The following is a 72,089-nucleotide window of genomic DNA, read 5'->3' as shown; positions in this document are numbered from 1 at the left end:
TTAGGAAACAAGTCCCTTTGGTGTTCTGGAAAAAGAGAAATACAGAGTCTATTTCCTTGAGTCTAGTAAATAATTGTCTGCTTTTTTGAGAGATGCAAGGAAGAGCCTTCACTCTTCAAGCTTTCTAAAAAGTAAGTGTTAGGAAACAAGGTGAATTAGGGGCTGGTGACACACGTCAGTTAAAGAATTTCAGATTTCTTAATGGCCTTCCAATTCATTAGCCTTTTTTTTATAGGAAACACAAAATTAAAGAAATCAGTTGACCTCAATGTATTTTCACTTGTCCTGGAAAAGTGTAACTCTTAAGAATTTAAAGATGTCTGAGGAACTTTATATATCAGGAAAGAACAATTTAACGAGAAAAGAAAGTGCCTACGCTTTCATAACTTGAGATATTTTGTCACTTCTGTTGAGTTTCTTAGATTTTCTCTTTAAGAAATTTATAACAGTAGTATTTTTATTATAATTATCATTTCTCCTCTATTCTTTGATAAATAACTGCTGTTTGCCACCTTCTTTGAAACTAAACAGGTTTAGATCAAAATTTTAAAACTCTGTAAACTTTTTACAGCCCCTCCATGAAGGAATACTATAACAAGTACTGCTCCCTATTGTAAAGCGTGTGGGTCTGCCTGGAGAGATAAGATCTGTTTCGACAGACCCAGGCCCAAACAGAAGCTCCCTTAGTCACCATGAGAATTTTACCAAGATTTGTGAAAATTAAGTGAGGGATAGTAATAAAGGACATGAAATCTCAGTCCTGTAGGGGTGGTCCAGAACTTTCCAAAGTGGTACATAGCTGTAAAGAAAACGTGTGGCAGGTTTAGTCACAAGAGATCATAATAGTGAAGCTGTTGTTCCCTGAACAGTTGAATTTAGGGTAAAAGTTAACTCTTGGGGGAGAATTTTAGAAGTGGTTGGTTTTAGAAGTGGATCCCCCTGTAATGTTTATGTATAGTTTTATAAATTACTCAATGCCATTTAATTTTTCCACCTCATCTCATTTTTCTTTTCTAAACAGGACGTTAATTACTTTCCGCAATTTTGCCTTCTCTGCTGTTTTTCAGAAATATTATAATCAGTAGGGTTTCCGAGAAAAAACTGGTCTTATTTGACAGAAGTGACATACTGAAGTTGCTACATGTGATAAAAGACTTCTAAAGAAATGCAAGTGAATCAAGTATTCTTTTGAGAAATGCTGGCACCTTCCTCCTTACTGTTTAATTTTATTTGTTTACCAGTGCTGGGCTTGTTTTCCTCCAGTTGCTGGGCCAGTTTTTCCACTATTCAATATTTTCTAAACCACATCTCATAACCTCAGAGAGTCGAGCAACACATAACTTGGAGGATAACTGTTGAAGTTGCCCAAATATGGGTAATCAAGAGTTGACTCCACAAAAAAGTCAACTTTGAAAGTGCACGTGCTCCCAAAAAGCATATAAAGCAGGAAAGCGGTGGTTTCTTCAGGGTTTTTTTAAACTTTAAAATAGAATTTTGAACTATGAGGGTTAATTTTTTGCCACACAGCTTACTAAAGAGCGAGTGTCTTCCCCTAATGAAATTCTTACAATATTGGGAAATAGGTAGGACTGTGTGGACAAAGCTGTTGTGGATAAAAGCATAACTTTCTGTGACACAGCTTCCTACGTAGGGTGCTCTTAACAAAAAGAGTTGTTTTGTGTTTACTTGGTACTAATATATAGTGTAATATATTTAGAGCTTTAATGTTATTAACTAACATAAATTTAATATTTGTTCCCTTTTCATATTTTAATTGTGCTGTACTACAGTTATATTTTAGGGTCCTCTGAAAAGCAAATTGTATCAGAAGATAAAGAGCTTTTTAATCTTGAAAGCAGAGTTGAAATAGAAAAATCTCTAAAGCAGGTAATTTTGTTCTGCACTGTCTATGTCTGTGTGTGAACAGCTTGCCGTTGGTGAACAGGTGATCCCTCACAAGCAGTCCTCAGAGCGGCGTCTGTCTTGGTCTTGGCACTGTCACAGTCATAGAGTGATTATTTTATTTCACTCGTTAGTAAAGTTGAATGTTTGGGAACCAAACTACAACTTAAGCTAAAGCTTTATCAAAAAAAACAGTAAGACGTTTCATACCAAAATCAAAACAGTATATATTCTAAACTATTAAACTAGAAATATATTTTTGAATCAGATCAGTATCTCATTTGGTTCAGTTCTCGTGGGATAAACAGCCTTATTTTGAATGTTAACATCATCTGATGGCCAGATGGTCAAGACAGTGATGAATGTACAAAGAGCCCTAGATTACAGGTTGAGAAGTAGCATCAATAAAATTATGTCTTATTTAAATAAAACTTAGTTTGTACCTCTTAATAATTTCATTAAATAAACACTGAACATCTATGTGTAATGCATAACATTCAGAAATTTTATTAATTCTGTATATTTTAGTCATATTTAATCATGATTTTAATCATATGTGTATTTTTTTATATTTTTTCAATTCAATAGATGGAAGATGTTTTGACAGCATTACAAGCGCAGCTGTGGGAGGTTGAATCAAAATTGTCGTTTAACAGTTGCAAAAGCTAAAATCTGCTCCAAGTCTCCTGTTCTGGATGCTCCCACCGATGGACAATTCTTTCATATGTAACAATTCTTGTTATCACTTCACTTCACTTAGAATTGAAGGAATTCTAAACGGCCATGTACATTGTGTTCTCTCATATTGATCAAATGAGAAAGATTATAGAGTTACCTTAGAGGATATAATTCATGCTAAGGAGATGATTGTTTCTCAAATTCAAATTTTAAAGCCATTTTATGATACTTGCTGAAATTGGAATTTAGGAGATTTTATTTTGATAAAAAACTGTGATGATTTTCTGAACTGTTTTCTCCTCTGTATGCAGTTCACTATTCTTCGTTTCTTAGTTTTTAAACTTTATTTCACCTTTGATACCTTGGGAAATACTTAATATTGAATGGTAAGAAAATCTTAAGAGGTTTTTCTACCCACTGTCTGGTTGAATCATCTCTGAAAACTAATGCATAAAGTTCTCTGGAGAACTGGTCAGCTGAATTATTTGTCAGAACTATTTGAAAACTTGCACAAGAGCAGGATAGCGTGTGTTCTAGTAGTAGAGTCCCACGTGATCCTCTTTATTTACTACTACATGCCAAAAAGATCTGGAGAGATGTTTACAACAGAGAGTAGTAGTCATCTCTGAGGGTGGGATTCTGGGGGAATTTTCATTTTTCCAGTTTTCTATAATGTAAGACTTACAGTCAGCCCGTGTTATTGTTTAAAATCAGGAAGAGAATAAACATTAAAACAAAGTGCTTTAAGATTGATTTTTACGAAACTGAATTGTATTTAACCGAGCTCAGAAATCTTGGGGTCATGACTTCCACGCATTTGCTGGGCATGCTTCTGTGGTAGGCTGCTCAGGAATATGAAGGTAACCCCAAATTTCCCCAGGCCCCTTTCTATTTTTGGGTATAGATGAGGCCACTTAGTATTAGTCCTCACTATGTATGAGTAACTCAACTCAGTTTCTGCTCAGAAGTTTCCTAATTATTTCTGAGAATACTTAAAGGTATTATAAGAAAAGGTCCTAAGTTAAATTGACTGGATCATTTACGATTATTGAGTTCTTTCTGACCGAGTGGCAACAGCCTCTAGTGAGAAATTAGTGAGCCCTCTAGGTCTCCTCTCTCAGACTCGCTTCCAGGTAGAACATGCGAGAGTGAAAGCACGCGTCAACACCTGCGGCAACGAGACAGTCCTGCTCAGTCAGCGCGCTGAAGTCCCAGGTGTCTGTCCTCTCAGGTGCTTAGTGGCTCCTCTCATGAAAGTCCGTTCAGAACAGACGGGAGAGCATTTTCACAGCAAGATTCAGCTCACTTTCTGGTTGTGCAGGTAACGGAGTACCCCAAAGATCATTTTTAGGACCATTCTAAAGAGGGAGTTTGGCTCCTTGATTCCTTCTGTCCTGTTCGTACTGGGGCAGGATGTCTAGCCAATCCACAGGTTTCGAAGACTACTCACGTCACCATGAAGAGTGGGGCAGGAGGTGAGCATAGCTCAAGTGCCTGCTGGCCGCCTCTAGTGTAGTGCGGGCCTCTGAGAGCCTTTTCAGTGCCAAGTCGCCATCCCAGGAGTCGTGTTTCCAGTTAGGCTCCTTCAGATGAAGTTACCTATCCACCCCTGGGGTGTGGATGGAAAGCTCACACGCATTTGTATCATTGTTCTTCACTGAAGCGTCTGGAAGCAATCTCAGGACACAGTCGTGTTTCATAAGGCAACGTTCTCATCTTTGGCCTCTGCCTGAGATGTCACTGAAGGAGTGGCCTTGCCACTGCTGTGGGAGAGAGAGCCCTGGGGCTCCCAAACTGCCCACCCCAAGGGATCCGGGTGGGACTGCTTCATCCTCTCTGTGCTGCACTGTGATGCTGGCATAAGGAGAGGGCCTGTCTCCCTGAAGCCTGGTGGCCTGGCTTTTCTGGCTTTGCTTGAGGTCTCATCAGAATGCTATTTTTGTAACTTGCCCCGTATATGCCCATACTAAAACCTACAAGTTCTGAGGCCGTGAGTTCTTGTTTCTATTCCTTATAACTGAAAACACAAGGTGTGGTTGTTGCTGGTTACCAAGCTCTGGTAAAGCATTGCCTGTGAGCAGGAATGAGGGTCCTGAAGCAGAAACATTGGACATTCTAGCCCAGATCCCACAGGACCAAACAAAGAGGCTTCAGACAGGATCCACCCAGAAATTGTTCCTTCGGCCATCCCTGTAAAAGATACCCTCCCCCTTCTTTAGGGAGAAGCTGTGGAAACTGATAGCAGAACCTATCCCTTGGCTGTTACAGATTATTGTAAACACGTATGTGTAGGATGTTGTATAAGGTTTTCATCCCAGAGTGTGGGTTCTGTCGTTCTCAGCAAAGTCTCCTGTCACGTTCATAAATTTCCAAGCTGGAGAGCCCACTGCAGGCATCGTTCTGTGTAGCATCGATGCCTGGACGGAGTGCACCCCATCTGGGTGATTCTAGTCAAGCTCACGGCGTCTAAAATGGGCAAAACCAGGAGTGTGCCTCCTTGCAGCATTGGGTCTGGGTGTTCAGTGGGCACTTGAACGAGGAGCTGTGAGCGAAGCTTCCCCCAACATGTTTCTGAGGGAAGATCTCAGGTGGCAGAAATCCTGGGTCCGAGTCCCGGTTTCACTGCTTTATTAGCCGTGTGACCTTGGGCAAATCGTTTAATCATTTCGAGCCTCTGTTTCCTCATCTGTAAAAGGAGCGTATAATAACCTGCTTTCCTTGCACCACAGATAATCAAATTAGATAATGCTTGTGACAGTACTTTGGAAACAGTAAAGCATCACAAAAATAAATGATGAAGATTTAGCCACGTTTAAACAGAGTTCATGTGATTCCATCTTCTAGCCAGTGTACCCATAAGATTCTATGGATGTAAAAGCAAAAATCTGAAACACCATATTTTTTTTAAAAAACTTATTTTATTGAGGTCATATTGGTTTATAACATTGTGTAATTTCAAGTGTATGTTATTATATATCAGTTTCTGTATAGACTGCATCGTGCTCACCACCAATAATCTAGTTTTTATTTGTCGTCATACATATGTGCCCTTTCACCCCTTTCTCCCTCCCCCCACCCCCTTGCCTTCTGGTAACCACTAATCTGTTCTTTTTCTTCCTTTCCTTTTTTTTTTTTTTGGTGAGGAAGGTTAGCCCTGAGCTAACAACCGTTGCCAGTCCTCCGCTTTTTCTGAGGAAGATTGGCCCTGAGCTAACATCTGTGCCCATCTTCCTCTATTTTATATGTGGGATGCCTGCCACAGCATGGCTTGATAAGCAGTGTGTAGGTCCACGCCCAGGATCTGAACCTGTGAACCCTGGGCTGCTGAAGCAGAGCGCACAAACTTAACCACTACGCCACCAGGCCAGCTCTTTATCCATCTTCCACATATGAGTGAAATCATACCGTGTTTGTCTTGCTCTGTCTGGCTTATTTTGCTTAACATAATACCCGCAAGGACTATCCATATTGTTGCAAATGGGAAGATTTTGTCTTTTTTATGGCTGAGTAGTATTCCATTGTTTATATAGATATATGTATATGTATACCATATCTTCTTTATCTATTCATCAGTCAGTGGGCACTTGGGTTACTTGCACATCTTGGCTATTGTGAATAATGCTGCAATGAACATAGGGGTACATAAGTCTCTTTGAATTGTTGATTTCAAGTTCTTTGGATAAATACCCAGTAGTGGGATAGCTGGGTCATATAGTATTTACACTAATTTTTTGAGAACTCTCCATACTGCTTTCCATAGTGGCTGCACCAGTTTGCATTCCCACAGCAGTGGATGAGGGCTCCCTTTTCTCCACACCCTCTTCAACGCTTAGTATTTCTTGTCTTGTTAGTCAATTCAACTTCATAGTGAAACACTATTTTTTTTCTTTTATAAATGTTAACACTATTGGATTCGTTTCTTTCTCCAATTACAGATATAATATATGAACATTGTAGAAAATTTGAAAAATGAATTATCACAAAGAAAATAAAATTCACACATAATCTTGCAACTAGGAGATAATTACTTTTGGGGGTATATCCTTGTAGTCATTTTATGTGCAAATTTGGAATTGCACTGGAAATATTGTTTTCACTCAAAATATTTAATACGCATATTTCTGCATCATTAAATGCACTTTTAAACCTGACTTTTAATGACTACCTGGGATTAAACACCTATTCTAAAACCTGTTTAATTGTCATATGGTATGAAATTCACACTGTTTGGTGGCTTAAAGACTGAGTTTGCTGGTCAAATAAGGGACAAGGCAGGGAAGAAATCTTAAACCAGTTACCTCTTTGTCTGTCTCCAGGGTGGGCAGGAGCTGAGAGCCGATTGTTAAGTTTTCAGGAATTTTGTGAGCTGGTTGTTAAGCCATTGGTAGCTTCACATTGGCCATGGTCAGGAGTATTTACGCCAGAGCAATCAGCAAGTGCTGAAAAATTAGGACGGTTCCCCCCAGAGAGCTGGTTTCCCAGCACATTACTGTAGACTCTGAATCTCCCTCCATAGTGTTTGACTTAAAGGTTAAAAGAGAGAAAATTCTTTCTCTTTTCAACACCCAAAAGACCAAGTCCTAGCATCTTTTCGTTTAATCTAAAATTAAATGCCGTATCTTAAGACGAGCAATTAAAGCCACATTCTAAGGCCGCATTCATCTCTCCTGGAGAAAAAGCAAAATATCTGCAAGCAAATGACTTAAGATTTAAAAAAGGAATCAATGTTGGATACAACTTTTTTGTTCTTCCTGAATAAGATAAATAACTGGCAGTTGTGTGCCTGTGAACGAGCAGAGAAAGTTCATTCGCGATCACTTTTGAACTGAGGAAAGGTAATGTATTCTTTGATCTAACAGACGTGTTCTGGGTACTGATCGTTAATCTTGTTTAATGAGGGCTGAGTCCTGTTCGTAGAGTTCTGTGATCTAGGCAGCTGATCACGATGGTGCCAGCGCAGTCAAGGCCAAGCTCTCTCATCGTAGTCTCCGAGTGTTTACGCTTGTCTAGTTGTGACAGTAAACTAGAAGGCAGAGAGCGCGGAGGGAGGGGCTCTGAGGAAGGGAGGTGCTGCGGTCGGTTTTCTTGGCCCCAGTGTGATTTCAAATAGAACTGGCCTCATTTCATTCATCAGCCCCTGTTGACCTCTGCCAGCTTGACCAATTATCTCTGTAACTTTTTTCTCCTCACCAATTGGCACCGTGGTTTCTAGATATCCTCTGTCTACCTCTGAGGCAGGGAGATGGCCACCGTACCCCTCAAGGGCACGTTCAACCTCATAGCTCTCGGCAGTGAAAGGAAGCGAGAAATGATTCGAAGGAGGGAAATGAGAATCCACGAGCCGACTCTGCAGACTTGAGGCAATGGACTAATTTGGTCCTTTTCGTGACGTGACAGCCTTCACATCCCTCTCCATTAACCACCGTCTGCTGTTAGCAGGAGCTGCGGGCTGGTGATTTTGGAGGCTTCCTGAGAATCACAGAAATTTTGAAAATATTGGATGTGTGTTTGATAACATTTTCCAAACCAAATATAAGAGCGTATAACCATTTTGAAGAGAAATGTGAAGTTTTCAAAAAGTTTTCCTTGAGGGGGACAGAGAGCTGTTTTGACTGTTGTGGCTGCTACCCCAGGGACGACTTTTCTGTTCTCAGATGGCGTTTAACCATCATTTACTATGTGCCGAGCACCATGCTTGGAGCTCCACATACGTCATCTCACCCCATGCTCACGGAAGCCTCTGACACAGGGCTCATGACTCCCGTTTTGTAGGTGCAGACACTGAGACTCAGAGAAGGTAAACGGTCTGAAGTCCACCTCGGCGCATGAACTCACCCAGTGCTTTCCTCCGCGTTGCTGCCTTGTCGCTCTGCTCGGAGCTGGGGTTGTGTTGTCTCTTGTTCTTAGCAGTAAAATATGCAAAGGGAAATCGGATCAGTCATTATAATCTTAGCACTCTTAGTATCTAGAAGGGGTTAGAGATCATGACCTTCCCCTTTTCTTTCTGTACGATGAAGCTGATGGAGCCTATTGGGTGTGAGTTCTCTCCACTCCCCTTCTCCCAACCTTGAGATTCTCTGCTGCCTCATCTCCCAGCCTTTCCCCTCTGCCCAGAGGCGCTGGCTGGCCTCTGTTTCAAGCTCTCACCTCTGCTGCATCTTGGATCTCCCCTCCACTACCTCCTTTGCGACATTTATCTTACTTTCTTGTGCTTATCACATGGGACGTTATACTTGACATTTGTTTGTTAGTTTATTGTCTGTCTCCACTGGATTATCGTCTCTGTGCAGTTGGGAGATTTTATCCTTCTTATGGCCTGTGCTAAAGGGAGTGCAGCCGCATAGGATGTGCTCATTTAATATTCAATGGACTGAATGAATACTGCCGCCTCACATGTCTATTTTCTCACCTCTCCAGCCATTGTCCGCTTTATGGATTCTTTTTCTTTTTTTTGCTGAGGAAGATTTGCCCTGAGCTAACATCTGTTGCCAATCTTCCTCTTTTTGTATGTGAGCCACCGTCACAGCATGGCCACTGAGAGACAAGTGGTGTAGGTCTGCGCCTGGGAACTGAACCCAGGCTGCTGAAGTGGAGTGTGCTGAACTTAACCAGTAGGCCACTGGGGCCAGCCCCACCCAATGGATTCTTTAATCTCACCCTACAAGCAAGCTCAGGTCTCATCTTGGTGACACATCCTTTCCTGGCCCAGCTACCTTGCTAAACTGCCATCCCACTTAGAACCAACTCGTGCCTACCCACTCATGACTTCAGATCTCTCCTTTTCGTTGTCCACTCTGGGCATTTTACTGAAACTGCTCCTTGCAGGCCACCGATGAGCTCCTACCAAGTGTTACCATCTGTCTGAAATCCCTGACACTTCCAACGATTTAAAATCATCCTCCTTTTTAAAATTCTCTTCTCAGTTGTCCATGTTTCTCAGTGATGCATGATGAAATACACAGCGGCAAAATACCATGAGGCTTGGGATTTGCTGTGAAATATTTCAGGGAAGTAACCACATGGCAAGAAGGATTGCATGGCCAGCATCCTTGATCATTGCTGATCCTCATTGAATGGGCACAGGTCTTCATTATGTATATCTCTACTTTTGTGTACATTTGGAAATTTTTATCAAACCAAAAACAAATGCCCCCTCATGCTCTGTCTTCAGTGGCATCTGACCCACCCTCTTGCCCAACACCTCCCTTGCTGCCCTTTCTGGTCGCGCTCCTCTCTCCTGCATCCCTTGGTTCTGCCCTGGCCGTTGTCTCCCTCCATAGTCTCTCTTGGATACCCCCACCTGCCATGGCATTGATGACCATCCCTGAGTCTCTAATTCCCACAGACCTGAACTGCTTCCCCCGGGCCCAGCTGCTGAATCCCCATGACCTGCAGAGACCACCCCAATGCCCTCCAAGTGCATGGAGCACATGTGCTCCAACCAGAGCTCTTGTTTGCCCTCAAGGCCCTGCATAGCCCTGCCCACTTCCTGTGCTTCCTGAGTTCTCAGCGACCTTGTCTTCCTTCTGGTGCCCTGGGTCCGATACCCTAGAGTCACCATGCCTGCCCCGCCTCCAATGGATGGCCAGTTCCCCTCTTCTTTCCCAAAGCCGCTTACTCCCCTCCCGCCCATTTCTCCCATTGGCTTCATTATCTCTTGCCTGAATTGTTGTTTAGTTTGTCTTCATGCTTTAATTCCCTACCCCTGATCCCAGGAACGCACCACTGTCAAATGAATCTTCCCACGTTCAGCCTCACCCCAAGCATGCAGAATGCACTTCTCTTAATTCCAGACTCCAGGCTCTCAATCTGGCCCCATGTGGCCTCCCAACGCCATCTCTCACTTTTCCTGTCTGGCACTCAGAGCTTTTACCAACGAGAACGCTCTCTGTGTCTCACACCTGCCCTTTTTCTATGGATACAGTTCTTACTTGTCCTTCAAGCTCCTGCCGGAAGGCCGCTTCCTCTGGGAAGCCCTTGCTGATTTCTCAGTCAGCAGTAATTCATCCCACTTCGTCGTTCCTAAATCATTTCGGGATGTTCTTGCCTCATTTGGTTTTGTAATGGAGTTTTGTGGGAACTTTTCCTGCAAGACTAGGATGTTTTTTTCCCAGAGGCCCAACATGTTGTGGAACCTTGTGTGTTGGAAGCAATTAACACTCGTTAAATGAGACAATTTCCCCCCCCTCCCCCGTCTGCTTTGTGCAGTTACGATGGTAAATGGAAAAATCTGAAAATAATCTCAGCTGAGAAACACTTTTATGCTGAGAGTTGCTTTTAATATTTCAGAATTGGCATATAAGACTAAAAAGAACCTACTCCAAAATGTAGTGTTGGTGTGGGTTTAGAATTCAGTGTTAACCATGTAAATAGGAATTCAAGGGGAATTTACCAAATTGACCTCATTTACATGTGTAATTATCCACCTGTGATCATTCTACTGTCTTATCTATTCCGTCTTTCTCCTCCCACATCAAGTTAAAAATACTTTGTATCAAGCATTTTTTTCCTAACCAAATACAATGAATTCTTGGAATTGGGGTGTGCATTTGTGTGTGTGTGTGTGTGTGTGTGTGTGTGTGTAAATGCAGCTCTGCCACTTGAAACAAGATGTGGAAGTACAATGAAATTACAACGTACTGTTGGTGTGGGTGAGAGGCTTAGAAGATAGACATCGTGAGTCATGTTCAAGTGTGCACTTCACTAGGGGAGATTTGGAGGTAAACGGCTTGGGGACATCCCGCTGCTTTCAGTGATCAGCAAAGCCAGGAAAGAAAACCATGAGTTCTGCTCACCTGGAACTCCACAGGGCACAGTCCATGGCAACTGGGAATAGCTGCTTCCTCTGCTCAGAAGATCTCTGATAGGACAGGAAGGTGTCAGGGAGCTGGGCGCTGCCTTCTCAGGACACCCTCCTGGTGGGAAAAGGATAAGCTCAGAGCTGGGGTAGAGGCCCTCGAGCTCGAAGCAAAAGAAAAGTGGTTACCCAGGTCCCTCAGTGTTTGGGTGTGCGAAGGAATTGTGAGCCCTGGGGATGCTTCCAGGGGCCTGTGGTCCCTGGAGCGAAGGGATCTGATGCAGCAGCCCTGGTCCCTCCAAGGGCAGGGGCCTCCCCTTGAGCCCCTGGCGACTCACAGGGTGGGCATCGCCGCCGGGGAGCTCCTTAGAAATGCAGACAGTCAGGCCACGCCCCCGCCTGCTGTGAAGCAGAACCCAAGTTCAGCAGGACCCCTGGTGGTCCCCATGCACGTTCAAATCTGAGAGGCACTGGTTTAGAAGACTGTGAATAAAACACCCCTTTCGTGTGCTCATTTGTTTTGTCACGATTGTTCATTTCTCTGAATGCCGTAGTAGTTCTTTACGGTGCCTCCTTTTGACACCTGTAAAGTAGGTTAGTTTTACTCTCCAGCTTTGAGTTGGATTTTTTTCTTAACCAGACCACAAGGGGCCGCATCTCACCACATAAACATTCATCACATCCAGCCTGTTCCCAGCCACAGAGGCCGACTGAGGAGCTACAGGAGCCCCCTTCTCACAGGTATGTGGCTCCCGCTCTTGCAACCAAGCTCCTTAATTGAAATAATGGTCAAGGCCTCTCCCCACTGGCTCCCCACCAGATCACCAACAGCTTAGGTCACTCAGTATTCAATCCTGGAACTGTCCACACCTACACTCCCACGGAGCATTTTCCGCAAGAGATTTACATTTCACACTGGGAAGGTAATTATGTTTTCTCTTTCAGTCATTTTCTTATGTTTCCGTGACTCAGGCTCATTACTAAGTCCCCTCCCGCAATCCTTTCTGAGTCCTTGATGCTGTTTGCCAGCTTTGTGGGAAATTGCCGGGTGAGACGCGTCAGCCTTCCTGAATAAGCGCATTTCTGACCCCCTTGCTAATCTGTCTGACAAGTTTCCCCAGGAATCGTGGCCTGTATTAACGCTATTTATTCCTTTGGAGAGATTAAGGAGCACTATTATCTCTTAATGGGAGGAGGCATCAAAAGCATTTTATTCAGATTGAAACACTTCCCAAAACCTTCAGGTAAATTCAGACAATTCCATTTTAAGTCAGATTTCCATTCGCTGAAACAGAAGAGGTTTTTTTTTTTCTTTATGCGCACGCATTAAATTATTTTACTCCACAGAATGTAGTCGAGGTGAAGAGGTGGTGCTGGGAGGTCAGACCAGACTGGGAAGCCCGGAGCACGAGGTCTGGGTCCTGCTGTGTTTCTAACTAGCCGAGCAATTCACGTCCTTTGCTTCCCATCTCCCAGCCTCAGTTTCTCATCTATATGGTGAGGAGGTTAGACTAGAATGATCTGTGAGTTTCCTCACTTAATTGATCTCGCAAAAGCAGTGTTTTAATTAAGCATTGATTTGACATGGAAAACTTGCTCGGTAGCTGACAGAGGGACGACACAGAGCATCTGCCATCTGATGGACGTTGACAGCAGCGTTCTGCCTTTGGAGAACCAGGACCACAAAAGAGGCTTCGAATGGAAAGCACCACCCACCTTTGCGGCTGCTGCCTAGTTAACAGTTGTAGGTGGCTGGCAGGTGGCACGTCTTGAAGGTATTCTTGAATCAGCTCATGGAATTCTGAATAGAATGAACACGCGGGCACGTGAACACTTTCACAGCATCTCTGGTCACCAACATTTCATCAAGAATATTAACTTTTAAAATGCCCTTGTGATTTGTCATCGCTTGAGTTGTTTCGATGAAAAAGACATGCCCTGTTGTTGTCATTTTACTTTCTCTTGTTCTCCTGTCTCTTCCCCCATCACTGTGTCCCCTCAGCAAGGCCAGAACCAACCAGAACTTAAATTGTTCAGGGTGGATGTCAGCCCTAGAGCAGGGTGAGCAAAGTCCTGTGATGCCAGCCCACTGGGCAGCGTTTCCAAGGCAACCCCTGTTGTCTGTCTCTCTCCACTCTGAAGGGAAACCTGGGCGAATGTGTTGCTGACGTGGCTGATGAGAACCGGTGTGGGGTGAAGCCATCAGTGCATGAGGAGGCTGGTTCTCGCCATGTTTTTTCTCTGTAAGGATAAATCTTATTCACATTTGTTTTCTCTGGCCCTAAAATGAGGATTTGAATTGAACTATTTTGTGAAGAGTTAAAAGCATATTTAAAACACACACAGACCACCAGTCTGAGCGTCACTGGATGATCATCCAACGAGGAAGGAGAGCCAGAATTCTCACAGGAAAGAGCAATAATTTCGGTCACTAAATGGGGGAAGGATTAGCATGAGCCAAGATGCAGAAGAAAGGGCAAGGGGTAGTTCCCAACCAGAATAGCTCCCATCTTCAGTGTTCTTCTCATCGTTTGTGAGACTATAAAATTTATTGTCCAAACCAGGGCATATTAGAGAGTAAGAGAGGGATATTTAATAATTAAGCCAGGACGACAGACATAAACCATCCCAGGCAAGCCAGCATGTGTGTCACCCTACGTTTTGTGCCTCACAGTAAGAAGTCTCTGGAACAAAGATGTCCTCAACTAACAGAGTTTGAAAACCACTAGCCTCAGTGATAAAGATTCTGGGTTATCTGATGAGATTTGGGCAGGTGGGAGAGAAAGTGGGGAATGGAGAAACGTGGGAGGGTTTGAACAGAAACTCGGGGAAATTTGACAGGAAATCAAACAGAAATGAATGAAAAGGACCTTGAGGTCTTGGTCGTCTCTGAGGGAGCATGACTTGGGGTGGCCCCAGTCAGTGTTCTGTGACTTTGTCCAGTAAAGAGTATAGTAATTATGATTTACGTCTGAGCAGTAGTAATACATGAGGTTTCTGGAGAAAGAAATCCCAACATAGTAAACATGAAAATGATGTTTGTGGTTTATGATCAGTCCTGGTGGTTAAGTTCAGGCACTCTGCTTTAGTGGCCCAGGGTTCATGGGTTCGGATCCTGGGTGCAGACCTACGCATCACTCATCAAGCCATGCTGTGGCAGCATCCCACATGCGAAACAGAGGAAGACTGGCACAGATGTTAGCTCAGGGCCAATCTTCTTCAAGGAAATAGAGGAAGATTGGCAACATGTTGTTAGCTCAGGGCCAAACTTCCTCATCAAAAAAAAAAAGGAAATTCACTCAAAATGGACATCAATACGCTTATGAAATATGTTTATTGTTATCCTAAAAGAAGTAAACTGAGTTCACATACATAGCAAGTTAATTATAAGATAAAATACCTGGAAAAAGCTGTCCTTTTATAGCATCAAATATACTTACTTCAGGTGTAAACACACATGTTTATTCTTTAACCAGATGAGGTTTCCTGATGAAATGATTTAAGAATTTTAAGAAGTGTGTCTTAGTCCGTTTGATCTGCTATAACAAAACACCATGGGCTGGGTGACTTATACACAGAAATTTGTTTCCCGCACTTCCGGAGGCTGGAGGACATCATGGTCGGGTTTGGGTGAGGACCTTCTTCCAGATTGCAGACAGGGGTTTTCTCATCGTATCCTCATGTGGTAGAGAGAGGACGAGAGAGCTCTCTGGAGTCCCTTTTATGAGGGCACTAATCCCATTCATGAGGGCTCCACCCTCCCGACCTAATCACCTTCCAAAGGCTCCACCTCCAAACGCCTTCACATTGCGAAGTAGGATTTCAACATGTGAATTTTGGGAGGATGCAACATCCAATCCATTGCAAAGTAGTCAAGAAATGCACTTTTACTGTAGAAAAATTAGAAGATGCAGACACCTGAAATGAAGACAATAAAATCATCTGTAATCCAAACAAGTATAAATAACCACTATTAACATTTTAGTATATATCTTTCCACCCTATTTCCTATGCATTTTATTTATACAGATAATTATGAAAATGATAGCTATAAGAATAATTATTATTGTTACATTATGAACAGTTTTCCATGTCAACGAGTATACTTCTGCAACCTTGTTTTAGTGACTATATAATATCTTACAGTGTTGAATAGTTCATTTAACCAAACTCCTGGCATTAGGTATGAGGTCACTTCCAGAATTTGTGTGTGATAAACAATGTGGTGGTGAACATCTTCTAATGAAATCTTGGGGCATGTATAATGAATGAATCTGGAATGCATGACTTCCGGTGGGGGGTTATCTGAGATCCGTTAACTCTGGGCTCTGTTTATGATTCAACTGCGGAATGAACACACAATAAGGCCAGAAGAGGAGACACAGGTTATAGTTTTGGCCCCAACACATTAACCCTGAGCACGTTGCTTAACCTCTCTATCTTTGCATTTTCTTTTTTGTAACAACGTTACAAAACTTAGAGAAAATTCTGGAACCTGCCCCTTGAACTGCACCGCTGTCAGGATGAGACAGGGTAAGGGTGTGAAAAACCATTTAAAGTTATAAGGTAGTTCCCTTTTATAGGGATTTCCTTTTGCTTTTGAAATGCTATTTAAAAAATTTCCGTATGCTATCGATGAAAACTATTTCCAATTTTTTGACATTTTCCAGGAAAACTGATTTTTAGGAACCAGCAGACAAGCGTCAGGCAATTTGGAAGTTGTGGTTCCTGAATAGGTTCTTCCAGAGAGAAGCTACTAGAAGTGTTCCAGGTGAATCAGACAAGCCTGCCTGCCTGCCTTCTGGATTTTCACAAACTAAAGGCAGAGGGAGCACAGAACTTGCAGGAGGGCCTAGTGGGGTGAGTGGTTCTCTCCCTCGCGCCCTCACCCTCCCTCAGCTGCCATCAGCCAGGAGGCCGCTCTGAAACTGGAGGGTGTTTTGGGCCTGATCCTGTCCAGCCTGAGGGAGACAGAGGCCAGCCTGCTGTCAGAGATAACAACGGCTGTTGGAAGGGAAGTCTGGGAAAATATTTTAATAAAGAATCCTGGGAATTCCAGCTGCAGTTGCGAGAGGGCCCCAAGGGGGGCAAGTGGGGAGCATGAATGAAAATTTGCAGCCTGAATTAACCCCAGAGAGACAATCCTACAGCTCAAAACCATGCATGCCTCCCGCGTACCTGTCCGCCACCCATATGGTGGAAAAGCTAGGGGGGAAATTCCATTCACCAAACATGGAGGCGTCTAGAGCTTTCCTTCCCTCTGACCTTCATTCCTGGCCATCAGTGCACAACCCTGGTGGTGGTGGTTGTGGTGGGGGTCACCATTCACATAGGGTAATGGGGACACCTCCTCTCCTCCTGCTGGAGAGGCCCTAAGGGTGACTTTCTTTCTTTCATTCTCCTCTGTGTAGAGCAGATACGAGCATATAGTAGATGCTCCATGGATGAGCCAACAGCGTAGGAACAGAAAGGGGAGACTGCAGGTCTCCCGCCCACCCATGGGAGATCTTGGCACCGCCAGCCTGCCAGCAATGCAGCTTGCAAGAATTTCACGGTAATTCTCAGCGTCCCTAAAAAAATAATTTTTATTTCCACCCACTTAGGAAGATGTTTTGGGTTAGAAGGAAATGGGTAAATTCAAAACTGTAAAGACAACAATTTTGAGTTCCCTGAAAGGTACACTGTAAAACTCACATATTTCTCTTCCCTGGAGAGGTCCCAAACTCGAAGTCAGTGTGGTAGGAGAGAGGTCAAGTTCATTAAGAAAGGGAGAAAAGAAGGGCTATTCCTGGCAGTGGGTGTGCGGAAGCCGAAGGACAAGTGTGCACCCATTCTGCTAGAGCAGAGACAGACAAGTGCTAGGTTTCAAAGATCTTTCTTTACTTAGCTGTAGATATCTCCGTTGCAATTATTTTAAGTTCTCCGAGCTATTTTAAGTATGAAATATAATGCTGACCAAGTACACGCACAGTACATTCCCCCAATTCTTTTAAACTATCCTGACGACAGTGTGGGAGGAAGAGTCCTATTAGAAAAACGAACTTTTATTTTAGTTGCTATTTAAGACCAAAGAAAGGCCTGTAGTAGCTGATAAATGTAAGAGGCAATTTTCTATCATGGACCATAAACGGGAAAATGCTTCGAGTCACTAATCCCTTCTGCCCATTCGGACAGTCTCCTGCCTTCAGTAAACGGAGCCTGGGAAAAGGCAGTCGTTTGGTGTCAACAGCTAACTTTTTGGGTTGCCTTCAAATATCAAGTTTCTATTTTTGTTTGATGACTTCATGTTTTTCAATTGCTGACAAATCATAAAGGAAGAGACAGCTTTTCTCTGGGTTTACGCTTTTAAACGCTGAGTTCAGGAAGAGATAAACAGAAGCTCCATTTGGGGACTGAGAGGTTAAAGGTCATGTTTTGAGCTTCCCAGACTCCTGCATAAGGTCCTTAAGGGGAGTTGTTTCTTAAGGGGCAGTGGTACTTAGTGAGCTAAGGATTGGGGGTTACAACTTGAAGAGAGGGAGTGTGGGAGAAAGGAAGAGAAAGCGAGAGAGCGAGAGAGCGAGCGAGAGAGAGAGAGACAGAGAGAGACAGAGAGAGAATGGAAATTTGCAGCCTGAATTAACCCCAAAGAGACGATCCTACAGCTGGATGACAGCTGGAGAGACTGAGAAAGAGAGATGCTGTGAACTGAACTGGTACATTCTGGAGCCACAGCAATTACTCTGGAACATTGTTTTCTCAAGGCTGTCTTCACGAAGGTGAGAGAAAGACTCACTGAAACTTCTTCGTTACCTCTTAACAGACAGCCTTGGAGGAGTCTGTTTAAAATCTTCCTTTCCCCTTCTTTGCCATCTCCAAGGGCTCATAACTCTATCAGGCTTTCTCCACTGTGTTCAAGGGCTGTGCCAGAGTGGCTCGGCCAGGGGAGTCTGGATGGTTAGAGAGAAAGAAGACTTTATGAGAAGTGGGACTCCTTCCAGAAGCCATGAGGGCTCCTCTGGATACCAGCCAGGGGGAGCTAGAGCTGGAGAGGGAAGATGGGCGCTGCCCTGCGGGTCCTGGGGGGCAGCCTATATGCGAACACTCTGGGGAGCTCTGAGAAATGACAGGAGACAGGAGAGGCATGAGGTCCTGCAGCATGTGGCTGGGGCTCAGGATCCTGGTGGTGGGGCCCATCAGAGGAGGGTGACTGGTCTGGATCCCCGCTGGTCAACATGGGCAGTGGAACCTGCTGGTTCCGGCTATGTGTCTCTTCAAAGAGAACTGCTTGTGTTTAGGGATTTGGCATAGGGAGAGGAGGCTGGGTTGCTACGGAACATCCGTATTGTTCAAAAGGAATTTTTTCCAAGTATGTATTTTATAACTAGGAAAGAACCCGGTGCAGATATTTTAATTTTGGCAAAAAGAAATGGGGGCAAGAATCAAGGCTCAGTTAGATTCAAATGTTGGGGCCGGTGGGACCCACGCTGTCGATGGGCTCGCAGGCTGGGCATTAACACAAGGGAAAGAATGTTGAGACCAAAGGCAGATGATGGAGCTTCTGTTTCTGCCTTGCTCCTTTCTGTCAGGAGGCAGCTGTCCCTGAGCCTCAGTTTCCTCCTCCGTGAAATGAGGTGGTTGAAAGCTTAAATGAAACCTCGTTGAGTAGTTGAGAGGTTTCAGTGAAAACTTCCCATAAAGATTGCTTTGTAAATAGTCACAGAAATTTGTGTGGCTCTAATTTTGGAGTTCTGACCAGCAAGGTGTGTTTTTTCCCTGTTGACTTCACCTCTAAAACGTAATTACGGTTTACGTAAAATAGAAACAGAGGCGTGGTCAATGAGACCCTGCTCAGCATTTTGATTGCATTTATGCTGTGTCTTTCTTCTCTTGGCAATCCTGTTTTAGTGTGTGGGAGACAGCAGGACACAGCATATCTGTAGAGCTGTGTATTGAGCGTTGCCTAGTGGGGAAAAAGACCACGACACTCAGACTCTTCCTTCTTGTCTGTAAAATGTCAAAGAAAAACGAATTGCTCTGCAAGACTGCGGTGAGAAGCTGGGGGTCCCCCTCCCCAAACTTCAGGCAACCATGTTGAAATACAAGATGGCAGCACGGTGTCAATTGTCCTCCTCTCTGCCAGCAAACTTCCGAGTCTTGGTCAGCCTGGGAAGTTTAATGACTGCCATGGAAGTGATCTTGGGTTTACTTTGGGGGCTTTCCAAAGTGAGAGGGGAAAAGCAATTTTATTTTTATAAAGAAGAGAAAAATACCCAGAAGCCTCTTGCCAGCTGAGCCCATTCTTCATCTTTTTCCTAGCTTCTTGACTCCTATAACTAACTTCCTAAGCCGTGGGTAAGGCAAGTTTACCACCCCAAACAAAGGGTGGTTTTTATCCTTTGGATACAAGACAGATGGGGGAAGGGGAGGGAGAGGAAGTCAGAGAGACTCAGGGTTCAGATCTTTCTTCTTGGAGAAGATGAAGTTCTGCTGGTGAACTAGCTGCCCTGGTCCATGGGTTAAATAAACATCACACATATGGGAAGAGTTAGAGAGGATTTGTGAGGTTAATGGGGCCAAAACTGTGTCTTGGTGTTACTGAGTGAACCAGAGAGTTCCACTGGAAGCCCGGGTTACAATCTCTGACCTCATTAGGTCTGAATGGAGAAGAAGGGTGGAAAGATGAATGAATTTCTGACGTTAGTTTTATTTCCATTTGGCTCCAACTGTTGGAACATGCCAGATATTTGTCTGTGTTTCAGTCTATAAAGGGAACATAGGTCCATGTGTTCAATTCGATTTAACAAGCTTTTATCGAGCACTTGCTATGCCTGACTCCTAGCTGAGTACTGCAGGGGGACACCAAAAAGATGTAGCATTGAGGACAGTGTGGAGAGCAAAAAGAGCATGAGTGCAATTCTAGTTCCATCCCCTTGTGAGCTTGGACTGGCTGCTTAATGTCGTCGAATCTCAGGTCTTTTGTCTGTAAGATGGGGCAGTAATACCAAGTGGAGAAGTTAAACTACGTGGGCTAACACATGTAAATGTTGTGGTTAAAGTCCTTTGGGTTGCAAGTAACAAAACCCACCTCAAACAAGTTTAACCCAGACATGCAGTTGGGTGTTAGAAAGGTGTTGGAGTCTCTCCCAGAATTCACGCAGGGAGGGTAGGACCCAGGCTGTTCCGGGGATCTCAGCAGCAGGGGTGTCTTCACCTCAAAGTCTCCACGAATAAGCTTCTGCTCCCAGTGCTGCTCTCTTCGTCCCAGCTCTTGACATAGAGTCTGTGTGGCCCAGTAAGCAATGGCCCGAGGGGCAGGGTCCTAGGCTAGAAGTGTAGATGGGACAGAGAGTAGACGCGTGTATTTGTCAGCTCCGGCTACCTAACAAAGTACCACGGATGGCATGGATTAAACCACAGAAACTCATCTCGCAATTCTGGAGGCTGGAAGTTTGAGGTCAAGATGTCAGCAGATTTGGTATCTTCTGAAGCCCTCTCCTTGGCTTGTGGATGGCCTTCTTCTTCCCAGGTCCTCACATGGTCTTCCCTCTGTGGGTCTGTGTCCTAATCGCCTCTTCTTACAGGGACATCAGTTGGATGGATTAGGACCCACCTCAACAGTCTTATTTTAATTTAATCATGTCTTTAAAGACCCTGTCTCCAAATGTAGTCATGTATCCTATAGATGTTTCAGTCAATGACAGACCACATATAAGACAGTGGTCCTATGAGAGTAGTACCATATAGCCTGGGTGTGTCGTAGGCTCTACCATCGAGGTTGTGTAAGTACGCTCTATGATGTTCCCACAACGACGAAATAGACTAATGATGCATTTCTCAGAACGTATCCCCATCGTTAAGCAAGGAATGACTGTACAGTCACATTCGGAGGTACCGGAGGTTAGGGCTTCAATAGAGGAAATTTTGTGGTACATAGTTCAGCTCACAGCAATGCCATCCAACAAAGTGGCTTGCTGGAGGCTGGGAAGACATGCCCAAAGTCCTCTACTCTAGTCCTGTCCCTAGCCCAGAGATGGGAACATAGAGGGTTCTTTTCAAATGTTGGTCCTCTCCTCTTCTCCCTGCAAAACACTAGCTCTTTGTCACCAAGGAACTCATCCTCCTCCAGGGGAGATGGTGCCTGGGGCCTTCAAATAACTCTCGAGCCATGGGAAGGGTGTAGACTTGGATTTGGGAGTTTGAGTCTCCAGTCTGGATTGTGTCACTGCTTACCAAGTGGGTAAGAGATGTCACCTTTCAAGTCTGTTTCTCATGTGTCAAGTGGGAAGGGTACGTAGAGGCGAGTGGGCTCAATGATCCAAGGATTCAGTGATTCCAAGACTTGCATTGGTTAAGGGCAGAGCGCCAAAGTGAGGGGTAAGCAATTGGTGTTGGCTAGAGTTACTGGGAAAGGTTTTGTGCTTGCTCTGAATGGAGCATTTCCCATAATCTTTGTTTGGACTGGAGTCAGCCATCCTCCATGACTGACTGACTTTTTTGGGTCAAAAGCGACTCATCTCTTTTTCTTCTGGCCAGAGGGGGGAGAAAACCAAACAAAAAAATTTCTGTCCTTTGGAGCCAAAGCAGCACATGTTTTGGGGGGAAGTCTCAGAGAAAGGCGCTTTCTGCTTGTTTCCCTCAGTCGTCCCCCTCTCTGCCCCGGCTCCAGCTCTGACTACGCTGCTGGCATCTCTTTGCACAGTTCCAGATGCTGCCCTGTAAATTCTGAAGGTCATTTACAGAGAGAGAAGGTTCTGGAAAGGGTCTGCCAGGACCCTGGTGACAAAGTGAAGGAGTTAGAACAAAAGTCAAAGACAATCAAAGAGAAGGAAGATTTCCAAAGCGGTGTGTTCTGGAATGTTCCCACAAGGAAACTTCTCTTGGTGGACTGTTCACTTGGGTGACTCTTGGAGCTTTTACTTTACTTGGAGTCCCTTGCTGGGGTTTGCGGAGCTCAATAAGTCACACCCTCTTCTCCGTACCTGAATTCTGAAGTGACTGATGACAAGAAAAGAGGGAAGGAGAGTATGTCCCAGAGGCACAGTAATGAGTTTCTCAATAGAAACCATGGGAAATCTTCCCAACAAATGATAGAGGAGTGACTGAGGGGCAGAGAGAGGCCCAAGCCTTGTGCTAGTGGATATCCTACCTCCTGAAAAGAAATCTCAGGAATAGGGAAGAAAAGCTTCTCCTCCATGCTGGTGTTTTCCCCAGACAACCCACCCAAGATGTTGAGGTGTGAGAAGTCTTTACTGAGAGCTTGATATGACAGAGGGGGCATTCACACTGAGGACACCGACAGCTTAACACTCAGTATCAGCCATCAGCCCTCCTTGTCTTTGGAAGTCCTTTGACTAGACTGCCACCGAGAATTCTTCCCTGGTCTCCTCCTCCCAAGCTGCAGCCTCCTCTTGTGTCATTGCATCTTCTGCTCCTTGAAGAGACTTCTGCAAAATTCCTCTTATTACGCAGACAGAATTTTAGCTGTTCGCTCCCTGCACTGGACACCGAGGAACACTAAGGCGCTCTGCCGTCATCTTTCTGCTTTGGGTTTCACCCTCTAGTATCTCAGAAGAGCTGGTAGGGACTTTGCCATTTCTCTGTCCTTTGTCTGTGTAAGTGGAAAGGAACAATTTAAATATCTACTTTCCCACTGTGATGAATGATGCCACGTCCCATTAGAAGGCAGAAGTGACAACAATCAGTGTCCTGTAGAGCTCTTTTCATTTACAGTAAGACCCCACCATAACGTGTTAAGTGGTCTCCTAAGCATTTAACAGCATAATGAAAGCAATGGAGTGAGCCTTCACAACTGGGGCAATGATCAATTAACCAATTAAGATTTTATTTTTTGAGAATGGTGTGAATTATGGAGCTAACTTGATTCCTTTTCCAAATGGAATCCAGATTGCAACTCCACTTGCTCAATAGTTCATTCCTTCCCCATTCATTTAAATTGCTGCCTAAATTATTTACTAAATATGTACGCTGATCTGGTTTTGGACTCTATTTCATGCCAATTGATCTGTTTGTCTGTTGCTGTGCCAATAGCACACTTTGAAAGTTATGACAACCTTATGGGATAGTTTGATGTCTCTTAGAACAAATCCTTCCATCATTGTGCCTTTCCAAAATTTCTTGGCTTTACGTATGAGTTTTTATCTCCAATTGATTTTTTTTAACAATCAGCTTTGTTGAGGTATAATCTACATACAATAAAATTAGTGGAAAATAAAGTTAGTGTCCAATTTGATGAGTTTTGACAAATGGATACAGTCATGTGACTGCCATTACAATTACAATATAGAACATTTCCATCATCTGCCAAAATTCCCTCATGTACTTTTGCAATCAATCTCCTCCTCATCTCTGGCCCCTGGCAACTGCTGTCCTTTCTTTTCTCACTGTGGTTTTTCCTTTTCTAGAATTTTAAATGAGGGGAATCATACAGTATGTAGTATCCAGTGTCTGACTTTTTTAACTTGGTATAACGCTTTTGAGAAATAATACGATCTCCAAAGATCTTCCATGTCGTTGCCGGAATCAGTAGTGTGTTTCTTGTTATTGCTGCTCGGATCCATTGTGTGAATATACTGTAGTCTGTTTACCTACTCACCTGGTGATGGACATTTGCATTGTTTCTAGTTTTTGTCCTTTATGAATAAAACTGTGAATGAACATCTGCGTACAAATCTTGGAGTGGACATATGCTAACATTTCTTTTGGGTAAACACCTAGGAGTGGGTTTGCTGGGTCACGGTCATATGGTAAGTTGATGCTTACCTTTATAAGAAATGTTTAGGTGTTCTGCTTTCTCTGCGTCCTCACTAGCACTTGCTATCGTCAGATTTGTAATTTTAGCTTTTCTAATGAATGTGCAGTGGTATCTCGGGGACGTCTTAATTTGCATTTGCCTAAGGACTAGTGATGAACACCTGTTCATGTGCTTTTTTGTATGTTACTTTTTGGTGAAGCGTCTGTTTAAGCTTTTTGACTTTTTTTTTTAATGGGGTTGTTTTCTTGATATATTCTAGATAGAAGTCCCCTCCGTCAGGTACCTGATTTTCAAATACGAATCTTGTCTTTTCATTCTCATAGCAGAGTTTTTCACAGAAAAAAAGTTTTTAATTTTGATGAAGTTCAATTTAAAAATTTTATCATTTTTGGTGTCCTACCTAAGAACGCTTTGCCTAGCCCAAGATCGCAAAGACTTTCTCCTAAAAATTTTAAAGTTTTATGTTTTTCATTTTGGTTTATGATCTATTTTGATTTCTTTTTTGTAGGAGGTGTGAGGTTTATGCGTAGTTTTTTTTTTTTTGCCTGTGGATGTCCAGTGGCTCCAGCACCATTTGTTGAAAAGTCCATCCTTCTTCCATTGAATTGCTTTTGCACCTTTCTAAAAAAATCTGTGGGTCATATTTGTGTGGATCTATTTCTAGGTTCTCTAGATTGTTCCACCAATACCACAGTATCTTGGGAAGATAGATAAGCAAATGAACCTATAGTTCACTCATTTCTTAGGACTCCGCTCACACTTTTATTGGAAGAACTCTCTTAGAACTGGCCTATCCATCTATTATAGCCCCCAGCACTATGAGCTTCTTGAAGGCAGGGATGGTGACATTCTTTTATATAAGCCCAGCACAGGGCCAGCCGCGTAGTGGGTCTCAATAATACTTGTTGAATAAAATGGCTAATGATTGACTGGCTGAATACTGTCTATATTCAGAAGATGGACAAGAAGTCACACTCAGAGGAAGGGTTTTGCTCACGGAGTAACTATGTCACAAATGAGGAGTAGACAGACATTTGGCTGTGCTGCAGTCATGAGAAACGTTTTTTTTTAGTACAGACTAATTCAGGTGAAGAAATATATTTATGTCCTATGACTTTTTTTCTCAGTGAACTGTTACTGCACAGTCCATTTACACGCCCCCTCCCTGGATTCCTTTATTTGTGGTTTGTTTTCCCAGCAGCCACTACAATCCCCATAAACACAGGAAATCTTTGAGCCTTCTGTGTGGCATGGAAATGGCTTGACAGGGCAGTTCTTCCAAATGGTTCTTTCTAGAAAAGTCTCATTCATGGCCCACTTCTGGGAGACTTGACAGAAGCTGGTTAAATATTTAGAAATTTCTCTTTAAAGAAAGGAGCTACGGGGCCAGTCTTCCTCAGCAAAAACAGCGGGGATTGGTGGCAGATGTTAGCTCAGGGCTAATCTTGCTCAAAAAAAAAAAAAAAAGAAAAAGAAAAAGAAAAAGGTAAAAGAAAAAGAAAGGAGCTAAAAATGAGGCCACTCGAACTACTAAAATGTGGGCCACATTTTTAGCTCCTTGCTGAGGAAGGCAAACAGTGACGACGAAACCAGAGGGCAGAACGCAGCTGCGTCCTGCTCCCACTCTGGTTTCTTTCTTGTGTCTTCCTTGTGGCCAGGATATTATCAAAGCCTCCCTCTTCTCAACGTTTCTGAGTGAGAAGGATTGGAATTTTATTTCCTGTCAAAACTTCTCAGTATTAGCTAGGCTCTGAAGATTTTTTTCAGGTGGGCTGGAAGATTGTTTCCGGGAACCGAAAATGGCATAGATGGTTTCAACTTTAAGTTCAGGTAAAATATCCTCCCCCCTTCCTCTGGCTCCTGCCTCGCCACCAGCAAAATAGTCCCTGAAAATTATAATACTTGATATTTGTGGTAGGAATGAACGTTTCGTGGTCACCCTAAAAGCAAAGTTAAAAATCTTGGCTTCTTTGGAAAAGTGCTTCCCTCATCCCTATTATGAAAGGGTTACATTTATACTTTAAGAAGAAAATAAAAATTGCTCATAATCCCAGTGCATAGGTATGAACGCTATTAATATTTTGCTAAAATTTCTTTCCAGGGCACACATAGGATTTTTTTTTTATACAACTGAACTTTGAAGTCAACATTCCACCAACAGGAGGAAACTGCCTCTCTTATGCGGAGCTAAGAGAGATCTTTTTCAGGAAACTAATCCTCACAGTGTGAGGTTGGAATGATTATTTAGACATTTTGGGAAGAAGCAAACTGTGGCTTGAAGTGGGAATCTCCTGGGGTCCTTATTCCTCTACCCACAGCCCCTGAGACTCACCCCTCCTCCTCCACAGCAACAACCGGCAGAGAAAAGAATACGTCTGACTTAAGAGGAGTCACTGGACATGGTGCATTCATTAAGATGCGGGAAGGACTTGGGACGCACTCACAGCTGAGGAAGGGAGCGGCAACATGGGCCGAAAGAACAAGGCTGTCGTGGGGGCCATATTGGGGTTGACTGGGGAAAGGGTAAGGAGTAACAGAGGGAGTGGTGATTAGGGGAAAAGCCAGTACTGCAGAGATGGGATTCTCTGGTCCTGCACCCTTTCCAGCTCGCTGGCAGCAAGGCAGGCTCGTGGGACAAGGTGTGAATAAAGTAGTTGGAAGTAACATAAATTACTTCCAGGTTGAAGTAGAGAAGAGCCGGCGTCTTCCCCCACTGCCTCTTCCCCTGCTGCAGGGACAAGGAGGCCTCCCATTACAGGCGGTGCCCTTGCATCCCTGAGAGACTTCATGGACGTTGGGATGAGGGTGTGAAACATATGTGAGTTGTATTAAGCCATTGAGACCCGGGCGTGGTTGTTACTGCAGCATAACCTATCCTCTGCTGACTAATCTAGCCATGCAGATTCCCACAACGGGGGTTGAAAGTCCCAGAACCTTGTGCTGTCTCTTACCTGTGGCTAGGCATGGGCAAAGTGCCCGTGTGGCACAGGTGGGGATCTACTCTGTCACATCGGGAAATGGCTTTCCTGCCTCAGGAAAAAGAGAGGAGTGAGAAGACACTGTCTTTTTCCCTTCTTCTTTTAAAAAATTTTTTAATTGAGATACAATTGACATACAACATATTAGTTTTAGGTGTAAAACATAATTATTTGATATAAGTATATATTGCAAAATGGTCATGATGATAGGTCTAGTTAACATCCGTCACCACACGTAGTTGCAATTTTTTTTCATGTGATGAAAACTTTTAAGATCTACTCTTTCAGCAACTTTCAAATATACAATACAGTATTGTTAACTATGGTCGCCATGTTTACATTATATCCCCATGACTTGTTTATTGTATAACTGGAAGTTTGTACCTTTCCCCTCTTCTTTTGTCAAATGTGGATATGGCACTTAGTGCTGTGGCAGCCTCTTTGTGACTATGAGAGGGGACATCATTGATGTTCTAAAGATGGAAGAGGAGAAAGATGGAAGGCATCTGGGTCTTTAAGGACATCATAGAGCCAATGAACCAACCCTGGAGACTCCCTGAGTTTTTGCTTTTGATTGAATCAGTTGAGAACCTTCTTATCATTTTAACCACTTTTACTTGGTTCTTCCCCTACTTGCAATAAAACAAAGTATCCTAGCTGTCCATTTAATGAAGTAGTACATTAACAATAAAATCATTAATAGTATCATTTTTCCTGACTATTAGGAATCTAATTTTACAGTTTTGCCATTTGTGGAAAGCTGAACTTAGACAACACATTTAGGGGCAGGGCTTATTCCCCAAAGATTCTTGTTTTATAAAAGGATTCATCAGGTAGAGTGGTTTCAAATAGCAGTGAGCTGTGTGCATTTAAGTGATGATATATACAGTGAAAGCATTAGGAGCCATCTGTAAATTGATTATCAGCCCCAAGCGAAATTTAATGATGATTACGATATTAGGGCTTAGCCCATTGTAAGTGTTCAATAAAAGGCAGCTAATAGTACTATTATCCTTAAGTCAATGGGCTGTACCTTTTGCATGAAGAGTCCACTGGACATCCACTGGTGGGAGGACACGGGCACTGAATCTGTCAGGCTAAGTTGGGCTATGCTGCTGTAACACGCTGTCAACCTGGCAACCTCAGTGGCTTGTGGCAACATCAATTTTTATTTCTCACTCATGGTACAAGCCCATCTCAGGGCAGCTGGGGCTCTGCTCACATCATCTGAGTTCAGAGGCTGATGGAGCAGCCTCTGTCTAGAACGTCACTGGTCTCATGGCAGAGGGAAGAGAGAGAGCAAGAACCACGTGCTGGCCTTTAAAGCTTTTGCCTGAAAGTGACATATATCACTTCACCCACATTTCTTTGGCCAAAGCAAGTTGATGGTGGCGGGAGGGACACCACAAGAGGAAGATAGAATTTGGTGAACAGTAATGAGATCTACCAGAGACGCTGAATTGGAGCGTTTGAGACCTTTAGGTCAGCCCAGTTTCCCTGAGATGGACGTGTCCTTCCTCTCACGTCATTACCTGTATTCCTGGCATCTTATTTCCCCACTAGCTGTCCCCCAGTATCCATTCTCCTTTCTCTCACAGTAACAGAACACTTGAGTTTTAGCTGGGCTCATGGCTCCAGATGAAGCCATCCGTCCCACAGCCTCCCATGTAGCTAGCTGTGGCTGTGCATCTAGCTGTGGTTAATGGAAAGTGAGCCAAAGGGATGCATGATCCAGATCGTGCTCTTAAAAGGAAGGGGTAGATCCCCCCTCCACTGCCTTTTCTCATCACTTCCAGGTGGCTGAAATTTAGAACCCTGTTGGACCATCAGTAGACGAGAATGACACTCTAGGGATGACAAATCAACGAGGTACTAAGAGTTTGCATCCCCTCAAGATCTACGCTATAATAGTTTATTGAGTGGCCATACCAATCTGGTCTTTTACATGAGAGATAGGCAGATTTTGATTTAATTTTTGCCACTGTTATTTTGGGTTTCTGTTTCAGTGGTCTTACCCATTTCCTACCCAATACACTCCTTTTCTTGTAAAACTCAGCTGACACTAAACAATGGCATGGAAAAAAGCAAGGTTATATTTAGTAATAAAGATACCCCACTGCAAATGGTTCCCTGGGGCCAGCTGTAGGAATGTTAAGACAATGCACCCGCCCCTTAACTGGAGCACCAGCCAAAGAGAGGGAGACATGCCCCCGCTGTTAGACATGACAGCTTCTTGGAGTAAGGACCGAATCTCTTTAACTTCACCTTGTCCCATTTGTCCTGCAGACATCCTTTCTGAAGAAAAACTTGTCATGAGTGGTGAACTGAGGAAGAAGAAATTTGGATGGACAAGTCTCCAAACCATCCCTAAATCCCATGTCTCAGCAAAGAAGTCACAGGCTGTCGACCCTCCAGGCTGTACACTCTCCTTTGCATAGGCTCATGGTTAAACTGGCAGGTCATCTAGGCTTCTAGCTTCTGGTTGATGTTTTCTTTTGTGCTGGTATAATTCTCCTATTTGTTGGTATTATTCCCAGTAGAGATGTCAAATAGGTTTCACCTCACGTGTCAACTCATATATTGGTAGTGGCTGCAAGTCCACTACATGGAGAAGGACTCTGCATCACATGTCTTAGGTTGGGTTCCCTGAAGCAGAATCTGAGACAGGTATTCAGATGCCCTGGGTTTCTTGAGGGAAGACTCTCTGGAGAAAGGGAGTGAAGGAAGCCAGATAGGGTAGGGAAGGAACTACACAAGGATGTGGTCTCAGCTGTAGCCTAGCTTCAGCCTGATCTCATGGGGGCCCTGGAGCACGAATCACACCTCAGAGTTGGTCCCACCTTGAGGCAAGAGGGCTGGACTTTTGTAGCCCCTTATTAGGCAGTTGTTGGTATAGAATGCCTTAGGTGAGGCACCTCTCATTTTGCTGAGGTCAATTCTCTGGAGATAAAGGCAGCTCTGAGCCTCTAACGCCTGACATTCATAGCACCTGGCGGATGGACGAATGTACTTGCTGATAAAGGGGATCTGGGTGGGACATCACCAGCATCTACTACTCTGCATTCATGCTCAGGAAACGAGTGTTGTGACCCATTAGCAATGTCTGCCACGGGCATGGGCACCATCTCTGTAAAGAACCTTGTAGAGATCTCATGCTATGAGAAAGAGGAAGAGCTAAAACACGCTCCACGTCAAACTAGTAAAACGTTTGATTAGGAGGGGCGTGAAAGTCGTAGAACATGATTAGTGTTATGGCCCAACCGTTGCCTCATAAATTGAAAGTTGGCACTACTTCTTTCCTGAGGACTCGGAAGCACAACTTGATGGTAAGATCTTTTGGTGGCAAGCAACAGAATTCATCCCTGGGTCACTTCGACACATAAGATCACGGGAAGGAAATTGAGAGAGCATGGGATCAGAGAAAGATTGTAAGGCTGGGCAGGAATTAAGGCTACTCCAGGGACCTCAGCAGCAGAGTCATATGGGCTGCCTCCTAGGGTGGCACCAAAACATTCAGCTCCAACCACCTTTGGTCTCTATATTTATTTTTAATCGTTTTAATTTTAGAATAGTTTCAGATTTACTGAAAAGTTGCAAGAGTATCAGAAAGCAGTCTCACACTTGTTTGCCCTATTGTTAACACTACTGTGATGTATTTGTCACAATCAAGGAACTGAATATTGATGCCTTATTGCTAACTAAACTCCATAGTTTATTCAGATTTCCTTAGTTTTTACCCAATATCATTTTTCTGTCTCAGGATCTCATCCAGGGCACCACGTTACGTTTAGTGATAATGTCTTCTTAGGCTCCTCTAGACTGTGAGTTTTTCAGACCTTCTTTGTTTTGATGGTTTTGAGGAATGCTGGTCAAGTATTTTGCAGAATATCCTTGACTTGGTGTCTCTTTTAAATCTGGCCCAGTTTGAGTGCAGTGTCTCCCTCCTTGGATCAACTGGCCATAGCCAGGGGCAAGGGGGAGGCAGAACAGGCCACGGGGGTGGGGGTGGGTGGGCGTTGGGCGGGGGAGGGGGGAGGACGAAGTGGGGCAAAGAGGGATCTTTCCGAATTCCAGCCTCTTCCGTTTGTGCCTGCAGTCCAGTGAGCTAATCAGGGTCCCCGCCTTGCAAAATTAGATGAGCTGAGTTACAATTCCCAGCAAGATGATTACGTGTGCACACAATAGCAAAATAAGAAGCAGCACAGAACCAATGGCCAAGGTCAAGCAATTAGAGAGAAGAAACCTGAGTGATTCTGACCAGAACCAACTATGTGGCTGCTCTATACGTTATTCTCTGTGCCAAAGCTTAAAACAAGCCAGGATACCTGAAATTCCTTCTCCATCACTGGTCATTGTGATCATAATATCACTGCACAGAGCAATTTTTTTCCATCAACAAAATCGCAAGCCCCGAAACAGTTAATTTCCTACTGGTTACAAGAGACAAGTAATTTGTTTCTTTTATTTCTCTCCCCCACCACCACCCTGAAGACTACAGAACAATTGATATGCAAGACCCTTGGTTAAAAACAACTGCTGAGAAAAATTCAGAAACCCAGTTCCTCTCTAAATACATCATTTGCACAGCAAAGAATTGTAGCGCTCACTGAACTGAGCTGAACCCATTGAAGTCATTGACTCACGCCTGTATTTAGAAAACAAAGAATTTATCCAGGCAAGCAATTAAACTCTGACCTATTTAAAGAAACCTGTTGCTTTTTTGTAAACTGGGCTATTGTTTGTTTGCCTAGGATATGAAGGTTAAGGGAGCTTAGACAATTGCCCCTTTGTGGCTACATTCTGTTTTCAAATAGTAACAATCTTACTGCATATGTTAAAAGCTGGACAAGATAAAATGATGATTTCCAAGTTCCTGATGATTTTTCTAATCTCTGCTCCCTGTCTAATAACTCTGCAGAGAAAGAGGGAGGAAGGGCAAATTTTTAAGGCCACCATTTCTTCTTTTGGTAACAGCTTTATTGAGATATAATTCACATATTATACAATTTACCCATTTAAAGTATATAATTCAATGGTTTTGACTACGTTCACAGAGTTGTGAAACCATCACCACAATAGATTTTAGAACATTCTTGTCACTTGTTCAAAAAAGAAACCCCAGCCAAGGCAACCACCAATCTACTTTCTGTCTATGGATTTGCCTATTCTAGATATTTAATACAAAGGGAATTATATAATATGTGATATTTTGTGACTGGTTTCTTTCGCTTAGCAAAACATTTTCAAGGTTAATCCATGTTGTAGCATGTCTCAGTACTCCATTCTTTTTTATTGCCAAGTAATATTTTATAGCATTTATCTACCACATTTTATTTATCCATTCATCCATTGACAGACATCTAGGTTGTTTCCATTTTTTTTGGCTTTTATGAGTAGGCTGCTACGAACATTTGTGTACATGTGTTTGAGTGAACATATGTTTTTATTTCCCTTAAATATATACCTATGAGTTGAATAGGTAGGTCATAGGTCACACTGGACCTTTTAAATAATATAATGTGGCAACTCTGGGAGTCAGATTCTTGCCCCTCTCCAAGGTTTGTTGCTGTTGTTTTGTTGCTGTTTGTTTAGTGACTTTTATGAATTAATTCCATAAAGTCTTTACTTTTTGTCATGGGTGGCTGTGAAGTCTCTTCTCATTTAGCTTAATGGTATGCTAATATGGACAGAGGTTCCTTATATGCCTAGAACCAATAAATCTCCCAATCTTTGTGCAGGGCAGTGTGTGTGTAGTAGGGGCACACCTTCAAAACTTGGACAAGTAAGTCACAACTTTGCCTTAGCTTTTACTTCCTGCTTACACAGAACCTCAAGGTCAGAGCTGAGAGCTTAAGGCCTTCTCAGGTCTTTCCTGAGTAGGACACAGCTCTGGGAATGCCCATAGTGCTGTGCACATGTGTGGCTTTCTAGATTCCCAGGAAAATGTCAGAGCTCTTCAAACCTCCCTTGTGAACAACCTGTCACTCAGTTTTTCCTTTTAAGGTTTTTTCATTGGTCTATTGTTTGCCCCCACTGTTATCCACTGTCTCAGGCAGCCGTGCTGCTAAACAAATGTCTCTGACTGTTTTCAACAAATGTCATTTGAGGAAAAGTCTGTTTGTACTTGGAGAGCTCTGAGTCACGTCAAATAAAGACAGCCTTGTTAGTGGGGACTCCCAGGTAGCCCCAGACTGGTCAAATAATGATAGTTCTCTGGAAATGGAGCTTTGAAGGAGCTCCAACCCTGTTCTACCTCCTCAGGTGGCTGCCAGGCTGCTGGATTTCATTGTGATTATGGGCTGTTGGTTTTCAAGAGTATTACAGATCTGAGAGTGGGGGTGGGGTGGGACTAGAAGAAGTTAAAATGCCACAAGGCTCTTTGTTCTTACAAATGAAATGAAAAGATTCAGCCACTTTTCTTGAATAAGTGCACCTTGGATTGCTATAGGACTTTGGTTAATTTCTACATTTCTGAAAAATTTGATTCTAACTATTTTTGCCTGTGTTTTCACTGTTTTTATGGAAGAGAGGAGTTTCACACATCCTTAGTCCACCATTTTTGCTGTCACCCTCACAATGCATTTTTATGGTGATGGGACCACAAAGTCTTGGAAATTCATCTTAGAATCTTATATTTTTTGTCACATTTTTTTGTCTGAATTTCAGTATTCTATCTTGCTCTTTGTTTATGTAGAGTTACAAATAATGGGAAAATCTACTATCCAAACAACTTATACTAAACTGTGTCCTCTCAATTTTTGGTTCAAATATTTAGGTCACTCTAATCATTCAACAAATCATCACATGCCAGAGAAGCAGGTGACTAATGGCTAATCAGAATAAGCTGGGAGTTTCTTCCCTATCCTCTGTAGGACAAAGGACATGAGAAACAGGGCAAAGAAGGAAGGCAGCAGTTTATTTATGACCCCGCAAAAAGAAGACACCTCAACTCAGTGTGCTTCTGCTTTCCCTCTAGAGTTCCCTCAAGATGGATGCCAACTTGTCATACAGTCTCAATTAGGGCAACATATTCTGCCCTACCCTGGCTTCCTTTAAGTCCTAGACTGTTCCCCAGAAGACATCATCCCATGGCCCAACCTACCACACACCTCACAACTCTATCCCTTGCCTCCTGGCCCACCAGGGTCCCATTGTCTGGGAAATCGGCCTTGCTAGGGAGCCACCATCTTTCCTGTTCAGGAACGGCTAGTGGGGAAGGATTTTAACAGCCAGGATAGAGCCAGAGATATCTTCCAAATGTTGCCCCACAAAGCTGCCTCCATAAATTTTGGTGCAAAAATGATTCAGCTCAGACAAGGCGAGCGCAAGGGGAAGATGCTGCCCGGGCAGGGTGGGAGGGACAGTGGGGCAAGCCCGGGTGGCAGACTGCTGACTGGCCTGGGCTGTGACCCTGATTTTCAATATCTCTTTCAGAGGTTTTCAGATCACATTAGGCTCTGGCTGTTGCTGACTTGATGAGCGATGTCAGACTGCCAAGAGCTCTTCCGCTTGGCCTCACCAGGTGGCCTGAGCCCCTTGGGAGTCAATGTTTATAGGCTCTAGGCATTGCTTGACCTGCTTCCCTCCCCTGGACCGCCCCACCTGCCTTCCCCAGCTTCCCTCCCTCTAGCAGAGTCCCAGGTGTTCCCCCTCGGCATCCCGGACTCAGCTACAAAACACAGGCCTGGGGTGTTCTCTGGGATGGCTAGATCCGTCCACCCTGGCTTCACATCAGAATCATCTGGGGACCCTTAAAAAATACCGAGGCCTGAATCCCACTCTGGGTCAATTAAATCAGATGTTCTGGGAGGGGCCTGTGAGTTTTGGACGAGGAGACCGAGGTCATGAGCAGGTAAGTGACTTCCCTGCTTTGTACAGCTAGGAGTGGCAGAGCAGGGACCAGATGCTGGCATCCTGACTCTTGGCCAAGTGCTCTTTGCATCATCACTAATATTGCTGTTGTCTCTCCTATTGTGTCTGTATCCAGGTTTCCCAACCCAGACTCCTTGGACTGTCATGACTTTCATTCCTAGATATGGTAATGCGGGGGGGAGTTATGTACTTCTGGTCAGTATTTTAGAAAGCTTAATGGAAATTATGCCTTAGTCTGTGGTTAGAACACATGGGCTGCTACTTAGTAAATGTAAATTGCTTAGAAGACAAAAAGCTTTTAAAACCCCAGAGCTCATGGAAGAAAAATAATAAAGGGGTCACTGGTCAAGCTTTTATATTTAAAAAAAGGTTGGGGGGCTGGCCTGGTTACATAGTGGTTAAAGTCATGTGCTCTGCTTTGGTGGCCCAGGGTTTGCAGGTTCAGATCCCAAGTGCGGACCTACACACCACTCATCAAGCCATGCTGTGGTGGTGTCCCATATATGAAGTAGAGGAAGGTTGGCACAGGTGTTAGTCTTCCTCAAGCAAAAAGAGGAGGATTGGCAACAGATGTTAGCTCAGCACCAATCTTCCTCACACACACACACACACACACACACACACACACAAAAGGTTGGGAAGCATGGCACTAAAACTCCCCCACTGAGACCCTTGCAACCTTGTCTAAATCCTCACTCTCTGGCACTCTGAGGTTCTGGTCACTGGGTCTGGCATTGTCAGAAACGCCAATGGACTGAACCCAAAGTACTGTGTAGGAAAGGCCTCACCCACTGCCCAGATGTGGGGCTCTGAGTGAACGCCCAGGGGCATGTGGTGGAGCCTAGAATGTCCCGTCCTGGGGGTGGGAGCATTCAGGCCTTACAGATGGATCTGATTGTTGTGCTCCTTGGAGAAGAAAACTGGAGGAGTGCAGGGTCCAGAGCACAGGCACCTGAGGGTGCAAGCAAGCACGTCCTTTAATGCAGTGATTCCTCCCACTGGGGAGCCGTGGCTGGTGGCTGGCAGCGGCTCACCAGTGTTCAGTCCTCTTTCCTAGAGAAAGAGGAAACAGAATGTTTCTTCCCACACTCCCTGGAGTAGGCTGAATAATGTCCCCGAAGATGTCCACATCCCAATCCTCAGAATCTGAATTATCCTGGATTAGCCAGGTGGCCAAATTTAATCATGAGGGTCCCTTAAGAGGGGTCAGGAGACTCAGTGTCAGAGGGGAGATGTGACTATGGAAACAGAGCTCAGAGTGATGTGCCCACAAGCCAAGGAATGGAGGCAGCCTCTTGAAGCTGGAGAAAGTGAGAACTAGCTTGTCCCCTAGAGATTCCAGAAAGAGCCAGTTCTGCCAACACCTTGACTTTAGCCTAATGAGACTGATTTTAGACTTCTGACCTCAAGAAGATTAGAAGAGTTCCTGGTAATAGTCATAATGCTTTTTATAGCTAATTTTTTTTCATTAGTTAAAAAAAATATCAACACTTGAATATGGTCCACACTTGAAAGGTAGAAAAGGGTATATAATGCAAAGAGACGCTCTCCTCTCCTGTCTTCCGGCCACCGGATTCTTCCCCTCCCTAGAAGGAACTGGAGTTAACTGGTTTCTTGGGGATACTTCCAGAGTAATTCTGTGCATACACAAGCATATATATACACAAATGCACACTTTGTACAAATAATAGCATGTTATACACAATATTACACACTTTCTTTACATTATTGTGGAGCTAATTCTGTATCAGAATATAGTGCTGATTTTTGTTTTTAATGGATTAATTTCCTTTTTATGTATGTATCATCATTTATTCACCAGTCACTTAGTGATGGCATTTGGGTCATTTCCAATCTCTGTCTAGTCGGTGCGACACTACAGTGGCTATCCTAGGAACACTGCATTTGGTGTCTGTGTGAGATTTCCACAGGATAAAATCCTAGACGTGGGGTGGCTCTACCAAAGGGCATGGGTATTTTTTCATTTGGATGGATATTGCTGACTTGCCCACCTTAGAGGGGGCTCCAATTCACACTGCCAGCAGCAATGTTTGAAAGTGTCTGTCCCCAGCCCCTGCCAACACAGTAGGTCAGCTGACTTCATCTTCTTGAGCAGCTTGACAGGTGAAAACTTGGAGACCTTGATCAACTTGGAAAATGGGGTCCAGAGAAGAACTGGGTCTCTGGGAGAGTCGCTGGTGTCCAATCCTGGAAGGCTTCCTGCCTGGTGTCCTCAGGCAGCTGCACACCCACCTAGGCCGTGGTGCCTCTGAACCAAGACCAGCACCCCCTCTTCCCAACTTGGCCCTCAGCAATCCTGGAGGTGCGGGTGCGAGAGTCTGACTTCTCCAGCTCTTTCTTGAACAGCGTCCTTTATGGATGGATAAAATTTAGGGCCTCGCAGCTGAGAAGGCAAAGTCTGGGGCATTCGGGGACAGGAAGGCAGCAGTGAGCTGCTGCTGTGTGTTCCTGCCTACCCTGGGAAGGCGAAGGATGAAGGCATGGCTGCATTTTCAGGACACATTAAAGTCAGGCCTCCTGATTGCTCTGCATTTGACACTTATCAAGCCTCTTCCAGTAATCTGAATAACAGCTTTATATAAGGGGAAGTCATCTGGCTCCTCCAACAAAACACACACCAGGTCACCTTGAGGTCAGCCTTTCCTCTCCGACTTGACTTGCCTCTGTCCTGCCTCCCTCCAGCAGGTTTATTTCACAAGTAGGGCAATCAGCCCATACTCAGCCTCTGGTTAAAAGGCATTGTTAATTTTAGACCTTCTCTCTTACCAAAGACTTCTTATTTACCAAATAGTTCCCCAAATACATCTGCTACGCTACAATCAGAGTGTGGGGGAGGGATGGTGTGCAGCCTGGGGAGTCTCTTCATGGGTATCAAGATAAAGAGGCCTGCGAGGAGAGAAAATGGAATCTTGGGTCTTATCAGATATTTAGTCTCTGAAAAATTTAAAGTGACTCTCTAAAAGCAGAAGGGAATAAATCATATAGTCAGGGCTATGCTCTTTGTGCATAGTATTCTGGTCATCTTTCTTTTCTTCTACTCTTTGCCATTGCAGCTTGCATGGTCATGAAGACTGGCCAAATGGTCAGCAACTGAAACAGGAAACTCACAAAGAGAAGTTTTGAATCCTTCGTGCAAAATAGATTCTCTCCTAAGGCTTCCGTCATGGGTTACCTGCGGGGTCTCCTTCAGAGCACGGCTCAAAGGTGGTCGGGAGGGTGCTGTGTGTACCTGCCTCTTGGGCAACTTGTAAACAGGGTCATAGGAAGTGGTAGCCATCCCCCCAAACGGATCCTGTCATTAGGAGATAGTGTCTGAGGTGTCGGTTAAAGAATCCAGCTGGCAGAGGGTGGAGATAATTTCCTAATTGAAACCGAGAGAGACAAAGAAGAGAGAGGTTTGATTTGGTGTAACATTCCCACCTCCTTCATTTCTCCAATTAAAAATCCTGCCTGTTGGTTGCCTTGTGTGGGCTGCTGATCCGCCGGACGAAGAAAAGGCAGCAGATTGCATGTGAATTTCAAAGTCATCTTTAAAGGGATCAGTCGATCCACTCTTGATGCCTCTATTAAAAATGAGTGAGTCATATTGTTCGTCTTCTCCCCAACAGCCGTGAAACTGTTAACTCTCTGAGTTATCAGAGAAAACATCCCTGCTCCCCAAATTTTGTTCCAAGTCAACAGTGAAATTAATTTTCCAGGGACCTTTGTGCTCATGACATCATAGCATTGCTGTTCAACGTACAGATGGAGGAAAGGGCAACACACGTTAAAATACGTCGATTCCACCTGATGAGCAACGTCAGCCCAAAGCTCTTCTTAGCTCTGCGCCAAAAACGTGTGAGGACACAGCGAGGCAACTCACCAGATAAATACAAATGGCTAACAAAGAAGAAGAGTTCACCCTCTGTAGATATTCAAGTGTGCAAATCAGAACAGCACCAAGATGCTTCTCTTTTGTCTCCTGTTTTTGTCTCCAAACTATTGAAGCTATTTGAAAATAATTTCCAGTATTGGTAAGGTATAAGGATAATTACCATAGCGTTACTAATAAAAAGAGCCAACATCATGATGTTTACTATGAGCTAGGACTTTTCAAAAGATGTTGAAAAAAAATAACAACTCATTTAATTCTCACCTCAACTCTATGAGTTGGATAGCATTATTACTCCCATTGTAAGCTTGAAGAAACTGAGACATGGAGAGGTTAAGCGACCTGCCTAAGGTCACACAGCTAAGAAGTGGGTGCCAGCACCTCCCAATAGAGATGTTGGAGACGTGTCACTGCCACGAGTGTCTCCTGAGGCTGGAAGAACAGTGGAAGGAGACTTGATTAGGAGCCAACGACACCATTCCCTGTTCCATGGCCTTGGGCACGTTATGCAACTTCTTGGAGTTTTGATTTCTTTACCTGAACAATGGGGATGATGTTACTTACCTCAAAGAGAATTGAGAAGATCAAATATGATATAATACTATATAATATAATATAATCAAATATAATAGTTTGGCCCTTTGCTAACTCTAGAATCCTAGGCAAGATACTGGAGCTAAGACTCAGCCCCCTGCTCTTCTGCGTCTCTGTTAATTAAGCAAGTGAGCCTGTGTGTTTGAGGAATAAAGATCTCAAAGGGTCCATTTAAGTTGTCAAAATCACAAGGCTAAATAAACTTTGGCAAATTGTCCCTAAAATGCTTTAACATATGCTAAGCTTTTTGCGTGAGCAGTTCCCATCCTTCTCCAGGAACCCATCCAGTTTTAACATGCTTTGATTCTATTTTTTCTGAGTTTATTATTATCTAGAGGATTCCATTAAAGGCAAGTAACTCTTAAAGTCACACTGTATCAAATGAATTTTCCTTTAGATGAACTGCCTTACGTAAATAAAATGGCTCCTTCTAGACGGAGAGCCAAAGCAAGAGCTTGCTTTTAGGCACCTATGTTTTTGCCTAAAAAGAGAATCTGACTAGCAGCTGTGCCATTTCCAACCATTTTAAACAAGGGAAGCTTGCCTTGTCTCCTCCACTGGAAGGGAGGCCTGGTGATGAGAAATGCAAGCACATGGTTCAGCCCACAGAATCAACACAAGATGTAGTCATAATTTACGAGCCACCCACTACCAACAAAATTTAGAGGTGACTTAGAATAAAAATACGCTCTCATGCTGAGTTGTTAAAAAGGAACTAGAAGGTCAAAGCTCATGTAAATTGGCAGTTCTTAGACTTTTGGGGATCACAGAACTTTTGAGAACCTGATAAAAGCTAAGGAGAACTTTCCAGAAAAATGCATATCCACAGAAAAGTTTGTGGGCAATTTCAGGAGACCCCAGATTAAGAATATCTGGCAAGGAGAGAGAGGGAGAGGGAGATGAGAAATATACTAAAACCTCAACTAATGTGTTTTCTTTGTTTAAGCCTTGAATTTTGTCCTGGACTTTAAGGTACATGCAGGACCAGCTGTAGAGTTTGCTGGACGCAGTGCCAAATGAAAATGTGGGGGCTCCTTGCTCTAAAATTATTAAGAATTTTGAGACAGCAATAGCAGAGTATTAAACCAAGCATGGGGTCCTTCTGCAGGGTCACGTGCCTGTGAAGCTGGCCCTGGGCACATGAGGCAAAGAGGCACAGTGGGTTCTTCTGGTCTGTTTTTGAAATGATAGCTTATAAAATGCAATATCCTGCATTGAGAAATGTTTGGTGAACTTGGTATTATAATTTTCCTTGAAACTCCAATATGCTCATCATATTTATGGTGGATAAGCCAAAAAAAATTAAAAAACAACCGAAAAATCCAGCAACAGTCCATCTGTTTCCCTGCTTAGGCCAATATTGAACTGTTAGCAAGAAATGCAGCACCTCCCTCCAGAGTAGACAGCTGTGGGCAGATTAGCAGAAAACACACTATTTGGCAGCATGACAAACATCCCCTGCAAGCTGCTCCACCAGGCCAGCTGTACTGGGGTATCTGAGATGCATCACCTTTAAAGTCTGAGGCTTATGAATTGTGACCTCTGTCACAGTTTTGTGTTTATCAGAGTATCACATACACAGGGTGTAAAAAAATGAACATTTCCCAACGACTTATATGAAAAAATAGCTGTCCCTTAACCTACTACCCTCTACCTTCCATCCTTCTTTCCAGAACTTTCAACTCTTGAGCTGTTTCTTGTGGTATTTACCATCATTTTTCTAGATAAGGTGCTTAGCTGCAATTTTTGGATTTATCAGTTTTCGTCATCATCTGTTGACTTCTGGAAGTAGATATTTGTTATTTGTAGTGTCTTGGTATTTTTTGAACACTCTTCGTCTTCTGGTCATTTCCTGTATTCTTAAGATAGAAGCTCTAAAAATTGCATTCTCAGCCTGCCTTACAGCTGGGGTGCGGGAATGTAATTTAGACTTCATCAATCAGATGCACCTGCTTGAGTTTTGATTCCGAAGTGAGCACATGAGGAAAGGAGCCTGCAGGGGAGGGAGACTTCTGGAACCCACAGTGGTGTAGGGTCTGGGTTTTGTGAGGCTGAAGGGGCAGGGCCTCTGATGCACGGTCCCAGGATCAGTGGTGTGCTGTGCTGGCTGCAGTGTGGATACCAGGCACTGGAGAGAGAGGGGCATCCACCAGGCAGCCTGTAGTGTGTTAGATATTGTTTCTGGAGATTCTGAAACACTATGTGCATTGACAACCTCATTTCCTGCTTTAGCAAACCAGTGTTGAGTCTGTTGTTTGCAACTAGGAGCCTTGACTGACACACTCGGTGGATGAAGCTGTGACTCTCTCACTCTGCTCCCCATCTCCCACTGTGGTCCCATCATCATTTTTGGTTAAATCAGTCTTCAGTGTTTGCACGATGAGGACCACAAAAACGTTGTTTACCGCTGAGCCAAGTTGCATATTATGTGTAATAGGGTGTTAAAATGGGACCCTTTTTTTCTTCCTTTTGATTTAGGCTGAATCTCCAAGACAATAGATGCTACTGATTCCCACATTTCAAAGTGAGGCATGAGGCTACCTGAGCAGGTCTTGCAATGGAGACTCCAATAACTGGATTCTTCTCTTAGCTGACCACTCAGCTGCAGCCTATAAGAAAGGCTGTAGAAGACTAGTGAGTTGCAGATTAGATGAATATTTTTGGAGAGAGTGTCAGAATGCTGAGAATCCTAACACCAACACTCCTCCCACTCACCCCCACACCAACACAGAAGAGGTGAGAGATACTTTTCCGTCCCTTCCAGCCCAGGGAAAGAGGCTTCAGGTGGTCCCCTCAGAGCCTGATACAAGTTGCCAAGAGCTTGAGGGAACTTAGTGGGTGCTGTCTGACTCAGTCCTGGAAAATATAAAGCTGCATTCCTGTGGCTCTGAGGATGCGGACAGAAGAGGCGGCAGCCTTGGGAATGCCTTCCCAGTTTGTCAGAGCAAAGGTTGAAGGGCAATGTCTCCTGGGCCAGATGGCCCACATGAGAGAGGTCACCTTATGTCCAAGAGGCCAGCCTGGAGGGGCATGGTGACCCCAAGAGGGGGATAGACCACTGGATTCCCAGGAGCTGAAAGGGAAACAATAGGTGTCCAGCCAGCAAAAGGCATTTGCCTCTGTCAAGAGAATTACAATTGAGAAATCCTCAAGAATTGTTGGGGTCGGGGTATCTCCAAAACCCTCCCAAAAGTATCCCACAAGAGAAGGCAGCATCTTTAAACACACACCCAGATCAGAAACAGATTTGCCATCTCATGACAGCACTCATCAAACAAGGCCTTTCTTGCCTCCCTTACCTCTCCCTACTTCCCTCTGTCCCCTCTGAAGGGCCAGAACCCTGGCTTAGCAAGCTGAGAGCAGAGAGATGAAACATGTGACTGGGCTGCTCACCTCCTGAGGCAGCCATCTTGCTATAGACCCAAATAGTCTGAGGGGCATAGCTTTAGATTTAACTGAAATTCATACCATTAGGTAGGTCAGGAGATTTTCATTACTAAAAAGAGATATTTTTTTTTGTTTCAGATGACCAGGGAACTTTTAAACTATTTAATAAAGACCACCTTATACGCATACAAATCAGAGGACTTGCTCTAGATTTCATTCAAATAGCAGGGCAAAAACTAGCTCTGCAGAGTGGATTTAAGTAGGGGGTGGGGGAAGAAGAAGAAAGCGGAGTTTGTTTTCAATGCAGGCAGTTTATTTGAGATGTGATCTCAGAAACCAGGAGTGATGGAGCACGGGGAATGAGACAGAGAAGGACAAGCCAGTAGGAAGGTGTATTGGTGAAGTCACTGAGATAGGCAAGGATCCTCAATCCTACTAGGACTTTTGAAGAGTATATGGAATGCCTCCCAGAACTGGCCATCCAGCGCATGGAAGATTGTGTCATTTATCTATCAACTCCAGTTCTGCATTGTTGAAAGTTCTACTTTAGGATTGTTGTTGTTTTAAATTACATCTAAGTTATAACTCTTTCAGTGTAGTAATTACACACATCTCTATTTCCTTTCTTGTACAACCTTTTGGAGTTATTTTTCCCTAGAGTTAATAATTGCTTCATTTTTTTGTTTGCTTCATATTCCATAAACCCCTCTAATTTCCTGATCAACAATTCATTATTTTACAAATGTGCAAACACATCCTGTAATTTATTTGTTTCATTTTCTCTTCTTGCTGACCTCCTTCCTAGGCCTCTACACCTTCAGCTGGATGGTTGATCTTGTCCTGCCCCTTGCTTGCTTCCTGAGCCTTTCTTGTGCCTCTCCCTGGATCGATATCTGTGGAGTGGGCCCAGACCTTCCTAGTTCTTAGTTCATTCTTTGGTTTAGTAGAAAAACATCTTCCAGTTTCTTCAAAAATAGTGCTGCAAGGTAAAATTTCCAATCCTTGCTGTTGTGAAATGTTTTTGTTCCACCTTCACACTTGATTGATAGTTTAGTTAGGTATAGATTGCTAGGTCAAAACGCATTTTTATGTGGAATTTTAAAGGTATCACTCTCTTGTTTTCTAGCTTCCAGGGATGATATTTAGAAGCAACGTGACATTCTAAGTTCACCCCTTAGTATGTAATCTGCTTCCCCCCTCACTCTCTAAAAACTTTAATATCTTTTCTTCATCTCTGGAGTCTTAAATTTCATGATGACATGTACTAAGTACTCAGTGAGCCCTCTCAATTCGGAAACTAATTTCCCTAAATTTTGGGGAAAATATCCTGTACTGTTTTTTATTTATTATTATTAAGACTTTATTTTTTTAGAGCAGTTTAAGATTCACAGCAAAGTTGAGGGGAAGGTACAGAGATTTCTCACATACTCCCTACCTCTACACATGCATAGCCTCCCTCATTATCAACATTCCTCACCAGCATGGTACATTTGTTACAACTGATGAACCTACATTGACACATCATAATCACCCAAGGTCTAGAGTTTACATTACAGCTCACTCTTGGCCTTGTACATTTTATGGGCTGGACAGATGTATAATGACATTTATCCATCATTATGGTATCATAGAGAGTATGTCCATTGACCTAAAAATCTTCTGTGTCCCACCTATTCAACCCTCCCCTTTCCCAACCTCTGGCAACCACTGAACTTTTTACCGTCTCCATAGTTTTTCCTTTTCAGGAATGTTATATAGTTGGAATCATACTGTATGTAGCCTTTTCAGATGGTTTCTCTCACTTAGTACTGTGAATTGTTTTTTTAATAACATTTTTTTCCTCTTTATTTTCTCTATTTCTTCTTTCTGAAGCTTTTCCTAGTAGGCTTTTAGACCTCTTGGATCGATCATCTAATTTTTTTTCCTCTTTTCTCTCTTATATTTCCAATCTCTTTGTTCTACTTTCTGAGTTTCTTAATGTTGTCTTTCACCTTCGTTTTGAGGGTACTTTTAAAACTTTTTATTATCTTAAAAATTTTCCAAGAAAACAGAATGGAGGTCCCTCAAAAAATTAAAAATAGAATTATCGTATGATCCAGAAATTCAGCTTCTAGTTATATACCCACAAGAATTGAAAGCAGAATTTTGAAGAGATACTTGTACACCCATGTTTATAGCAGCCTTATTCATGATACCCAAGAGGTGGAAGCAACCTGAGGGCCCACCGATGGAGGAATGGATAAGCAAATTGTGCTATATACACATGAGGGAATATCACTCAGCCTCGAAAAAGGAGAAAATTCTGACACATGCCACTACATGGATGAACCTTGAGGGCATTATGCTAAGTGAAATAAACCAGAAACGAAAAGACAAATATTATATGATTCCACTTATATGAGGCACCTAGAGTAGTCAAATTTGTAGATGCAGAAAGTAGAATGGTGGGGGCCAGGGGCTGGAGGGAGAGGAGAATGGGGAGTTATTGTTTAACGAGGACATTTCAGTTTTGAAAAATGAGGAGTTCTGGAGATGGAGGGTGGTGATGGTTGCACAACAGTGTGACTGTACTTAATGCCAATGAGCTGCACACTTAGAAATGGTTAAGATGGTGAATTTTATGCTGTGTGTGTTTTATCACAATTAAAAAGTTTTCCAAGAGCTCTTTTCTATTCTCTGATTATTTCACATAGCATCTTGCGCTTGTTTCGTGAATTCCAAATCTTCTCATCTTTCTGAAGAATTTTTTCCCATTGAAGTTTTTTTGTTTTTGTTTTTTAATATATTATTCTGCTTCGAACAATGTCTTTAGAGCTCAGGGTTTCTTTATCCCTAGTTTTTTGTTTTGGTGTTTGTCTTTAATGTTGAAGGCTATCATGAAATATCAGTCAATACTCAGCTTTCTATTTGTGTTTGAGTGAGGGATCGCAGAGCTGAATGGAAGTTCTCTGTGTTAGGAGGGGCTTTTTGATACGCAGGTTCCACTGTAGAGTCAGGGGACAGTGAGGCAGCCTTTTCAATTGGGGATCTTAAAGTGTCCACATCCAAAAGTCTTTATTCTGGGGCTCTTCAGAATCTCAAGAGAAAAGTGTAATGCCTTCCAGAGTTCTGAGGATGAGTGGGGGCAGGGTACAAGGATTCCACCATTTTGCAAATAGACTTTCACTCGATTCCCTATTTGCCTCCTGTTTGTTTAGTTCCTTGAGTTGAGAGCCTCTTTAGTTCAATTTCCCTAGAGAACAAATTTCCTGTCTTAGGTCTAGGAGGTGAGGGTGGGGAAAATAGAAATTCAGCTGCCCTGTGTGCACTTTAAACTGTCCTCTTCTTTCAGCCTGGAGGCCTAGTTCACTTTCTCTGTCCTTGGTGTCTCCATTTCTTGACCTTTTCAATGGCTCCATGGCACGGGGATTGGCTCACTTCTCTGTATTTCCTTTTGGAGCTTCTTAGCCTCTACTAATCACTTACGCCATCTCCATCTACTTTGTAATCTATCTGGGCCCCCAAGCTATACTTTTTGTCCTTGTGGGCTGGCAATTTCACATTTTCCTTTACTTTACAGAGTTTTGGGAGGAAGAGAAGCAAAATATGCAAGGTTAATCAGTTTAACCATGAGTCACACCTGTCGACTTTAAAACCCAACACCATTATTAGACAAATGTCATTCTTGTTTCTCTTTCATCAACTTGGACTCAACACACCCCATTTCGCAAAACTAGCCACCTTTATTCAAACGCTGGGCCAAATTTGCAAAATAAACCATTCAAATGACCAACAAATGGTGTGACATTTGCAATGACAGAGCTTGTCCTAATTAGCTATCTGCCCTAAAGAAATTCTGTCTTGCTTAGATTAAGTTTCCTTCTTTTTATCCTCGGTCCCAAACTTCTGTAGTTTTCAAATGTTTTCTAGGATGCATAAGTTTTTTGCTCATGTTGATAGTATGTCAACATCAAAGTATGTGTGCTGAGGGAAACATTTTGTGGCTGAAACTGTTAATTTCCTATCCAACATCTGTTCTCTATTTCTTTACCAACAGAACCTCAATTTTGTTTAGCGCAGTAAATTGCCCAATTTAAAATTTAATCTCCATCTCCCAGTCTCCTTTGCAGATAAGAGTCCTCTGACCTATGAGATGCATGATGGGTGGGACTTCCGGGAAATTTTAAATGGGACTCACCCAGCTGGATGAATCTTGGACGTTTGTTCCTTTCCTGATTCTTGCCTAGACCATGGACAGGCTGCTGAGGGTGGAGGTGCCATCTTGCAGCCTTTAGTTGGCCAACATGAGGATCAAAGCCACAGAGTGAAGATGGCTGATGGCAGGACAGAGGAGGCTGCATCTCTGATGGCATTTTGGGGGCTGCCATGTTGGACCTGGTCAGCTCACCTCTGAATTTCTTGTTACATGAGAAAACAAAACTTCCAATATATTTAAACCACTATTTAGTCATGTTTTCACTTATTTGCAACTGAATGCAGCCCACGTTGACACAGATTTCCTCCATGTCTTTTATTATAAGTCTGTGCCCAGTTATATGTTCAGAGGGGGTGAATGTAGAGGCTGTGTTCTATGATGACACGACAGATACTGCTGGTATCACCCCTTGGTACTCACCATTTCTCTGCATGCCAGCCCAATTTCCATCTGGCCAGCCCCTATGACTCTGTCTGAGGGCTTCCTCCTGCCACTGGGGCCTGCTCTATTTACATGTGGGACTGGCTGGAAGGATGTTCTAAGGAATTAATATTCTCTTCCTCCTCACCATCTGGCAGGATCCTTCAACCAATGCCTGATGGGGTTGGTATGGAGATAGACCAGCCCCCTTGCCCTTCAGGTGGGATAATTCTGAGGCAGGTTCTCCACTGACTCCCAGGGTTCCCCAGGGGTCCTGGGGACAGGATCCAGCTCCTCTTGGCCACAGTAGTAACTGGCTTGATCATACAGAGTGTAGTGGCTTCCTACCCTTCTTTATCTTACTTCCCCACTCTCCTACTGGGTTCTCTGGGATCACCTCCCAAATGAACTGCCCACATTAGAATCTCTGTCTCAGGATCTACTCCTGGGGGAACCCAAACCAAGATAACAGGATTTTACCAAGGGTTGCTCTGAGGTCACGAAAGCTAAAGGGGCCCAGGAGTATTTGTGTGCCCTTTGCATATCCTGAGCCGGTCTGTGCAGTGCAACCTCTGGCAATGGTTCCTGCTGACCCAGCATTGCAGGGCCTCTGGCTGTCAGTCTTGTCTGGTGATTGTTCTCCTCCTCCACAACTTTCTGTGATCCAGATCCCCATTCGGCAGACTGAGAAAGAAGCGTCAGTGCGAGGCCCAGGTTGGCGGATGCCCCGATGGGGTTGTTATGGGCAGCAGATAGGGCTGGCTATGAAATGCAAAAATAAGGAGAGGACGCCAAGCCCCGCTCTGTAGTTTACAGCTGAATAAAAACATGTACAATCTCTGGTGAGCTCTGTGGGGTTTACGAATTCTTCGTTCTCTGTTTCTCCTACCTACTGAGGGTCATCGCAGGAGATAATTAGGAGTGTTGCAAGCAGCCTATGCAATAAGCTGAGTTATTAGCATCTTTTACAATAAGAAACATTCTTGAGGAACACAGCTAGATCATATGTCCCTCATTTTCAATGAGAAAGCCCTGATTTAAAGTATTCTGCCTCATTGACAGAGCTGGGTTCAGAAACTAGTGAGACTGACAGTCTTGGCATCATCACAATTGGTCTGGAATATTCCACACTGTATGAAGATGTGCTTGTTCCCTTAGACAAGAGGTCAGCAAACTACTTCCCATGAACCAAACTAGGCCTAGCATCTCTTCTTGTAAATAAAGTCTTGTTGGTTACAGCCATGCCCATTTGTTTCCATAACGTCGATGGCTGCAGCGCTAGAGCGGTACAAGCTGACTGGTTGTGACAGAGATGGGATTGCCCGCAAAAGTCAACTATTCAATGTCTGGACATTTACAGAAAAAGTTAGCTGACCCTTGCCTTTGGCAACTGCCAAGCATCCCACCCAAATCTGCCCCTCCAGGAAACACCTCCTTCAGCCTTAGCCCATCCCCATCCCGCTGCAAATGCCAATCCATCCTCCTTCAAGGCCTGGAAGGGTGCTTCTGGAACTTAACGGGCATATGTATCAACTGGCAATCAGGTGTGAAAGTGCAGGTTCTGATTCAGTCCCTCTGGAATGGGGTCAAGACCGTATTTCTAACAAGCCCCCAGGGCACGCTCCTGCGGCTGGTCTGAGGACCACACTTTGAGGAGCACGTTTGTAGAAGACTGGATTTTTTTAACTAGAACAAGCGACTTCTTATCAATGTTTCTCATTGTTTGGCATTGTCAAGCAATACCAACCCCCTCCCTGACCCTCTTCCTTCCCTTATAAATATTCATGAGCACACCCTTGCAGGCGCGAAGGCGCGCGCACCAACCCCCCCCCCCCGCCCCCCCATGAGAGTGTGGAACCCCTGCCTCCCATTTTCGTTGAGTTCTGGTCTTTGGTTTGAGGAACAATTTCAAGAGTTAAAGAGCTGCGAAGCCAACAGCAAGAGAGACGCCAGAACTCCAATTAGTCTCTCCTTTTGTATTTAGTTTGCTATTAGATAATGCTCGACACCTGTTCACTAGACAGATCGGTTTTTAATCTCTTCTACCTCACTTTCTTGGACATGTGGCTGCACGGATACATTACACTGCATGAGTAATGGTATGAAAGCCAAACAAAATAGCAGTTTCTGTGGAATTAGAAGCACAACAAGAGACTAAAAACAACTGAGGTCTGGTTTGGGCCAAGCACGAGGTGCTGGTGCAGAAGACAGCTCCGTGGCTGGACTCCACCCCCTAGAATGCTTTTCCTTCACTCAAGAAGCTCCAGTGAGTCTTTGAAACGCATCTCCCCACCTCAGCATGAAAAGGGAGGTGATTACAAGGAAACTGACCTCTGCTGTGCTCGAATCAGAGACCAGGCAGACAGTTTTGACAGAAGTGATCTAAATATTTCTAATCTGATTATCTCGTTTGCGTGAAGTTGCCCAAAATATGTGGTTTCTGCCCTAGGGATCCTGAGACCTTTTCCCAGATGCTACAAGCGAAGCAGAAATATTGAAGCCATTTTAAAACCTTTCTTCTTGGGTCCTTGGGCTTATTATCTGTTTGGCAGTGGCTGGAACTGACTGATAGAAGATTCAAATCTATGCATCATGGGAGTCCTGGAGATGGACAGCAACTGTGTAAATGTCGACCACACGTGGGTGGGTAGGAATAGGTAACAAAGCCTCAGAGAGCTATAGCTATGGGGATAAATTTGATAGCGTGACATAAGGAACCACCATAGGGCAACGTGTTTTTTGAAATAACGAGGACAGATATTGTGAAAGAGAGTGCTTGCCTTAGAAATTTCTTTTTTCCAAAAGCTATCCTGGGCTCACACTTCCCCCAAAGTCTAATGCAGCGAAGAGAAGCTAATCCTGGATTTTAACAGAAAGCTGGAGCAGGTCGTTTTTTTAGATTGTCATGTTAGCGTACATCCTTAAATTAGGACTTTCCTGTCTTAACTCCCGTTTTGCAACTTGTTTTTCACTCACAAAATGAAAATGCAGTGATGGGTGACTAAGTCAGAGTTTGCAATGTTTTATTTTATTTTAATCTTCCAGGGTTATGTTTTAGACAGAGATGAAGCCACAGCCAAATGCTCTCTGGGGTGGTCACACTTGTGTGCATAGAGCTGTGTAGTTGCAAATGAGAGCACCCAGCTCGATGGAGCTGCAGGAACACAGCAGGTGAACAGCCCACGCCTGGGAGTCTGAATTTGGATCTATTACCAGTAGGGAGATGAAGCATTTCTGCTATTGGCGTGTCAACCCCGAGAGAAGAAAAGGTTGGATCCTGAACTGGCTCCAGTAAGGGCATTGGGTGATGCCCACGCCCCATTTGAAGTGCGCCCAGTGCCTGGCTCTTCAACCCCAGCCACCCTCCCACCTGCTGTGCTCTGCTGGAATCATAGATGACACCCCAGGCAGCAGCCTCATCCCAGGATTTCACCGGGCCCCCTCCCATTTGCTCTTGACCCTTGAGGCTTCTCTCCAGCCTCCCTGAAACTTCAGCCCCTGACTCTACACTCCAGTTTGAGAAGCCTGCTTCTGGCCTTTCTCTTCCCCCTCACCTGGGCTCCCAGCCTTGGCTCCCTGCAAACGAGACACCGATTCTCATGAAACCTCAGCTCCACGGCCCCTCCCTGGGAGGCTGAGACCCCTCCAGGGATCAGGGAGTCAAAAGGAGAGGATGAAAGAAGCAAGGAATCTTCTAGAACCAGGGCAGTCAGGTCCCTCCGCTACTTCTCACTGAGGCATTTTCCAGCCCCACAGTGGGAGGGGGTTGGAACCTAACCCCAGAACCACTTGGCAGGTGAGCCTCAGTTTAGAGGATTACGTCATGGCCACTTGGTAAGCCTGTTAATACAGTCCACAGGGTGGGCTCCGTTCTTCTCAATGAGTCTTTTTTTTTTAAAAAAAAAACTCCTACTGCCCTGGGATTAAGATATTATACAAGCGTAAAAGATAGGTCTCTACTCTGGGAAGTGGAAACTGCAGCCTGTTTCGTCTGCACACACCACACTTTGAACAAGTACAACATTTGCATCACGGACTTTAGGCTTAGATGGGGTGTATTAGGGTTCTGCAGAGAAACAGAACCAATAGAATATACAATATACACATAATACATATGCATATGATTTATTGTAAGGAGTTGGCTTATGTGGTTACGGAGGCTGAGAAGTCCCGAGATCTGCAGTGAGCGAGCTGGAGACCCCGGAGAGCTGACAGTGTAGTTTTAGTCCAAGTCCAAGTCTGAAGGCACAGAAGACACATGCCCCAGACAGTCAGGCAGAGAGAACGCATTCTCCCTCGCTCAGCATTTTTTCCTTTCAGGCCTTCAGCTGATTGGATGAGGCCCACCCACATTGGGAGGGGGGCAGTCTTCTTTACCCACTCCATTGCTTTAAACGTCAATGTCATCCAGAAACACCCTCACAGACAAGCCCAGAATAATATTTGACAAATATCTGGGCACCCCACGGCAACTTGGCACACCAAATGAACCATCATGGATGGATTAGAATTTTAAAGCCCCTTTTCCTTATTCCATTTCTCTAGACTTCTCTGGGACACCAAGTCCATATTTAAAAGTAAATAAATATACCCACAATATCCCCTGTGCACAGAGAGGATCTTCCATGAGTATTTTGCCAGAAAAGTTCCAGAAAGGACCCTGATGGATCTGGTTTGGGTTAAGTACCCATCCCTGAAAACCTCACTAGGTTCACAGGGAGGGGACATCTGAGTGGCCAGCTTGGGACACCAGACAGTCCCTAAGGGAGGGAGGCAGAGCTCCTGCACCAGGGCATGGAATCCACTGGCATCCACCAGCCTCTTAATTCAGGAGGTCGGTGAACTTGATCTGAGAACTTGCATTTTTATTTTAACTATCCTCTAACTGAAATTGCACATTTCTTTTCATGACACACATAGGCCAGTAGTATTAATAATGCCTGCAACTTTGAAACCCATAGAAATCACAGACGGACTTTGTATCACATAACAGTTAAGGCAGACATCCTGAAATAGCCTCTGTGCTCACCACCAATCTGAAAGTACTGTAATTATTAGACCCACCCCTGACCTTGTTAGTTAATGCATTAATAAAGAAACAAGGGCGTAACTATGCCACGATTATAATCTTTTTGACAATCGTCCTTCAATATTGTTGGTTCCCTTTGTGACTTTGTGTGGCTTATTTAATGAATTTTAAGACATTTTTCTGAGGAAAGGTCTGTAGGCTTCACCAGGAAGCCAAATGCGTCCCTGCCAGAGACTGACTGAGCCACGTGGGATGGAGGGGCCAGCAGTCCCCCCCCCCGCAGCAAGACTAGCGCATGCGCAGAAAAGGAGCCGATGCTTCTGCTCCTGCTGGCAGGACGCCAGCGTTTTCGCATTGATTGTTACCTTCCTGTCCTTATCAAGAACCCATTTTGCATCTACTTCTGGACAAGGCGCTGATGTCGACGGTTGTTGAAAGAGTGTGCCCTGCTTCCTTCAAATTCTGGATGTGGGAGACAAATCAAGTACTTTCGATGTAGAAGGATTTATCCTTAGACATTCATGTGTCCCTGAAGTCTTGCTGTCACTTTGGGGAGGGGGAGCAACAGAGCACAGGGGCAGGGCTGGGAGAGCTCTGAGGGCTCCCTCTTCGCCTCACGCTAGAAAACAAGTCTGCAGCGTTGATGTGAGTGGAGAGCTAGTCTCCACTGACCATTTTGGATGCACAAGTAAATTTCACTTTTCTCTTCTCCTGGAAGCTCTTCTCTTCTCGATTCCTTTATTCGGGCCTCACAGAGGGACTTACAAACACAATGGTTGTCTGCCCGTGTCCTACACAGGTACCCGGATGTGCAGCAAAGGCACAGGTGTGGCTCCTCTAACTCCCAGAGAGTTTGTAAACACTATGTCCACACTTCACTGTGGGTGACTGAGGTTCCCCGTCTCCACGGCCTTATCGTTTCAGCACAGTGTTCCCAACTGGGGGCGACTTTGCCTCCCAGGGGACATTTCACAACGTCCGGAGACATATTTGGTTGTGGCATCTGGCAAGGGGGTGCTAGTGGCATCTAGTGGGTGGCAGCGAAGAATGGTGCTCAACATTCCACAATGCACAGGACAGCCGGCACAATTAGGTCTCCGGCCCCAAATATCAAGAGAGCCGACGTCAAGAAACCATTTTGGAATTTAATGCGAAAATCGTCACGGAATCTTTCTTGGTCATTTGCGGAGGCACTTGCTAAAGCATCAGAAAAATAAAATAAAACCGAAGTGGTGACAAATCTGCTGTCTCGAGAAAAGGAAGTTTAACAGGTTTCGGTGGAAAGCAGTGGCCCTCTTACATAAAATACATTTCTTAGAGAGAGAGAATGGCTACTGATTGAGTGCAAAAGGAAACAGAGACCATTTCTTTCTACAGATTTATTCTCTTGAAGTTACTTATGTGATTCCAGATCTCCTTATGGATTCAGCTTGCTTGGATGTTGATCTATCTATATCTGTCAATCATCTATTTATCTACCTACCTCTCTACCTATCTATATCTGTCATCTATTTATCATCTATCTATCATCTATCTCTCTCTCCCTCTATCTCTATCATCTATCTATCATGTATGTCTATCTATCTATCTATCTATCTATCTATCTATCTATCTATCTATCTATGTCTATCTCTCATCTATATCTATCATCTGTCTATCTATCTCAATCTATCTCTATCATCTATATCTATCACCTATCTATATCTATCAACTATGTATCTATCCATTATCTATATCTATCTTCTATCTGCCTTTATTATTATTATCATTTACCTATCATCTACCATTTATCTATCAGGCCAAGAACAAATTGCTTGAACTTTGGCAAAATGGAATGAGATAATTTCTCTTTGGGCCCAAGCTCCTATTTCCATCGCTGGTGTGGGCTCTAGCTGTGGATTTCTGATTCTAATCTGCAGTGGCTGGAAATACCGACTAACACAGAGCTTTGCCCGTGAACTCTTCAGGCTCTGGGAGACCAGGCCAGCACAGAGAGCCCCAGGCCTGGCCCTCTTGTGCCTTCTCCCCTAACTGTGCTGACTGCCCTGGTGGCGGCTCACAGGGCAGAGCAGGGATCAGTTCAGTTCGTGGTAAAATAAAACAAAACAAAATACAAATCTAGACCGATTCTGGGCATAGAAGCTTTGCTGCCTTCCCTCACTTTTCATTATCATGAAAGGGAAATGGGGCCCCTCTTATTTTCTCGTATGCCCACAGGTGGCCTTTGATGTTGATTTAATCTGACTTAATCAGGTAGACAAGACATGGGGGGGGGGGTCCACCTAGAAGCGGGATTCAGTCATCTGCCTCCCGGCTGCGCATAGCCCTGGAAACTGTGACTGGGGAAGGCCTGTGGCTGCTCAGGTGGGCTGACAGGTGACGGCTGCTTCCTCCCAAGCAAGGGGCTGCTCCTGGGAGTGGGTTCTTCAATGGAACTTGCAGGTTTGGATCAGGCCAGGAAGGAGGAGTTTGGAGGCACCTGAGATGGGGAAGGAGGGGAGATGGGAGAGTGGTGGAAGTGTGGAGGTGAAGGGTTAGCATTTCTCCGTGTCCCCTACTCCATGCTAATGGATGGCTCGACATCTCTTAGAGGGTGGGACCAGAGCAAGAGGCTGAGGGAGATGAGACCGTGAAAGACCACATGAGACTGTGGCACAGCCAGGTGACAGAGCTGGGGAAGGGCCTGGTCTCTGTCCTTTCTCTACTCCTTGCCTGGCTTCAGACCCCTGGGAGTCCAGGGCCCTCTAGTAAAATAGGGCAAGTTCTGGGGTGGGGCAGATTGAAGGAAGCTTGATGTGGAGACCAGGGGGAGTCGTGAGTGGAATTGTTCCTGAGCAGTGATGAGACACCCCCAGGAGACCACAGGTCAGGGTTGGGGGGGGGCTGCCATCCTGCAGCCAGGTGGAGGGTTTGCTGTGAGGGTCACTATGACTGCGTGCACATCTCAGACTGATGACCAACATCTGAGGCATGCAGGTTACATAAGGCACCCGCAGGGCAGATTTGGGACGGCTCATCCAGTTCTGGGGCTGACTGTTGGGCCCTGGGGGACTCACAGGACCAGTGAGTTTGGGGGCGTGGAGTGGTTCTATGTCCAGGAATCAAGAGAACCCAGAAAGCAAAATACAAACTAGGTTCAATAGTACCGTTGTCTCAGTCCATTCAGGCTGCTGGAACGAATACTGCAGACTGGCTTGTAAACAACAGAAATTTGCTTCTCACAGTTCTGGAAGATCAAGGTGCCAGCAGATTTGGTGTCTAGTAAGAATCTGCTTCCTGGTTCCCAGAGGGCAGTCTTCTCACTATAACCTTACTTGGTGGAGGCAAAGGAGATATCCGGGGTCTCTTTTATGAGGGCTCTAACCCCATCATGAAGGCTCCATCCTCATGACATAATCACCTCCCAAAGGCCCCGCCTCCTATTACCACCACCTGGGGGTTAGGATTCAACATATTTTAGGGGTACACATTCAGTCCATAACAACCACGGTTGATGGTGCCACTTCCCTCCGATGGATTTCAGTCTGCTCTGGTCCCCAAACACTTGTGCCCCCCCTTAGATTGAGGGAGAAGGAGCATAGGGTAAAAAAAAGGTGTCATCAATTTTATGTTGAAAACTTGAGATGGATTTTGTGTTGTGGGATGAAGTAAGTTTTTGCACCTTTGGAGGGCAAAGACATTGTGGGGTATGAGCAATTTATCATAAACTTTAGACTGTAAACGTCCTTTCACTCATTTATTCACTTATCAGGCATTTATTTGTTGAGCTCTTATTGTACGTTGGGTCTGGGGATGCAGACACGAACCGGATATGGTTCCCGCCTTCAAAGGGCACAGTCCGTGGGCTAAACAGGGGCCCATGGCTGAACGCCGATGATAAATAAGACTCCATTTTGCCAGTTCAATCAGACTTGCGGTAGTAGAAGGACCTCAAAGTGGCCAGGAGCAGGAGGAGGTAGAACTAACAAACGCAGAATTTCTAGGTCAAGTTGAGCTTTCATAGGTCTAAAGATTATTGAAAACAATTTTCATGGCTTCTCTGCCAATTTATCAGCCCCATGCGGGGAGGCCACAGTTATCAAATGGTCACACGCCGTCGGCTCCTCCACGGCCTTTGTCATATCCTGTGGTTGGTTCGCTTTACAAAGAGCTCCGGGACCTGAGCCTTTTTCTGAGAAGTTGTGTTCCATCACTTCGGAAGCTCAGGACCTAGGAAAATGAAAGTAATGAAGAGACATAGTTTGGGGGCCTTGTTTAGTGTTGGTTTGTTTTTTTTAAAACTTGGAGACTATGGGCTTCTGTCAATCCCCACAGTTGCCTGCAAAATTTTGTGAGCAGGTGGGCAAAGAAATTTTGGGGGGAGAAGATTTATGTTTCACCAGATTCTCAGGGGTGTCTGGCACCAATGCTCATCGCCAACTCTCAAAATGAAAACAAAGATTTGGAACCACCAATAATTGGGCATCTTCCATTTATCATTTTTTTTCTCTGTAGAACAGAGGTGGGTGGCACCTTTAACCCACCAGGAGGGTTATGCAATGCTGTTGCCTGCACCTGGCATGATCCTGCCACAAGCAGGGAGGAAGGAAATAAAAAGAGAGATGGAAAGAGAGAGAGAGAGACAGAGAGAGAAGATAACGTTGCAGCTGCTGACTGCATTTCAGGGGAGGGAGAACGGGGGTATAGTGAAAAAGCAGTGGGAAAAAAGAACTAAATTTCATTGCCTCATGACCCGTTGGGGGCTACTTGAAAATAGTTGAGTTTCCTGTGGCATGTGGTTGAGCTGTCCTGGAATCTTCACATTTGCTAATGGATCTTCAGACCTTTGTGTCCCCAGTCCTGTGATGTCAAGGATAGGGTGGAAGAGAGAGTGAGACTCATTCGTTTAGTGAGGGGTGGGGAACTGCTCGGTGCTGGGGGCTATGAGGGGAGCACAAAGAGGAAAAGACATTTCTCTAGGGACCCCAGAGTCCAGTGGGGAGAAAAAATCCACACAGGTAAGTAAGAACGTTGTGGAAGGGCAGTGAGAGAAGTGGACATGGAGGGTGCCAGGAAGCAAGGAGAAGGGCGCCTCAGCCAGCCTAAGGTGACCTAGGAGGGCTGCCTGCAGGTGACAGTATTTGAGCCAGGTCCTAAGGGATGAGGAGTGAGTCAAGTGAACTGAGTTTTGGGGTGGGAAAGATGAGGAGGACTGCATGATAAAAGGTAAAAGGGTGGGAGAAATAGCAAGGTGTGGAAGCAAGACCATGGCTGCCAGAAGCCCTTGGAGTATAATGCATGAGGCAGGGAGCTGGCAGACACAGGCTGGGGAGTTGGGCTATGACCGGATAGCGAAGGGCCTTGAATGCTTCTGCCCGTCTGACTTCTGATGCATCTACACATTGAGCCACGTGGCTTCCTGCACATAGCCTGCATTTCCACGGCTCCTTCAACCGTCCCATGAGGTTCCAGCTGAAGGAGTTTATCCAGGAAGTACCACTGTGGATTGTATTTTAAGGAGATCCCATAGATAGCCCAACCTAAGAGAAATGCAACTTTTAGAAAATTTCTGCTTCCTTCTTTGAATGTGTCCTGGGCTTTATCAAATCCTTTGATGAGGAACTGACATTCCTCTGTTGGGAGCCAGTTCTTAATGGGAGAATTCTTGCATAGTTCCTGACATCTATGAATGGAGGCCCTCCTATCTTTGTTCCAGACTCTCTTTTCAAGGATTTTGGTCTAACAAACAGTCTTGGAAGACAGAGTGAATGTCTTCTTCTGGAACAAAGGACAGGTATGTTTACTGCTCACTATAAAAGATTTGGGCTCCCTAAGCTCAGGGTTCCTCTCCTGTAATGCGTCTCTGTGTGTCCAGGGGTTACTTGGCCTTTTTTTGTGTCACTCTGTGGGGACTGGGCTTGGGGAAACTGCACAAAAGCTGACACTCTGGCTACTGCTATTGCTGTGAGTAATAAAGTCCTTTGTCTCTGACCCAGGAGTCTTATGTCTTCTGCCAGCATCCATGAAACTGTGGCTGGCCGTCTTAGTCTTACAGCTCTGGCTACTGTAACAAAATAGCCCAGACTGAGTAGCTTAAATAACAGACGCTTATTTCTTACAGTTCTGGAGGCAGGGAAGTCCGAAATCAGGGTGCCAGCATCAGCTGGTTCTGGAGAGAGCTGTTTTCCAGGATTGTGGATGGCCGCCTTCTTGCTGTATGCTCTCAGGACGGAGAGAGTGAGCTCTGGTCTCTTCTTCTTATGATTTGGGCACTAATCCCATCATAAGGGCCCCACTCGCATGACCTCATCTCAACCTAATTACCTCTCAAAGGCCCCACCTCCAAATACCATCACATGGGGAGTTAGGGCCTCCACATATGAATTTGGACAGGGGCGCAAACGGTCAGTCCGTAACACCAGCTAGCTTGTTAGCTTGCAAATAAGGTAAAACCTCAGACCCTTCACAGTTCTGGGCAGCTTCCTCCTCCAACCCTCCGAGAAGGAAGTCCCCCCTCAGCTCTGACCTCACAGCACTCTAAGTTTATTCCTATTACAACTCATATCCCAGTATTGAGATTTATTACGTGAGGGCCTCCTCTGCTGACCTGTCAGCTTTGGCCTCGAAGGGATGGAATGCATCTAAAATAGCCTTATTTTTGTGTCCCCAGAACATATCCTATTATGGGGGCACATAGGAGAAACTCAATAAATGTGTGTCAGATTCAGTTGAGGCACAAACTATACACATTGGCTCTGAAACGAAGTAGTAATCAAGAGGTGAGTGTCGCCTAGTCCTCTGGTCCCAAGAGGACCAGCTGGCTTCATGAGGTGAACCCCTTGCTGAAATCTTGGTCCACTCCCCTTTTCTGCCGACTTTGCTCCTGAGTCACCTACAACCAGCCACGGCCCCAGCCCTTGAGTCAGCTTCAAACTATGACACTGGCAGGAGATAAACGTTCCAAGTTCAAGCCCCAGGAAAATAAAAATAAGTAAATAAGGATGCAACAGCAGATGGCTGAAAGGACAGAGCTGGCGTAGAGGATTAACTGGCTGGTAATAAAAGCTGTCATTACAGAGTGTCATCATTGGCGGGTTATTTATTAGCTGTTCCCTTTAGATACCAAATGTCAAACGTGTTAATGCGCAGAAGCCAAGCCTTCCCCTCCCAGCGCCTCCCGTGTCAGGCTGCCAGCTGCACTGTCTCCTTTGCAGGACCTGCCAGGGCTTTAGCATTCGAATGTCACGTTACGAATACTGTATTGCCCTTAAAAAAGGCCAGATGAGGCCAACTCAGGCTAATAGTCAGCCTGTCAATCATTATGCTGCAGTGTGCATGAAACTACTTTTCCCAAAACCTTTGTTCTTGGTTAGAATGGGTTCTCTGAGAACCAGGGCACCAGACAGGAACGTACGGTTTATCTCACAAACCATTGCTTAGAATCAAAGAGGTATATCTACCCATTCAGGGCTCCTGGAGGCTTACAGAGTTGCAAAATGCCTATTAAGGGCGCCCTTCAGCAATCTCTGTCTCTTTCTCTGTTTCTTTCACTCTTTCACGCACACACATATCCTGCTGGTTTTATATGCATCATTCTCTTCTTTCTTCATTGTCTGCAACAAGGCTTAAAGTTTAACCTCAAGTAACTAAATGCTATATTACATAGACGAAGAACAAATATGACCCTGATGTCAGAGTTTGGAGATGGCTCCTATTATTAAGAAAAGATCAAGCTAGCAAGTGTTCCCTGAGTGCCTGGCTTTACACAACACCGCGGGGAGGTCAAAAGAACATGAGGCCTGGTCTGAAGGAGCCCACAGGTGCGTGGGAGAGGTGAAGCTCACACACCTGCGTTATGTACTTGCTATCCTGCATTTTTCTCATTATTCAAGACAAAATTATTTGCGACAGAATAAATGTGTGGTCAGAGAAAAGAGTCTCTAAAAATCTCCTAAATCATGTGATCATTTTGCCAGATTTTGGGTGGAGTTGCTGTCCCAGGCCACAAAGTATCGGAAGTTAAAAGGACCATGCTAGTGTTGCCTTGAAGCCACAGCTTGGATCTCTGGGGCTGAGACAGGGAGACGGGAAGCCACCTGTGTGCCATCAGTGGCTCAGTTAAACACCCCAGCTACCCAGAGCTTTCCTTGCACAGGACCCTGTGCAGGTGTTACGGAAGGTAAGATTGATAACAAGCCAGAAGGGAACGTGCCTGCCCCTAGGTATAACTTACGTGGGAGGCAGAACATAAACAGGTGAGAATTTCCACCAGAAGGCAAGTTGAGGTTTCCAGGACTATTACACGGCAGTGCACGATTGCTAAGCAGCAGGTGTACCAGGAAGCCTGAGTACAGAGGAAGGGGAGATCCAGGGGCCTGGAGAGGCTTCACGGTGATGTGGGACGTTGGGAGGGTCCTGAAGGAGGTCGGGAACTAGACAGACAGACAGACAGAGAAAGTAAGTGTTCCTGGGTGGGGGGTGGGGGATGAAGGAGCAAAGCCCCAGAGGCAGGGAAGTTACGGCATTGTTGGGGTCAAAGAGACCAGATGAAGAACTCCTCTTTCCCCTAAGCTCTACACTAATTGAAATGTACGAAAAAGGAATAAGACAGATGGGAGGCAAAACCAAATATCGCTTTTATAACTGAAAAATCTGGTATTGGAGGGTGTGGGTCGTACTGACATGTAAGGGGCCTGGCTTCCTAATACCCTCGCAGGCAGCCCGGGACCCCCCACAAACCTCCCTGTGGGAGGGGCTGCCTCTGAAAATGTAGGCCTGGATCCACCCAGTGGGGGAGCCTGGCTCCCAAGAGGAAGGAAGAGAAAGGTGCTAGATATGATGCTCTGTTCCTTCTCCCAAACCAACCAATGAGAGATGTCACTCTTCTCCCAGGAGGAGTTTCCACCAATGGAAACCAGATCTGGGGGAGATGTGATCCCCTCAAATAAAAAAGTCCAGGGCATGGCCAATAGACCCGTCTGAACTGACCAAGTTAAATGGGGGCCAAATGAAAAGTCCACTGACTGACAAGCAAAGGACTGTGGTGTTTACTTTGAACGATGGGAACAATGGAAAATTTCAGAAAATGCCTTAAGCAGCATATGGAGGAGATTAATCTATGACTCGAGTGTGGGGTGGATTTCCTGAGAGAAGAGACTGTAGGAGAAAGGCTGGTAGGAGCTGGTCCCAAGCTAATGCAGGAAGTGCCTGAACTAGTGGGTCGCTTGTGGGTGGCCCAGGAGTGGCATGAAGAGGCAGAATGGCTGGGATCAAGAGGCTGGCTGTGAGGCACAAGGAGAGGGAGCAACCGAGAGGAGCTGAGGTTTTATGCCCAGATGAGAGAGGGAACGGTGTGCCGTGAATAGAAACAAAGGCATCCATGGGCAGAGGGAGCCCAACCTGTTATGGGGGTGGGGACGAGTTTGCTTTTATGCATATTGAGTTGAAAGTGAAAGTGGGGCATCCAAATGGTCTATGGGACTAGGATGCAGGAGAGAGGGAAGAGCTGTGTAAGTCTGAGGGGGAGGCAGTCACCAGAAAGGGTGGGTATGTGTCAAATGCCATGGGAGTCAGGTTGAATGAGGACAGATTGGAAACCATTAAGTGCGGTAATTGGGATGTCGCTGGTGACCTTTTCACAGTCAATGAGAGAACAGAGATTGAGAAAAGATTTCAAATGTTCTATTTCCTAAAGAGGAACCAATGTCACCTGGATCCGGCATTTTCTATTCATCCTGGTGGCAGAATTATAAGTGAGTAAGAAGACAGCATTTGGACATTTTATTTGTCATCTCCTCTTTTAAGCCCTCAGGATGGGCATGAAATCCCAGTTTCTTAGCTTTTCCCAATGATGCCTTTGAAAATATCCAGCCTCGAGATGTACTGGGAGAAGGAGTGAAAGCACGCAAATTGTGTTTGGAGGGCACTGTCAGATATGACAGACTCTCTGGACCCAGGCTGAGAAGCTGGTGGAATCCCGGACAGTCTCATATGGCAGTTACAGTCTTGGGGGCTTTCTGAAGTGGCTATTTTGACATTGCATCCTGTGCAGACCACAGGGTGGGGGGAGTACGTGGCGTGTCTGCTATCGCTCCCCTTCTTGAGCCATGGCAGACATTGCCCGTTGATCACCATCTACTGCTCTTTTCCATGAGTCCAAGGGTGACCTTGGAATCCTTCTCAACAGGCAGCCATTACCAACCAATCAGAATCGATCGATACACAAGATGAAACCCAGCTGCCAGTCCTGATATTGCATCTTGCTCCAATGGAGCTGGTCATAGGTTACATGTATACATATCTACTATATATACAAACATATATAAAATATATGTATGTATTATATATCAATAATCATGGTGATAAGAATAACAACTAACATTTACTGAGTCCTTACTATGCACCAGAGCCTTGCTAAGCATTTTACTGATATTATCTCATTTCTTTTTATGGCAACCTTATGAATATGTAGGAACATTCTCATTTTACGGAAAAGGAAGCTGAGGCAGGGAGAGGTTAAGTAATGTACCTAACATCTTGAGCCTGTAAGTAGAAGACCCCCAGATTACCTACCTCCGAGAGGGCACTCTTAATCACTCTGCTACCTTCGCCGCCTCTGGACACTGACAGAAGAATGACAGACAAGCACTTGTTTCAGATCCAGACACAGAGATCTAGTAGGATCCACATTTCCGTCATTTCTGTTTTCATGCCCCCTCTTTGCGTGGCCTCCTCTGGACTACCATCTGTCATCAAAGGGCCAGATGTCTCTCCACCTTTGGCCCCAGGACCTGAGATTCCCATTATCCTGGCCTCTCTTTTATTAGGAGACATGCCAAAGGCAGCAGGCAGCCTGGCTTCACTGGCTCAAGGGTCAGTGCGATGCCAACCTCATCTCTAAGACCCATACTGGTAAGCAGTGTGGGTGGCTGGCACTGACCGGGCTCTCAGAGCCTCAGCCCCCCTTTTTCTTCTAACTGGCCTGTGCTCTCACTCAGCGTGAGTTAGAGAAAGACCGCCTTCCAATCAGCCACTGGGAGGAATCGATGGCCCTCAGCTCACTCTTCAGGGCAAGTTGCGAACCCCTGCTCCAAGATCCAATGTCTGGAAGAGCTCAGAATGACACAAGTATGTTACTCACTACCCATCAGCGAGTCAGATGGAGGAGTTCATTGGATTGGTTTGTAGAAAGAAGGTCTTTGAGAATTAAAATCTCATAATGCCAACTATTGGTAAAGATATGGAGCACCAGGACTCGCCCATACCCTGCGGTTAGTAGTGCAATCGGTAAACCACTTTGGAGAGCCCTTTGGTGACATCTAGGAAAGGGGACAATGTGCATACCCTATGACCCACCAATTCCACTCTTTGGTATTTTTCCTGGAGAAAGTTGCACATGAGCACAAGAATATTTATTGCAGCATTTCTGCGACAGTGAAAAATTTGACATAATCAAATGTATTAACGTGGTCATGGAGAAGAGGGTTGTGAGAGAGGGACTCTGAGGTTTGATGAGGGAAAGGGCAAAGGAGGGTCAGCTGTGACTGGAGAGCAGGATGTGAAGCAGAGAGAAACACTGAGAAATGAAAGGGGCATGATGGCATCCGGCACCAGAGGCTTTAGGCTGGCTTCTGCCTTGCTCTGTAGATGAAAGAGGCTCTGACCCCAGTAGAAGCAGAGTTCCACCTTAGCTTCACTTCTGAAACCACCCCAAGGGGGATCACACCGTGTTTTCACTGTAGGTTCACATGTCTGGAAGCAAACAACTGGCCTAGATGAGTCCGGTGCATGAAGTTCCTTGAGGAAGGGACATGTCTGATTAATTTCCCAAATGCATGTGGCTTGCATTGCTGAATGTAGAAATGTCTGAATTCCTTACATTGATAAGCCAGTTCTGGATTTCTCTGAAACACATCCCTGTTCAATAGGCTGTTGGTGTGGTCAGCTCTGTTGTTGGATCTCTTGTGTACAGTATCCTACTTTTGTTCTCTGAAGAAAGAGCTGTCAGAAGGCCTAGGCCAAGGACCAAAGTTGGAAATGGGAGATGCGGATTTCAATCCTAATTCCCTCGATGGCACTCTGTATATCCAGCTATACAGGAACACTCCCTCCCCCACCCCCTAATGCTCTTTCTTGGGTTTACTTACTCTCTACCCATTGGTAAGTTACACTGTCTGAACTTGTTAAAGTCATCGTTAGGGACTGAAAGCTTGTGTCCCCCCGAAATTTATATGTTGAAACCCTACCCACCAGTGTGATGGTCTTAGGAGGCAGGGCCTTTGGGAGGTAATTAGGTCATGAGGGTGGAGCGTCCATGAATGGGATTAGTGACCTTAAAAGAGTCATGAGAGATCTTGCTTCCACTCTTTGCTCTCTGCCGCCATGCGAGGATACAATGAGAAGCTGACAGTCTGCAACCTGGAGGAGGGTCCTTACCAGGACCCTGATTTCAGACTCCAGCCTCCAGAATGTGACAAATACATTTCTGTTGTTTATAAACTACCCAGTCTAAGGTGCTTTGTTAGAGCAGCCTGAACCAACCAAGACAGTCATTCGACCTGACAGTGTGCTGTTGGTCCTCATTTATGAACTAGGAAGCCTTCAGCCTGCACTTCGTTTTTCAGAAAATTGTTGATCTTGATGTTTGCAGAGAATCTCTCAGGACGGAGCACCTAAAAACACTGAGTAAAAGAGAAGAAAAATTAACGCATGGGTGACCTGGCAGTAAATGAGAGGAAACCTTCAAGGTCAGACGTGAATGCAGAAGGACAAGTCAGTGCCGTAGCCGGCAGTTGCCCTGGATCGTCTGCAGGCTCCTGGTAGACTAGAGTGTAGACGTGTGTGTGGGCGTGTGTGTGTGCTTGTGGGTGTGTGAATGTGGCTGTGCAAGTGGGAGGACATAACGGATGATCTGAGTTCCGGGGGAATCAGAGACCACCTGTCCCCACCAAGCCTGAGAACCCCCCCAAAGAAAGCCACTCTCCCCAACAGCGGGCACCCAAGAAGGAAGCTTGGGTCGCAGAGGTAGAAGGTGCAGGTTCCTGGCTCTGCTGGCTTTGACTCTGAATTCAGGGGAAAAGAAAGATAAAAGACTCGAGGCTTCCTAATTTGGGGTCTGAAACCGGAATTCATTCTTTGTAGGACCACATGGGGATACATATTGCAGATATTGAAATCAGCAAGGAAAAATATAAAGTATGTATTTTATATATTCCAAGAAATTTTAAAAGGGATTGAAAGTAAAACTAAGGGACAAGACATTATCACAAAGGACCGGGAAGATTAATAAAATTCTGGATATAGAACAATATAATAATTGGGCTTAGGAACTCGAATGGTGGGGTTAAACAGCAAATTAGGCAGCTGAAGATAGATATCGAGAAATTACTAAGAATTCAGCAGACAGAAGCACAGGATGAAAATAAGAAAGATAAACTAAGAGATGTGGGAGGCAGATCAAAACGGTCTTACATGGGCTTAATCAAAAGGAGAGGCCAGAGAGAATGACAGAGATGCAATATTGGAAGAAATAATGGCTTCGAATTTCCCCCAAATGATGAAAGACATGAATTATCAGATTCTGTAAGCTCATCGTAGCCCACGCAGGATAAAGAAAACGTACCTTGTATTTGGTAGAACACCAAGACAAGGAGAAGATTTTAAATGAGAAATGATGGATTACTTATAAAGGAATGACAATTAGATTGATAGCTAACGTCTCAGAATCAGCAACAGACGCAAGACAACGTTGAGAAAATGTCTTTAAAATACTAAAAGAAACCATCGTAAACCTAGAATTATAGAGCTGGCTTGATATAGCTTACCAGACAGACGTGCATTAGTAACTTTAAAGACTATCACTCAGGAAGAAAAGAAATGAACCCAGAAGGAAAGTCTGAAGTGCCATAAGACATAGGGAAAAGCAAGAATGTGAACATTTGGATACACCGAAGGAAACATGACTATAAAAGAGCAGAGACGACAAAAATAATAGTCTAATTTCTTCTTCAAAAGTGTCTTGGCTTTTTTGTCACTCTGCATTTCCATATAAACTTTAGAATTTTGCTGTTTTTAAAGAACGTCTTCATTGAAACATAATTCACATGCCATAAAATTCACCATTTTAAAATGTAAAATTCAGTGTTTTTCAGTATATTCATAGAGTTTTGCAACCATCACAACCATCTAACTTTAGATCATTTTTATTACTCAAAAAGAAACCCCATATCCATTAACAGTCACTCAAAACCCCCACCTTCCATGCCTGGGAAGCACTGATTTATTTTCCGTCTCAATGGATTTGCGTGTTCTGGACATTTCATATAAATGGAATCACACAATATGTGGTATTTTGTGACTGGCTTCTTTCACTTAACATAACGTTTTTGAGGCTCACCATCAGTACTCCATTCTTTTCATTGTCAAATCATATTCCGGAGGATGGATGGATCACATTTGTTTATTCATGCATCCATTGATGGACATTCGGGTTGTATCCACTTTTTGGCTATCATGAAAAATGACACTAGGAAGAGTCAAGTACAAGTTTTTGTCTGAACATATGTTTTCATTTCTCTTGGATATATGTGTAGGAGTGGAACTACTGGGTCATATGGTAACTCTATGTTTAACATTTTGAGGAACCGCCAAACGGTGTTCCAAAATTACTGCGCCATTTTACAATCTCACCAGCCACGCACAGTGTTCCAGATCCTCCACATCCTTGCCCACTCTTGTTATGATCTATTTTGATTCTGGCCATCTGAGTGGGTGGGAAGTGGTATCTTACTGTGTTTTTTATTTACATTTCCCTGATGACTAATAATATTGAGCATCTTTTCGTGTGCTGGTTGGTCGTTGATGTATTTTCTTTGCAGAAATATTTATTCAAATTCTTTGCTCATTACTAAATTGGGATATTTGTCCTTTTATAGTTGTAAAAGTTCTTTATAAATTCTGAATATAAGTCCCTTATCCGGTGTGTGACTTGCAAATATTTTCTCCCGTTCTATGAGTTGTCTTTTCTTTTTCTTGATGGTGTTGTTAGAAGCAGAAACATTTTTGATTTTGATGAAGCCCGATTTATCTGGTTTTTTTTTCTTTTATTGATTGTGTTTTTGGTGTCACATGTAAGAAATTACCACCTAACTCAAGGTCATGAAGATTTACCCCTATGTTTTCTTCTGAGAGTTTTATAATTTTAGATCCTACATTTAGGCCTATGACCCATTTTGAGTTATTTGACTAGGATATAAGATTGAGTCCAACTTCACTTGTTTTCATGTGGATATTAAGTTGCCCCAGCACCAATTATTGAATTTTCCTGTTCAGTCGTCTCGAACCCTTGTTGAAAATAAATTGACGGTAAAAGTGAGAATTTATTTCTGGACTCTCAATTCTATTCCATTGATCTCTTTGTCTATTCTTATGCCACTACAGACTGTTTTGTTGTAAGTTTCGAAGTTGAGAAGTATGAGTTCTCCAACTTTGTTCTTCTTTCTCGAAAGTGCTTGGGCTGTTCCGGGTCCCTTGCATTTCCATAAGAATTGTAGGATCATCTCGTCAGTTTCTGTAAATATAAGAAGGCAGCTGGGATGTTAATAGGACTGCATTGAATCTGTACATCAGTTTGGGGGAGTATTGCCCTCCTGATAGTATGAAGTCTTCTGATCCATGAACATGACGTTGATGTTTTTCAAAGCGCCCTATGGTCATCTCATTCCCCACTTTTGCCTTTTTGCTTTTGGCCAGCCTCTTGTTTGATTCAACTAGCCGTGCCAACTGAGGCAGCTGTGATCTTAATTAACGGCCACTGACTGCTTTTGACAAATGCCCACTGAGCAAGCTGAGTCGAGTCAATGAAGAGAAGGCTTATGAATGGGGCTTTTCCAGGAGGCTGCCAGAAAGGTCAGATAGTGACAATTCTCTGGGAATGGGTTTTTGGGGGGGAACTTCAAACTGGTTCTGCCCCTTCCAGTGGCTGCTAAGTGGCTGTTTTTTCACAGCTATTGTGGTTGTGAGGCTGCTGGTTTTTAAGGCTACCACATAGAGAGGAGGGGGATGGGAACAGGGTAAATTAAAACACCGCAAATCTCACCGTCCTTATAAGATTCAGCTGCTTTTCTTCAATAAATGTTGCTCCTATTAGTGCAAGCCTTTGGTTAATTTCCAGAGTTCTGACCATCTTTGCCAGTGTTCTCTTTGCTTTTATGGAGGGGTGGAATTTTGGAGGTCTTTATTCCACCAGTCCGGAAGGGCTGCCCAATCTCTGATTTTCAACTGGAGTATTTAAATGGTTTACATTGAATGGATTACTAATATATTTGGGTTTTTATCCACTATCCTATTAATTATACTCTATTTGTTGCATCTATCTTAATTTCCTTTTCCCCCTTCATTTTATACTTTTTAAAAAATGATTATTTTTTACTATTTTCCCTCTATTAGCTTTCTAGAGATACATTTTTTACTATTCTTTTAGTGGTCAACTTAATTATTACAACTGCCATTTGAAACAATCTTTTATTCATTAATACCTTTACCACTTCCCAGATAATGCTAGGGCCTTAAAATCCTTTGACTCAATTTTCCCTCTTACTTTTTGTATTATTGTTGTATGCATATACAAGAAGTCACACAACACATTGTTACTATTTTGTCCAGTCAATGCACATTTAGTTTTACCCATAAATTTACCCTTTCCATTGCCCTTAATTCCTTCATATAGTTCTATCTGCCAGAAGAAGTCCCTTTAGTATTTCCTTAATGCAAGTCTGCTGGCAACACCACCTGAAAAATCCCTTTATTTCTTTCTCACTTTTTTGAGATATTTTTTCTGAGTGTAGATTTCTATGTTGCCGTTTATTTTCTTTTAGCACTTTAAATATGACGTCTATCTTGGTCTGCTCAGAATGCTAAACAGAATACCATAAACTGGGTGACTTAAACAACAGACATTTATTTCTCATAGTTCTGAGGCTGGGAAGTCCAAGATCAAGATGCTGGTCGATTTGGTTCCTGGTAAGGACTCTTCCTGGCTTCCAGGCGACCATCTTCTTGCTGTGTCCTCACATGGTGGAGAGAGAGATCCTCTCCCTCATAGCTCTTCTTATAAGGGCACTAATCCATTCATGAGGACTCTACCCACGTGACCTAATTACCCCCAAAGACCCCACATCCTAATACTGTCACATTGGCGATCAGGGCTTCAATATATGAATTTGGGAGGGGCACAAACATTCAGTCCTTAGCAATATCCCATTATCTTCTGTCTCCTTTATTTTTGAAATGTCGGTCTTCGTTTGCTCCTTGGAAAGTACTAGATTTTTCCTGAGCAGTTGTAAAGACTTTTCTCATTGTCTTTGGTTCAAAGCAGTTTAATATGATGTACCAAGGTGTGATTTTCCTCTATCTGTTCTGCTTAGAGTTTGTGGTGTTTTTTGAATCTGTGGTTTGATGTCTTTAATTCATTTTGAAAAATCTCTAGCCATTATCTCTTCATACGTTGTTCCAGTTACCTGCACATTAGCTCTTTCACTGCTTGCTATGTGTCTCCTGCTGTTTTTTTTAATTTTTCATCCCTTTTGCTCTCTGTGCAAGGTCAGGATATTCTCTGCTGACCTGTCTTTCAGCTCACGAATCCTCACTTTAGCTCTGTTCAATCTACTATTAAATGCATATATAATGTTTTTAATTTCCGTTGTTATAACTTTTGGTTTTATAATTTCCGTTCTGTTTTCAGAAAATAGATTCCAGGTTTCTGGTAAAAATCGCCATCTTGTATAAATTAATCACAATTATTTTAAAATCTGTGCCAGATAACTTCCATATCTGGTACCTGTAGGTCTACTGTCTAGCTGGTCTCTTGGTCCTGTTTTTTGGTATGCGTGATAGTTTTAGATGGAGTGTTGGATGTTCTGTGTGATAAATTATAGAGCTCTGGATGATATTATCTACTTCCTGAGAGGAGTCACCTTATACTCTGGCAGACAACAAAAGGAAGATCAAGTCAGTCCAATCAGGGACTGAGAAACTCAAGCCTGATTTGTGGGTTTTGTTAAGCTGGGTCTGAGAACCGGGAAATTTCTCAGGGCTCCTTCTCCTTGGTGAGTCTTAAAGTCAAATTTTACTTTCTCAGCACTGCAAAACCACTGAAAACTCTGCTCTTCTTTTCAGCTGTTTCTGCTTGACTTCTTAGCATCATGCCTGCTAAGAAGAAAATGCCTCAATAGAAAAACTGATGTTGAGTGTCTGGCTCTCCTATCGGCGCTTTTTTCCTCTCCTGAATCTTGACGTCTCAAGACCTGGCTGCTTTGGTGTCTATGAACTCCAATTTTTGTCTCTCTCACTGTGTGAGATTTTATCCCATTTAGCTCTGCTGGTTCTTCAGCCCCACGCAAAGGTTGGCAAATGCCCCAAGGGGAAAAGCTTCGTGCAAAAAGCTAGGCTTCTTCAATGTACTTTCCTTCTCTCTGGGATCTGCTGTCTCAAGTCCTGGCAGTCTTGAAAGCTCTTTTATGCCTTCAAACAACTTTTTTTTTCTTTTAATCCAGCTCTTTTTGTTTTTCTTATGGGAGCATTGGCCTGTTAAGAAGTTACTCCATCATAGCTAGAACTAAAAGTCTGCATTTATTCTTTTAATAGACTTTATTATTTTTTAGAGCAGTCTTAGGTCATAGCAAAATTGAGCAGAAAGTAGAGTCCCCATATGCCCCCTCGCTCCCACCCCACATGCACAACCTCCTGCACCATGGACGTCCCGCATCAGAGTGACAGACTTGTTACAACTGACGAGCCTGAACTGACACATTGGGGTTCATGCTTTGTGTTGTACATTCTATGCATTTTGACAAATTGCACTTCTTTTAAAGATTTTATTTTTTATTTTTCTCCCCAAAGCCCCCTAATACATAATTGTACATTTTTAGTTGTGAGTCCTTCTAGTTGTGGCATGTGGGATGCCACCTCAGCATGGCCTGATGAGCAGTGCCATGTCTGCGTCCAGGATCCGAACCCATGGAACCCGGGGCCGCTGAAGCCGAGCACATGAACTTAAACCACTCGGCCATGAGGTTGGCCCCTGCATTTCTTCTAAAATAAACTTTGCTTGGAAAAAATTTCAGATTTACATAAAATTTGCAAAGATAGCACAGTGACTTCCCATCTGCTCTTCACACAGCCTCCCCAATATTAACATCTTATATTACTGTGTTACATATTTTAACACTAAAAATAAAAAAATAGTATGTTATTATCAAGTAAACCGCAGACTTTATTTGGATTTCACTGATTTTTTTTCCATTAATGTCCTTTTTTTGGTTTCAGGATCCAATCCAGGCTTCCACATTGCGTTAGTTGTCACGTCCCCTTTGGCTCCCCTGATCTGTGATGGTTTCTCAATCTTCCCTTTGTTTTCGATGACAGTGAGTTTTGAGTATTACTGGCTACGTATTTTATGGAATGTCCCTTAGTTGGCTTTATCTGATGTTTTTCATATGGTTATACTGGGGTTGTTTTTTTTTGGAAGACAAAATGCCTTTCTAATCGCATCCTATCAGGGGGTAACTGCTATCAATGTCTTACTCTTGGTGATGTTAACCTTGGTCACTTAGCC

At 44.1% G+C, this 72,089-nt stretch overlaps 1 protein-coding gene and 2 long non-coding RNA genes across 3 annotated transcripts in view; all 3 read left to right on the top strand.

Annotated features, from left to right (window-relative positions):
• Positions 1-3,318, top strand: part of MIS18A (MIS18 kinetochore protein A) — a 12,615-nt gene extending 9,297 nt beyond the window's left edge. The window contains exons 4-5 of the mRNA XM_070597222.1: positions 1,791-1,887; positions 2,491-3,318. Coding sequence (XP_070453323.1) covers positions 1,791-1,887; positions 2,491-2,571 — 178 coding nt within the window. The 3' untranslated portion in view covers positions 2,572-3,318. The remainder of the gene's footprint in view (positions 1-1,790; positions 1,888-2,490) is intronic.
• Positions 3,319-17,786: 14,468 nt separating this feature from the next.
• On the top strand, positions 17,787-27,817 carry LOC139079798 (uncharacterized). Its single transcript, XR_011533741.1, has 2 exons — positions 17,787-18,135; positions 26,233-27,817. It is a non-coding gene; the product is annotated as an uncharacterized lncRNA (long non-coding RNA).
• Positions 27,818-34,558: 6,741 nt separating this feature from the next.
• On the top strand, positions 34,559-45,515 carry LOC139079797 (uncharacterized). Its single transcript, XR_011533740.1, has 3 exons — positions 34,559-34,961; positions 35,097-35,147; positions 38,056-45,515. It is a non-coding gene; the product is annotated as an uncharacterized lncRNA (long non-coding RNA).
• Positions 45,516-72,089: the final 26,574 nt, after the last annotated feature.

The sequence above is a fragment of the Equus przewalskii genome, chromosome 27 (genome assembly GCF_037783145.1).
Source record: "Equus przewalskii isolate Varuska chromosome 27, EquPr2, whole genome shotgun sequence".
Classification (NCBI taxonomy): domain Eukaryota; kingdom Metazoa; phylum Chordata; class Mammalia; order Perissodactyla; family Equidae; genus Equus; species Equus przewalskii.
This window is presented reverse-complemented; position numbering and strand designations above follow the sequence as displayed.